The sequence below is a fragment of the Dermacentor variabilis genome, chromosome 6 (assembly GCF_050947875.1).
Source record: "Dermacentor variabilis isolate Ectoservices chromosome 6, ASM5094787v1, whole genome shotgun sequence".
In the NCBI taxonomy this organism is placed as follows: Eukaryota; Metazoa; Arthropoda; class Arachnida; order Ixodida; family Ixodidae; genus Dermacentor; species Dermacentor variabilis.
This window is the reverse complement of record NC_134573.1, coordinates 155,523,695-155,595,783: the sequence shown is the minus strand read 5'-3', so window position 1 is coordinate 155,595,783 and position 72,089 is coordinate 155,523,695. Positions and strand designations below refer to the sequence as shown.

The 72,089-nt window shown below is 43.5% G+C and overlaps 1 protein-coding gene across 2 annotated transcripts; it reads right to left on the bottom strand.

The window, feature by feature from the left end:
* Positions 1–28,251: 28,251 nt before the first annotated feature.
* On the bottom strand, positions 28,252–60,333 carry LOC142585535 (uncharacterized). Of its 2 annotated transcripts, none has more exons than XM_075696349.1 (3): positions 60,073–60,333; positions 31,788–32,573; positions 28,252–29,375 (listed from the first exon to the last, which is right to left on the bottom strand). In XM_075696349.1, the coding sequence occupies exons 1-3, from the start codon at positions 60,110–60,112 to the stop codon at positions 28,855–28,857; spliced, it is 1,347 nt and encodes a 448-aa protein (XP_075552464.1). In that variant the 5' UTR covers positions 60,113–60,333; the 3' UTR covers positions 28,252–28,854. The 2 variants fall into 2 exon arrangements, with proteins under 2 accessions (XP_075552464.1, XP_075552465.1); XM_075696350.1 differs by lacking the exon at positions 60,073–60,333 and adding an exon at positions 46,214–46,498.
* Between the last annotated feature and the right edge of the window lie 11,756 nt (positions 60,334–72,089).

Here is a 72,089-nt window from a genome sequence, read left to right as displayed (position 1 = left end):
TGTTAGTTTACATTTTATCTTTTGTTTACGCCGCGCTCAGAAACACATTCAAAATGTTTATCTAAAAGCATAATTTTTCTAGTATAATGCGCTGCATTGAAGCCGGGCTGCTTTGCCCAGGCGAGCGCATTTACTTGCACGAAGCGCCGTACCACGGCGCCCGCAAGACGACCTCGCAGCTGGCAGAACGAACGTCGCACTAGTTTTTCACAGACGCTGTTATCAAAGGATGCTTGAGAGTAAGAGACATGGTTCCCTCGCCCTCTATCCTCGGCGCAAACAAGCGGCGCGCGCCAGCGGTGGCAGCGCCGCGACAGTGGAGCGCAGCCGCTCGCCGGCAGTTCACAGCGGGTTCACGTTTTTTGACCAAGGCTGTACGTACGGACGTTCGAAAGCACCACCTCTAGGCACAAAACAAAACAACAAACATCATAAAGGCCTAGAAACGTCAGTTCACTCAGACAATACAGTCCCACTGCTCCAGTCTCAGCAAGAAACACAATATTCTCAATATTATGAAGGTATTCGGTCAATGTGGAAGATGAAACAGCGGAGTCCGGGAGAGTGTTCTAATCTTTGCAAGTGCGGGGAAAATAAGTGAACTTAAAGCAGTCATTTTTTTAAAACCGGGAATGGAATAAATTTACTGTGGCGATGTCTGAACGTTTCGTTAGTTTTGATTTCGAAATACTCCGATTGGTATATCCTAATGTAGCTGTGGATAGTAAGGTAAAGAGATTTCAATCTTTCACACCTGGTTCTTTGCTTCAAGAGCTGACAGTGGAGCTTGCTCGCGCAGGTGGGTTGGGTAATAGATCTGATGGAATTTCTTAAATACAAATCTTGAGGCAAGACGTTGAATATTTTCAAACTTGAGGCAGTTAATTGTTGTGTAAGGGTCCCGTACTATTTTCGCACATTCTATTACTGGCCTTACGAGAGATTTGTGGGCGAGACTCTTTACATCGGGAATAGCACTGTGCATGGGGCGCCTATAGGCACCGCAGTGATTTGGAAGCTTTGGAGACTACCGTATTTAATGTGTATTCGATCGTAGGTCTGATGTAAATATTACTCCTAGATATTTACAGTGATTCCCTCGTTCGAGCGTATGCCCATTAATTTGACCATTGTACTTAAGTATACTTCTTTTCCTAGTTATGGTCATCAACACCGACTTTTTAAGGTTGAACTCCATCTGCCATCAAACCATTTCATCATTTTTGAAGGTTACAATTTAGTTCACTCTAATCTTGGATTGAAATTATTTTACTGTATGTCACGCACTCATCAGCGAAAGGTCTTAATGGCACAGAAATTGTTTTTTGGTACGTCATTATTAAAGATCAAAAATAGAAGCGGACCTAGAATACTAAGTTGTGGTACCCGAGAGACGACGGGTAGCGTATTAGACTGGCAACCTCCAAAATCTGCATATTGTTCACGAAAAAACATGCACGAGGAGTATCATTTTGTTAGATTTTGATTTTTTCAGCAGTATAAAACTTATGTAACAGTTTTGGACGCGACAGCTTATCAGGTATTACATGTCTGTTTGGCCGCGTGAATTTATTGTTTCAGCAAGATCGGGAACTATTTGTCTAAGTTCGGTAACTGCAGAAAGTTGATATCGAAATCCATGCTGACGACAGTAAAGAAGGTTACGCTGATCCAGGTAGTGCAGGGGAAATTTTGAAACCATGTGTTCAAGTAACTTGGAGCTTTGACTGATGAGGGAAATTGATCTGTAATTGTTAACAGAATATTTTTTCCCACTTTTGCAAACTGGTATGATTTTTCCTCGCTTTTAAGCACCAGGAAAACATCCGCTACTAATAGATGACTGAAATATTTTTTCCAGGTATTTAGACACCTATTCGGCGTACCTCTACAAAAACTCGTTTGGGATGCCGTCCGGGCCTGGGCTCTTCTTGATGTCGACATGGAGGAAGAGGTTCAGAACAGCTTGTTCATCAGTTTCTAAATTCTTGATAGGCGGTTTTGGATTTTCATCAACAAAAGGCGGTAATACACCATTGTCATGTGTGAACACAGATGAAAAATAAGAGATAAAATTTCCAGTACATTCTTGGCCATTCTCTTCTTCTCCAGCAAGGTGCATAACAGATGCAAATTAATGTAACTCCAAAATTTACCAGGCACTAACGAAGAAACTTAGTTAGTGTTACGTTATAAAACCTCTCTTTGGGTTCTTTTAGCAGGAGCTTCAGATCCCGTGCTCATACGGGCAATGCAAATTTTCTTTTCAGGGTCAGGGTTTAGTGAAGCCGCCTTCCTTTTACGTTATAGTCTCCGTTTAGCGTGAAGTATATCTCTACTTTTCCATACGACTTCTTTTGTCAGTAAGTTTAGTATTTTTCGGCATAAACTGGTTAATGCACCGTGCTTTAAGTTCAGAAAAGAAGTTCCATAATCGGTCTGTACTGGCACAAGAGTCATAAAGCTACGTAATATCAGAGAGCGAATACTCAAGACAGTCTATTACTGCAATGTTGGTAATTAGGAAAATTAGTGAAAGTTGTGAAGGAATGAGTATTCCTTGTTTCTAGTGATGCGTCCAACGAGAACAAAATCATCATGTGGTCCGATAATCCGTCGACTATTTTGCCCTCGCGGACGGATGACTTTAGGCACTCGGGTACAAAGATCAAATCGAGAATGGATGATGTCGTAGGACATATCCTTGTGCAGTCGGTTACAACTTGAAATAAATTATGACAGAAGGCAATATCTAGCAACTATTCGCAACTGGGCACCTCTCGTGTGCCAGGCAATTTTGAAGGCCGGACAATCCCGGGCAGATTAACATCCCCAAGCAAGAGAATCTTACCGTCATGAGGTAGATGTGCATCTATAAAATATCGCAACTTTGCCAGCACATCCACCTGTGATTTCGGGGCTCTGCAGGCAGCCCCAATGAAAAATTGAGTGGTTATCTAACTTTGTCTTAATCCACAGTGCTTCGATGCCATTTACGTCTGGCAAAGCAGAGAATGCTATAGGTTATTTTTTAGTATAACCACAACGCCCCTACCTTCATCTTCTCGATCTTTTCTGACTATTGTATAGTTGGGCGGAGTAATTTCGGCATCTGAAATATTCTTATGAAGCCACGTTTCAGCAACTACCAATATGGCAGGTCCGTGTTCTAAGACTATGCGTTCTAACTCAACCAATTTATTTAATATATTTCTGGCGTTCAGATTAGTAATCTTAAATTGTCCAAACGGGGGTTTTTCGAGTCATTTGTTTCTCTCGGAATAGGCATGGCACTTGTACTTTCCATTAGTTCAAGATATTCTTCATCTTCAGCTTATCAAACACACGCTTCAGCTTCACTCCCATTTGTCTTTTGTTTGTTGTTGAATTCCAGAGTTGCTTTTGTATTTGGAGAACTCCTTTAGAATAATCCTCAGAAATACTGATTTCCTGTCCTTTTAATTTGAAGCAATTTTTTCAGACACTCATTTTCTCGCTCAAGAGTCCAATCTAAATGATAACTGGACAATCTTTATCGAGAGACTTCTTACCTAGGCGGCGTATTCTTTCAATCGGGGTTATTTTCTCTCCCAGCACTGCCCCAAAAATATCATTGCTTATCTTTCTTAATTATATTTCTTCATTTTCAATTTCTTCTTCCTGTATTCTTCGCACGATCAGATTGTTACGGTGGGACCGATTTTTCAAATTATGAAGTTTTTTAAACAGTGTAACAATTTCGGATTCGTAGTCACTCACAGAGGTTTCAATGTTTGAAAGCCTCATTTCAGCTTCATCTAAGACATCGAGATAGTATTGAATGGCTGCCCAACCTGGTCTGCATTTGCAACATACCCGCCTCAATGGATGTCTCTTTTCCTTGCATTAGAGTAATTTTTTCCAAGATATCTTTCTGGATTTGAAGAATTTCGTTTAGCCCTGTTTCCGTAAGAGGTCGTGGATTTTCCTCAATATCTCCCGAAAGATTAAGCAACAGGCATGAGATTGAAAAGCAGTCGCTAATACACTTCAGCAGTACGTGTATTAAGAGTTTTGTGCTTTCTGTGAACAGCTGACACGTGCGCATGGCTTTGACTGAGCGGCTCTGTCTGCACACTTGTCCGCGTTCACCACGTCTTCCATTTCCCTCTAATATTTCATTGTCCAGATTCGTTTCCCAAGCGTCTGGAGTTTAAAAAGGGCACTGAACAAAAAACACGAACTTCACTTTTGTTACAGAAAGTTGCTAATTCAGGACATTTTTTAGCATTACAGCGCAGCTCCGAATGAGCAAGAAGGAAGGTGGAAAGGGTAATGAAAAGGAACGGAGAACAGGGTCAGCGCTAACTTCCAACTTATGGGTTTTTTTTTTGCTTGTTCTGAGCTGCGCTACAAGCCTAAAAGAAGTCATGACATATCAACTCGGCCAAACTGCTACGCTTTTGCTAATTCAGGAGAAAATAGCCTTAAGCTCAGAGATCTCCTGTTTGATTTTGCACAAAGCTGGCGGAAGCTTATATCAGTGCAGCCTCACGAAGCATGAGGCTTTTCGCATTTTGTTGTTTTTTTCACCCTAAAAAAATAAATTTTGCCAGGTCGGCTTTTTGTTCATATTGTGCTGTCATGCAGTCATCGCCTTGACAAACAGTTCATAGTAAAGATAGGCCAGCTAAAGAAAACAAACAAGAAGGGGCCAGACAGAATAATAAAATAAGATGTAAATAAAAGCGGTACGTGCAAGTTCATAGTTCACAGAAAGTTCAAGTTAGCATACTCTCAGTTTCACCGCACACAACTTGCGCTTTAAGTGATTATGGATCGTCAAATCATTTTCCTTTGTCCGTCTACCATTTTTTCCCTTACCGAGGCGGTGAGCAGCAACGCGGATATCTGGTTAACTTCGGTGCTCATTCCGCCCCCCATCTCTCTCTCTCTCTCTCTCTCTCTCTCTCAAGTTAGTTGAGGTCGAGGTAAGTGGAGAATGAGGTGCTCAGGTTTATTATCTATCGCGATGACTTTGCCTGGTGCCACTGAATATGGCTTGTGCAATAAACTTTTGTTGAAAAATTAAGCGCCGACCAAATCAACGAGGATTCGCATTACCCTTCTGGCGGGGGTATAATAGATGAAGGTACCTAATATTTTCAGCTCTTGCATAAACGCTGCCATGTACTTCATTCTTTCATATACGAAGCCCACGACGTTGCGAAGGGCCTTATAAGTGCCAGAGAAGACGTCCTTTATTAAAGAAATTTACATATTTGGTGAACAAGCATGCATTGGCTCTGCGTCACAATTGCGAAGCCTCGTGGGAGGCGTTCTTTAGTATTTCAAGGTCGCAAAGAGCGCCGTTGAAGCCCGCGTTGACTCGAGAACAGCTGAACGGGTTTCCTTCCTTTGCAATATGTGAGCAGATGGCCGAAAAGAGCTGCATTCGCGCATGGAGAGACAAAAAAAAAAGTAAACTTAACGAATGCCAGCGTCAGCTGTCGCTCACTATATATTAAAGACTCCCCCCCCCCCCTCCCCTTGAGTACATCAATATCATACATGTTTGCAGCTAGCATATGTTAATGATGTGACTGCGCATGCAGGACGCGCGTTAGGTATTTGATTATTATAGTTATAAACGTTGTACCGTCTGAAGTGCGCAAATGAAGTCGAACCAAGTAGCCCTTTAACTATGAGGGACGTTCGTGAAGTAAGCTTCGTCTTTTATTTTCACACGAAAGCTTTATAGCCAAAAAAATATGCAAAATGGCATCATAAACTATACAACTTGCACTATTTTTCCACATTGTCGCCACCGATATTGAGACATTCGTCGTAGTGTGCAATCAGTTTTAAGAAACCACTATGGTAAAACTCGGTGCCCTGCGATTCAAGGGCCGAGACCTGACCTCTATAGTATACACGATCTGTCAGCGTTCATGGATGACGGACACACTGGTCCACGTGCCCATTCATACCGGATAACAGCACGCACTTCCATTAGCGACCACCTAGTCAGCACACGTATGTCTACCATCGTGATTTGCATTCGAATAACCTCGGGCACCGCCGGTCTGCTGCTACTCTCTCTTCTTCGGCGCTCTGCGCATCCGTCATTCCTCCTACGCTGACGCTCCTTCCGTCGGTTAACCAGCAACGGGAATGAATTCTTATGGCGATTGTTTGTTTCATTTTTCGTATCATCTTCTCCTTCAAAAAAAAAATGACGAAACATACTTTCGGAACTTTCCTCGTATGTATGTATGTATGTATGTATGTATGTATGTATGTATGTATGTATGTATGTATGTATGTATGTATGTATGTATGTACGTACGTATGTACGTATGTACGTATGTATGTATGTACGTATGTACGTATGTACGTATGTATGTATGTATGTATGTATGTATGTAGATAGATAGATAGATAGATAGATAGATAGATAGATAGATAGATAGATAGATAGATAGATAGATAGATAGATAGATAGATAGATAGATAGATAGATAGATAGATAGATAGATGAAAAATACAATATAATAATGCCTAATTCATCAAATATATGTCATGAAGAACAAATTTGCTTTTGCTCGCAATAGTCCTCCTTCCGGTGTATAATATATTAAAGGGTTAGCAGCGCACACAGACGGGAACAGAGTGAAGAACAACAGGAAACAGTTATTCACTCTGTCCCCGTCTGTGTGCGCTGTTAAAGCTTTAATAGGCTTTACCAACTAGCCCACCCAGCCATCCTTGTGAACGTGTATAATAGATAAGCAGAATTGTGCGCTACGCACTACAAGAATTGTCACCTGAAGGCGATAACAACTACACGCTAGAAAATCCGTGGATGCATCTGGGACCAAACTCCGGGAACGAATGAAAGTATTTCGTCTTTATGTACTTTTTGCCTTGAAATTTCGCTTATATGTCCAGCAACACAATTGGCTTCAATCTGCTCTTATAGTGTGAAGACTAAGTGATATGAGGCACACTATCGGCGTCCAAGCAATTAATTGTGTCCGGTGGCGATGGCCAGGTGTGTGCCCAGGGTCACAAAAGTAACACGCAATCAGGCCGTGGCAAATCATGCCGGTGCGTCTTGAAGCAGGTATAAGTCTTGCATAGGTCACACTGACATCAACGCGGTGAGTGACCGACGGCATCCACCTCTTTTTCGGTCCATGTAAGCGCAAGCCAGCGAACATTCTGCGTTATGCCACCGATTCTTTTTTCTTGCACGCGAAGTTGGTTGTGAAAGTTCGCTCCATGTGGCCTTAAGCTTACGAATCTCTTCTTTCTTTCTTCTTTTTTCTTGTGTGTGTGAATACGGGCCGACTTTCATTGAAAGACGGGCGTAGAAGGCCGCATTACCTTTTACATTACATCACAGTTATAGAGCTTAGCTGATGTTCTCTACATTAAATCTTGTGCAGCCATGCTGAAACGCAAGCTTCCGGACAAGTTGCCTCGCCGCCGCACAAAAATTGCATTGGAAGCTAACAGAGAGAGAGAGAGAGAGAGAGAGAGAGAGAGAGAGAGAGAGAGTAGTAGTAGTAGTATGTTTGATCACCAGCCTCAAATCAGTTGCACTGTAAAAGAAGCAACCTCGCAACTTTTAGTTAATTTTGCTACACAACAGCAAAAAACATAGACATGAAAATTTTAACATGCACATTTTTACATAATTTTCTTTACTAATGGCTTGTCTTCTCTTTTTTTGCAGACTGTTAGAATTTTAAAATACGTATGTACAATTGCCAAGTTGTCTTCAATGACTTTTCAATGTATTTAAATGCCGTTGGAGTCGACTTCTAGACCAGCTGCAAGAGCCATAGAACGGAAATACAAAGGTCAAGCAGAGAAAACTGCGGCTATTCTTCGGCGACGCTAGATCCGCCTCTTTTCTACGGCGAACAAAACTGATTGAATATCAGCTTACAATGTTTTATGTTTCACAGTATGAGGATAACAGTGAATTGTTGAGCATGCTTGGCGCACATCGTGAAATTTCAACACACGCTGTCGCATTCGTTGATACAAGTAACGGCTGCATACACCTATTTGTATCTGTATATGTGAACGCACTTGTAATATAACTTTCATTGCTGTGGTCGTTCCAGGAAAATGTCGGCTGGTAGCTGCATACGAGTTTTTACGGCAGCGAAGCAAGTCACCAAAGCAAGAGATCAGTTTTCCCGAAACGGAAGCAGCAGTGCACCGAACTGATCAATAATACACAACCGCTTGTTACCCACAGCGCCTACAAATCTGAAGTTTGGCGACAGTAAATTCTGTTCAACAAGAAAGCATACATGAGAAAGAGCCCGTTACTGATTCACCGCACACGTTTCTCTGGTAAAACGCAGCGCTGAAAGAAAAAGTATTACACGGTGGCACACTACGCCTCGGATGAATAAAAAGTCTTTCCAGGAGACCAATTGAACTTAAATAAATTCAGTCAACCAGTTTTTCCTGGTAAAAGCAGCTGTTGCGTACCTAAATCCAGTTCGCGTTGCTGTTATATCGAGCGGAATAAATGCAAGCTGCCCTAGAAGCAGGGGCTTTACGTGTCGCAAAACTTGGCCGCTGCAACTCTGACCTGCATAAGCTATCGTCTGGCGAGCGCTTTAGCTCATCTTTCGGGCATCCACGACGCAGACTAAACTGCGCGATACTTTTGTAATGTTTGCTGTACTGGCCGACCCCGTTAGCCTGGCTCTACTCGGGATTTTCAGGATAATGCTAGCTTTCCAGACGCTCAGCGCATTTTCCTAATCTTCAATCTATATTCGGCCCGCACGTCATTAATTCCAGTTGCGCCATACAGAAAACAAGGACACGGGGAAGCGTAACCAGATATACGCATCATTGGGCAAATGTTTTCTCTCCTGAGAGAGCGTGGTCACGTTTAAGGGGCTTATTTAACTTGCCGTTAGCCAAGTTATAGTCCACATTGCATCAAACCACGGCGCATTAGGATATCCTTCAGCCGTTTTCCTCTAAAACGCAGCACGTAAGGCAGCTGAAAAAAGGCAAAGCTGTCGCGACAGTGGGATTTCCGTCGTAATACTAGTTTGAGCCGGCAAAGAATGAAAAGACAGGAAGCAATAATGACAGGGATTTGTCACAAGAAGGAATTCGGCGTCCTTGTGGGCTTATAAAAAAATTACGGTGCCCCAAGAGGAAAGAAATGTTGTAAACCAAACACGAATCCTAAAAACTTACGGGCTGTAAAAGAGCCCCGCAAGCGAAATTCTGAACATTCCTTTGAGATACCGAGACAATAAAGTGTTGTGCTGCTCTAAAATACTACCCCACAAACTGAACGCTATTTTGACGGTACTTGACGTAAAAGTTTATCGGAATTTCTCTTTGCCTATTTGCCCCCTAGTAACATTTACGGCGTGTCAAAAACGACAGCTCTCAAAAAACAAGCCGTCTTCACTAGACTAATATAATCTTAATATAATTTTTGTACTGGCCTTTAATTCTCATACTCCTTCGACTTTCACTTGTAAGCTATTGTGTTCTCGCTTCGCAGTCTAAGAGTGATGATTCTTAGCCTCAACGCCTTTCTATTTTTTTTTTCAAAGCGATTACTCGGTGTTTTCTGTCATTCCGTTTAAATCGCTTGAACGAAGAGCTGAGAAACTCCACTCGGCGCACAGAAGATGAATTGTGCCGCAAACGAATTTAAGCACGTGGTTCCTTCTTCAACGTATTTTTTTTTCTTTTTTCTTTGTGTGTGTGTGTGTGTGGAAGAATACGAGAAAGTATAAGCATCCCATGCAGTAGAGCGTTCAATGGGCTCGTCGTTGATATGCCGTAATCTGCGAGTCATTTTTATTTATTTGGCCCATTTCTAGGCATAAGTGCCTATTTACACTACATTTATGTATATTGGTAGGACATTAAAGAGGAGTGCCGAGCCAATAAATAGGTCCGGGAACTCGATCGTCAAGACAGGAAAAAAAAAGCAAAGCGCAAGAAAACAGTGAACAGCACTGAAGACAGTCTAAGTGCCCGAACACGAGCGCAGACTTACGCGCAAGAGCATAAGATAAACTCGGAAAAGAGATCCGAGAAACGGGGCAATTGCATGCAGAGTTTCACGAAAGAGCTGAAGTGCCGGAAGAATTCCGAGAAGCGCCGAAGATCGCACAATTTCATGCATGAGTGAAGTGACGCAACTGTTAGTTAACTACGCAAAACATCGCTTATAGCAAGTTAAGTGTGAATCTGTAATTTCGCGCTCGGACGCAGATATTCGATATAAACCTACGGAGTTGCTCTCTTTTATGACGATTATGGAAGCGACAAGCGCTCTTCATAACAGCGTTGTTGGACATCACCCACACACACACACACACACACACACACACACACACACACACACATATATATATATATATATATAACAGCCTATTTAATGTCCACTGCTGGACGAAGACTTCCCCTTGCGATCTCCCAATTACCCGTGTCCTGCGCCAACCGATTCTAGCCAGCGCTGGCGAATTTCTTGATTTCATCACTCCACCTAGCCCTCTGCCGTTGTGAACTGCGCTTCCCTTTTCTTGGTACCCATTCTGTAACCCTAATGTTCCACTGGTTATCTAACCTATGCAGTACATGACCTACCCACCTTCATTTTTTTCTTTTAATGTCAATTAGAATATCGGCTATCCCCGTTTGCTCTCTGATCCACACCACTCTCTTCCTGTCTGTTAACGTTACGCCTAACGTTCTTCGTTACATCGCTCTTTGCCGATGCTTAACTTGTTCTCGAGCTTCTTGGTCAGTCTCCAAGTTCCTTCGCCATATATTAGCACCCGTAGAATGCGCTGATTGTACACCTTTCTTTTTAATGAGAATGACAAGCTTACACTCAGGATCTGACTATATATATATATATATATATATATATATATATATATATATATATATATATATATATATATATATATATATATATATATATATATACTCTCCCCTCCACATTTGTTCCGTGGTCACGCATGCCTGGGTCGTGGCCGCATTGGCTTTTCGGACTAGTAACGCATTGCGTTCTAAATAAAACAGCGCCGCGTTAACGTTGTCTATCGAGCCGTAGACGATGGCGTAAAAATTATGCAGATGTTGCCTACTGTGGGAATCGAAGATATGCGGGTAGCTCACTATGGTGTAAACTCTGCGGCAGTGCCCCTCGACCGCCTCTTTGACTATCTCAATGAGTTCGAGCAGGTGCTCATTGTGAAGCTCGGACAAGCTCAAGCTCACAATGAGTGCGGGCTTGCCTAGTTTCTTGATCATTGCGAGCAATTTGCTCTTCCTCTGCTCATACAATAGCACGCCATCTTCTTGCTACTCAAGTATACCCCTGAGGAGCGCAAATTCCATTTGACACGCTTTTATACAAAGCTGTGGCCCTCTGATAGCTTCTTTCTTAGCTTCAAAAGCCCGATGTCGTCGTTCCGAGCCACTCTAATGAAGCTGCCACGCTGGAGTTAGGCGCAGCATTGTCGCACTCAGATGTTATGTGCAGGATGAAAGAAGCCTCACGTTGCTTGAATAAAAGGCCTGTTAAATACGAGGAGAGCCGTGAAAGTCTAGTGCGAACGTCGGGGGGAACGAGGACGCGACACGTTGCTGTCTGGCGATAAGGGATCAACTCTTGTGGGATACTTCCTTTTGAATCGCTCTTCGTACGGCGGCAACGCACCAACCGATAATCCGCAGCCGAGATGCGTGAATCTTCTTACGCGAGCCAGCTGGCTCGTGCGCAGGTAGTACGCGAGAATGAAGGGCAAAAGTAGGATGACGAAGCTCGAGTGACCACGATGCAGCGGCCACAGCGGCATCGCGAACATGAGCCTACACCCACCGGCTCAAGTTGGTAGTCCCTGCCAGCCCGGCATTGTATAGTAGGCTAGACAGATGGATAGATACGCCGTAAAAGGCTTAAGTTGGAAAAGAATGGTCGCATTAAAAAAAGAAACGTTAGAAAATATCTATTCTGAATATAGTTTGGTGGAAAGTGCACTTTAATGTAAGGATGAATTGAAAACAGTTAGGTGGATACTGACTGCTGATTCAACGAGTTGTTTTCTGCTAAGTCAGTGTTACTAGTTTTCTACACCTAAAAATGATTACGGATAGAAGAAACGAAACACCCTAGCTGGCATCCACCATGAGAGAGAGAAAGAAAAAAAGACGGCAGGGATGTTAACAAGTCAAGAGACCACTTGACTACCCTACGCTGGGGGAAGGGATAAGAGTAATAGAAAGACGGGAAAGAGAGAGAGGAACAGAGACGAACACGGACAGCACTACGTAGTCAAAGGCGACCACACAATCCCGACGTCCTCAGAAAGCACAAAAATGCCTTCACTGCCTTCTGAGCCAATCATGGGTGGGTACAGTGTCATAGTATTCTGTTCACTCAGAAGACGACTTCTTAGTTTCCTGAATACGTTGGACATAGATTGTCTTTGTGCTTAAAACTGAGAACAATGACACAATAAGTGATCATTGTTCTCCTCGCAGCCAGAAACGTCACATGCAGGACTGTCAGCTTTTACGTTACTGCTGATTAAACTTATGTGAAGGCTACGCCCAACCACATCCGACACAGAAGAGACGCTTCGCATCGGTGCAGTGCGGCCGAAGGTCCGAGTTGCAGCGACGGGTTTAGTCTGTACAGTCTGGTGCAGCTTTACACCACCAGAAGAAGCACAACGCCTACTTGTTCTACAAGGACTAAGGTACATATATTTCATTTTATTTGTATACCTTAAGGACTCAAAAGGGCATTACATAAGGGGAGATGGCATACAGTAACCATGAACAAGAGCGGTCTTTCTTAACAGAGCAACATGTTGGGAGGAAGGAAAAGCAGTCAGTCATCAAAGAATAGAGCAAAGACCACAGCATAAATATAAAAAGCACTACGCATTGCTTATACAGCATCAAACGTTAACATGGCGAAAAGTGATGATCGGTTTCAAGGAAATAAAGTGGAGCAGATTGAAACGTTGATTGCTGTGTGTGGGCGACATTGCTAGCGGGCACAGAATTCCCCTCGTTAATCGAGAAAACAAGGGGTGGATACTGTTTTTTTTTTTTGTACGAGAAAATATAGGTTTTATCTTCTGTTCATGGTCGATGCGTGTGGAAATGTAGGAAGCCGGGTAAATGAAGCTTCAGTAGAATGGCGAATCACCGTGGTATAACCTGTGGCATAATGATAAGAGGAAAATGTTCTGCGCATGACAAGTGATGAAAGATTTGGACTTTGTTTAAGGGAACATACACTTTCATAACAAGAATAATATGACAAAATAAACCGTGAATCTTTGTTTTGAACAGATTCAAGCATATGAGTAAGGTTTGCCGTGTGCGGGTGCCATCCTATCGAAGCGTATTCTAAGGATGGTCTGATTACAGTGTTATACACCTGAAGTTTTGTATCTTTGTTGGCAAATTTCAAGCGGCGTTCCAGAAGACCAAGCTTTTTTTAATGCTTTGACCGTGATGCATTCCACGTGTCCAGTCCAATATAAATCAAAATTGAAGAAAATGCCTAGATATTTTACTGCTAGGACTATTTCAATTACTGTGTTGTTTACAGCGTATACGTTAGGAGACAGATCTGAATGGATGAAACGCGTGCGTACTTGCTTTTATTAACATCAATTTCCATTTGTCATTAAAGACTATTGAACGAAAACTAGGACAGCGATTAAGAAGGATAGAACATAATTAGCGAAAAAAAGGGGAGAGATTAAAAGAAAAATGTTGGGTACAAAGAAGACATCTTATTTGGACACCTTGGGAAAACAATGCAAGAAAAAGACATGCATCTGCATCACACACATCAGCACGGAAGTCGACGTCTGACAGATGGCCCACAAACTAGCACCAAGTTAGACCACACCAGTGATCAGAAGGATTACGAATGAGACAACAATAAATAGTCTAAATGTGTAGCCTTCAACAATAACAAAAGGGCTCGGCGAACTTGATCACGCACGGCTTGTAGGAAATAACACAGAATGTAGTCCGTTGTAGCACCGAGTAAGCCAGGTCGTTGACAGTATATTTGTTCAAGCAGCAGAAGACTTCACTATCTTATTAGAGAATTCCAAAGCATTCCTGGCATTCCCAAAGCATGTACGAGAATGCTAGGCATAACGTTAAGAGGCAGAAACAGAGCGGTTTTGACCAGAGAGCAAACGGGTATAGCCGATAATCTAATCGACATTAAGAGAAAAAAATAGAGCTGGGCAGGTCATGTAATGTGCAGGTTAGATAACCGTTGGACCATTAGGGTTACATAATGGGTACCAAGAGAAGGGAAGCGCAGTCGAGGACAGCAGAAGACAAGGTGGTGCGATGACATTACGTAATTCGCGGGCGCTAGTTGGAATCGGTAAGCACAGGACTGGGTTAATTGGAGATCGTATGGAGATGCCTTCATCCTGCAGTGGGCATAAAATAGGCTGATAATGATGATGATGATGACGACGACGACGATACAAACAAATTCCTAGGAAAGTTGACGTGTCGACAGCCCTGGCGGTAGCTTACTTGCTGAAGCCCTGTACGCATAATACGGAAAACGGGGGGATTGGCTTTCTCCTGCGGCAAGTTTTCTTTTAGACCACTTTCATTTCAGTTTTTGTGATTACTTCTAGTCCTTAAAGGCATACAAAAATTTCCTTTATGCTTTCTCTGGCGTCATTATCTCTTTGCTTCGTATTGTAGAAGGTGGTTGCACGCAATATATGGTGCCGACCGAATTCGAGCAGCCAGTGTCATTCAGTACCTAATTCAGTTTCATTCATATTTGCATTGTGTGTGTGTGTGTGTGTGTGTGTGTGTGTGTGTGTGTGTGTGTGTGTGTGTGTGTGTGTGTGTGTGTGTGTGTGTGTGTGTGTGTGTGTGTGTGTGTGTGTGCGTGTGTGTGTGCGTGCGCGTGCTTCTTTTCGTTTTGTATTCCCTTTCTTTCATCCATCGTATCCCTTTCCCCTTCCCCCGGTACAGGATAGCCAACCGGATATATTTTCTGTTTAGCCTCCGCTGTCTTACGTTTGTCCTCTCTCTCTCTCTCTCTCTTAGTGTTATCGGAGACGAGGGACCTCGCGTTCAGAGCATAATACCGGGGTGCGCTCAGTAGAGGACATCACACTGTCTAGTTCATGACATCAGATTTGTGCAGTTTCTCGTCGGCATCATGTACAACAATCTGCGACTGTGATTGATCTTTGTTTCGTAATATGGCATGGTACGCAATGGTTCCTCGCGGTTACAAAAGACGCCCACGAAGAGCTTATGCAAGAAAGCATAATAATGTTTTCTAATGCCGAGGCACCGTGGTTCCGCCTGTCGGAACAACCTAGCCGAGGACACTTTTGCTGAGCTCTGCTTGGCGCGCAGGCGCGTATTCTCGATCGTCTCGCCCACGTGCTCTGTCGTATGGCGCTGATGGGCTCTCAGGTAGACGCTCGTGCGACATTGTTAGAGAATCGCAATGGCGTACATATTAGCTTTGGTAGCACGGTTAAGTATCCAGGCGGTCTAATTTAATTCGGAGCGTCCCTGATAAAATGTATCCCGTAGATCTCGTGTTGCGTTGGGGCTCTAAAGAAGTGCTTACATGACGTTTTCGATACGTCATTAATTTTGCGTTGATTTTACAAACCCCGGAAACTCTGGAATCAATGGCAAGTAACAGAAGGATCCATTTAGGTTGATCAGCCGGTTGGTCGGTCTCTTGAGAAAGCCCAAGTAGGGCACAAGAATTTATTAGCTGTTTCCCATTTGTGTTTAAAGCTCTTCACGGAAGTTCACATGCCTTGAAGTGCTTGAGAATTGGTTAGGTTCCCACATTGTACCAGCGGCTCCTAATATTAGAAACTTGTTCAGGTGTGGTCGTTGCAAATGCAGCCTGCAGTGTTTTCGCTTCTATAGGTATTTCATCTTCTGCGGTGCATGCACTGGCGCATGTGTTTCCGAGGATTGTGAGAGGCGTGTGCTTTGTTAATGTGGCCAAAACACTGCACTGAACGTTCACCGAAATAGTCATCCTCAGCCAATTTTGGCCTATGTAACGAAAAGTTGAACGCCCACGTTGCAAAATGCATACCCCAGCCATGGAATGCAAACAAACGTGGGAATCGTTATCACTGCGTGCCGTTTTGTACCTTTATCCTTTTTTCGGATTTAAAGGCGTACAGCGTGACTGCCATTATGTTTGTTCATGAAACTGTAACTTTGCCTTGTATGCCTGTCGCTTTTTCGAAGTGCGCTGACTGCTAATGCTGAGAAATTTTCGGTTTTCGCTGTACAGCACGTATACATTATTCAGCATTTCGCAACTTAGCTCGTATTCTATGGCACGCGCATTAGCGCTTGGGTGCTCCCAGTGAATATTGCGAAACGATTTCAGCGTAACCGATCTGTGATTCGAAGAAAAGAATCAATGTCTCACTGCGACAAATTTACCCTTGGGTCAATTCCAAGGCCGCCACATCGTTACATTGCAACGAGTTGCCGTGAGCAATTTATCCTATATTGATTCACTTGTTTGCAGGTGCTGGGAAAAACTTGTCTAAGAGGGGAATCGTTGAAACATTAATAACACCACTGTAGGTGACCTTGTTGGCCTTTACGCACAACGAGTTTGAAACTTCGTGCTTTACAGATAGTTGTCGAAGCTATTCTTGTTCGTTCTAGCATCAAGAGCTGCCGTTGCTAGGGCTCGCTCCCCTTTTCTCGCGTAATGACTGTTTACCCTTCCTGGTGCGCAGGTCTGGCTATTTATGCTTGCGCTTTAACACTTAGAACATGCATGAGCTAACCTATATCCGCATCAGTATTTTCTGCGGAATGTTCTCATGAACTGTCTCGCCCATAAATGAACAAGGCAAGCAAAACCAGTCATCGCGCTCTTGCGTCGCGCGATTTTGGTGCTATTCTAAAAGGGGGCGCTCTACGGTTTCTACAGATTAGGAGGTCGGCTAGGCGGTAGAAATATCGCTGTCGAGCAATCGCGCCAAACAGATGTGTAATCGCCGTCCTCGCTTATTGTTTTCTTTCCTCGTCTTTGACAAGCGCATACCTTGTTTTGCTATCGGACGGTGGCTGTTTTTCACCAGATTGCCACTGACATCGATTTGTCGCTCGGCGCCGGAAATTCATTATTGTTCTCGCACATTCTGTCGCTCGTCTGGTTTACCTCCCTGCCTTTCCTCTCTTTGCTCTCTCTCCCTCTCTCCAGAATGTAGGTAAACGAGTTCGGTATATTATTATGAAATGTACTGTGATTCATGTATGAATAGCTGAGGCACTCGACCCTGGGATCATATTTTGACGACCAACGACTGTGCTCATCGCTGCTATCGTTGAGCTTTAAGTGTTGCTTCAATGCTCAGTAAAAACAAGATTCTTGACACCGTTCCACAGTCATTGGTTTTCTTCGCCATTATTACACCGCGAAGCGCGTGTTAAAAATAGCATCAATAGAGTTTTATTTATAGCGTCGTTGCAGAACACACGAGGTGGTCGGCAGTTGTCGCCATGGTATGTGACACATAGTTGTGGCTACCACTGTAGCGAGATGTGCACCATAGTATGCACTGAAACGAAATGCTGTCCCTGCACTATTAGGCTGTGCCAGCTGCGATCTAGTTCTTGGGTTTTACGTGCCAGAGCCCCGATGATTAGATTATGAGGCACGCCGTAGTGGGGGACTGCGCGGATTGATTTTGACCGCTAGGGGCTCTTTAACGTGCCCCCAATGCGAGGGACAAGGGCGTTTCACCCAAATCGCAATGCGTTCGCCACGGCCGGCATTTGATCTCGCGACCTCGTGCTTAGCGTAACACCATAGTCGTTCAGCCACCGAGGCGGGTAGGTAAAGGAGGTATTTCGGCGATGTTAAGAATATATTGCTCCAAAGTTAAACTTATATGTCTAACCTCTAGGAGGTATGTTCACGTTATTGCGTTAAATTTTGTTTTTATTTGCGTGTTACTACTCGGTGCCTTTTTTGCTTCTTTATTTAATAGGTCCTGGTGAGCTCTCTTCGCGGTGCGAATATTTTCTTTTTGTATGGAAATAGTGTCATGGCGGCACCATTCAGGAAAGCTGGGATACATATGTAAGCGCACCTTGCGCCGAGCGATCACATTACAACAGTGGTTGACCGGTGAAAAACGGGCCACTAGAAAAGCATACACAATGTGCGCATGTCAGTATGGGCTCACTTTCGTTCAGGTTTTCTTGTCTCTCTCCAAAAGCTATTTATTCAACGTACATACAAAGTACGTAGGTATTTATCTATAAAGTTTCTCAATTTGTCTAGTACAATTTACTCTCTGTCACGTTGTCCGTACAAAAGCCGTGGTGTGCTCTTAACTCTCGATCAGCCATTGTCTCAACATTTCCTTCAGCGTATGCGTGGAAGAGATCATCTACAGGAAAGCAAAATGCGTATAAGACGACTGCCCGAAACTGCCTCTACTTCTTTTCAGACGAGCGCATGCTGACTTATGCGCGTGTGCGCCACAGCGTCAAGTCTTCCAGCCTTTCTCGATCGCCACTTACCTTGTATCCCGTCGCCAGTAGTAGGGTAGCAAACTGGATACAGTGCAGGTAAGCTTTTGGGCTTTTTTTAGTCCTCCTCTGTCGCGATAGAAGGAGGCAAAGTCACGAGTACACTATTTAGCTACCAACGCGCGTGCGTGAAAGTTGTTTACAAATATTCTAAACGCTTTTTATAACGTAGTAAGACACTAGTAAGACCTGCCCGTTCTACCGCACCTCATTGCACACTTGTGTTGGCTTACACACGGGCTTGTGTGTGCATGTGTTGCGCTCGCTTTGTTGCCCCCGACGCAGCGAAAGATTCTGCCTTTCAGCAAGCGCGCACAAAACGATTGGACTTGCAATGAGCAGCTTCGACAACCGCAAATAGAAGTTGTTCCAAGGCTACAGGCGTAATTAAGAACGACACCATAAATACACGCGAACGTAAACGTACTGCCTTGTCGGTAAGACACAAAGAAAACGGGCAATTGACTGAATTGGACACACTCAGAGTGATTGATAAACTTAAACGATGGCTCGAGGCGCAGTTGGGGCTGTGAGTAAGCGGCAGCGAGGTCGGGCAAGTTTGGCTCACTATAGAAACTTCACGTGCGAATCTGTGCAATGAGCATCATTCTCGGCATTGCCATTTCTCGCAATGCCATTTACAGGCATTGCGAACAGGGCATTATCTGGTGCGCGGAATTCTTTAGTTTCGCGCAACCTTGCTTCAAATTATACTGATAGCATATGTGCGTTCGAACTTTAATCTGTAATTTTCTTTCTTTATTTTACTTCGTTCACAGTTTGTATGTGCCTGAACATTAATTTGATTCGTTTTTTTTCTTTCACTCGAGCTCTGTGGCACTGATTCACAATTTGATTCTTATTGAACTTTTCATCTTAATCAGTGTTTTTTAATATATTTTTATCACTCCTACCGCCTTAGTACATACATTAGTTAAATGGCGTCGCGGGATTGAAGCACGTGTTTGTAACCTCACCAACTGATCCTCCAGCCAAATCCACCTATTTGAGCATCTCTTTAATGTTAGCCCGTGGGCGCACCCAGACCTCAAAAGACGTTGCCGCTTTTTGCCGATACTTGGACCGCAATGTTCTTAGTCCTTCACATTCCTATTTGAGGTGACAAACACTTGTACTTACCTCTCTTCCGCGTATAGAGCATTTCACTTGCGGATGTGATTTCGGGCTGTCAAGGTCATTACGTTACCGTTGCTGCTGCCATAAAGCAAGCGCTTAAAACACATGACTTTACTTGAAACGGGGCAAAATATATATTCAATCATGCCACGAATTACGAGAAGGCAAAGATGCCTTGCTCATCTTACTACACAAAATAAAAAAAACTATTCTCTTAAAGCGATAGCTGTTACGGCTTCACTCCTTGGTCGTTTTAATGACCACTGCTACCACTTTGCTTTCCCAGAGTATAGTAAAGCGCTTTGCCAGAACGTAATAATTAAGAAAGACGCAGCGCCCCTCGAAGATTCGAATTAAATCTGGACCTACAGTTTGGTACCGGAAGGTTCTACCTCCGAGCCACTCCATCGACGCTGCAGAAAGGTCACTGCGCCTAGACACTACTGTGTATGACCTCTTGAGTGCTAAGTTGATAAGCTCAGGCCACTCTGTATAGGTTATCCGTAAGCCAGCACCGAAGTGATGAAAGAATATAAACAATGCCGCTGGCAATAAAGGAAGGGCCTGTTAGGGAAGAGGAGGAAGAAAGAGTCGTGTCTCTACACTTGTCCACCACCGTTTTGCACCACCAAGACAACTCACACCATTGAAGCATCACTTACTAAACGTTTACTTTTCTCGAAAGAAGATTGCTTGCTGCATGGTGGTGGTCGTAGTGGTCATGAAGATGTTGCTACAGGCAGGGTTACTCTGGCCGACTTGGCCGGCATTTGCTACACCTGGACGTCTCTATAAAAATGTTTACTGAGTTCATGATCCTGCCATCTTTAGTCGTGTCTCAATATTTTTTTAGTATTATGCAGTATGCGAATTTCATGTATCCTCGATCGCGAACGTGATACAAGTTCGTGTATAATTTGCCCCCTTTTAAATAAAGCTGTTTCTTGAAGTGGACGCTTATATTTTGTCCGCTTGCTTAGTCATCTCCTTTATTGCACTAGAACCTTCTTCACCTACCTGTACAACGATAAGCAATGTCAATTCAGACGTCACTGAAAAGGAAGTCCATGTTCGAGGAGTCCACGGCGCAGGTCCCGTTTCCTCGCGAGGACGTTAGAGCTCTCGTCTAGCACTTTCGATGGAGCACACAACTTGCTAATATGAACCAACGTTTGTCGTCTCTGCGCTTCATTTCTCAATCGGCCCGCAGTGCGTTTTAAGCGTTCGGCGGACACTTGGTAAGCAAGCAGTAGGGCGACCTACTCCAGTTGGGGCGTCGCGTTGCCTACACTGTAAATCGTTAAGGCGAATACATTTTTTCCCGTTGTTGGCTCTTTCACCCAATTTCGCGTTGGTCAGTGATTGATGGTTGAGCTTTGGTGGCCGATACAAAGGCGCCGAAACAAATGACGCATGCTGTCGCGCGAGTGAGTTGCGCGGCGCGTTCGTCAGTGAAACTATTGCACAGCTTTAGTTTAGTGTGTTTAGCGTAATGGCGGACGTGGCGTAATAGCAGGAATGCATTGCGCGCGCGCCGATTGGTAAACACGGCATTTAGCGTACGCACGCTATTTCTCATATTTAAGGTCACCGTCTTTGCGTGGTTTACGTAGTTTCCGTATAACATGGCGGTGGTCGCGGCCGCCAGCTTTGAACTAAATTTGGCGTTGCTTTTGTAGAATTCACTTCATTCGTGGCAAATGACTGGGTGAACGGCTTTTGCTTAGTCTCAGGCTACTTCGACGACAGACTATTACGCATTACCTTGCGGAGTTTTCAGGACCGCTTCTCGTTTGGAAAGCGTCGACCCCTAACGACAGAAATTTCCGGTGTGGCAGCGCCACTTAGCGGCGAAGTCAAGAGCAGGGCGTGACGACGTATGGCCTCCAAGATCGCTTCTATGCACGGAAGGTTTTTGCTGTTTTCGCCCTGGATAGGCGTACATGCAAAGTACAAGTACAACGCGCTCCTATAGTTTCACTACGTTCCCGATCTCACTTTTCTGGCGCCCACGCAAAACCTACTGAATAGATAAGATCACTTATGTGCATTACGCATACTGCCAGCCTGAAGGTCAGGCTGGCAGTATGCGTAATGCACATAAGTGATCTGAATAGGTCAGGCTGGCAGTATGTAATAAATAAATAAATAAATAAATAAATAAATAAATAAATAAATAAATTTAAACGGCAATTGACTAGCGTCCAGAGCACGCAAACTACGTCATCATGCTATACTAATGCTGACTTTCTGCAAAGTTTGTTTGCGGAATGGTAACGCTACTTCCCTTAATCAAGCTATTACGCTAACGTTAAACTAAAACTGTCCATTGTATCTTTTTGAGACCCACGTGCTTACGCACGAAAGGTTTAGGGCGTCTGAAGGTTTCTATGCCGTGGTGAAGCGCCCAGGAACAACCCTCCTCTCCTACCGACACCCTCTCCTCTTGTGGTGGCTGCGGGAGAGAGCAACGTCAGTGGGAGAAGAGGATAGCAGCTACGACGACATACTACCACAGCAATGTGCTGGTTAACGACTACGAAGAAACACAATTAAACAACAAATAAGCTCCTTCAAGAGCATAATTTCTTTAATAAAGTGTATAGCGTTCTTAATACGTTCGGCTATCCGCTTACATCGGAAATCATCGGCGATGGTCCCTGCACACTTTCATTAATTGAACAGTTCAGTTTGCTTTTGTGCCCAGGGGTGTGAGTTCTCTTCGGACATCGACTACATGCTACGTCATTGCTAGCGCCATACCCGCGTAATTAGCGGAGAAGAAATTAACTGATATACTAACGTGCGGTTTCAGATATAGACAAATATTTTCTGTAAACGCCTTTCGCGGAATAGTTTGCTCTAGAGGAACGACAGGGCGCTTTCGGCGGCGCGCCACGCATTGCCTCAGGCGAAAGCACGAATGCGAAACCGTGACCGCTTCTGCCCTGCTACTGTGCGATGATCTGCCAGAAATGCAACTGGGTGATGACTAACGCAGTGTGCAAAATGCTGCAAAATGTGGAACGGCAGAGGGAAGACTTGTGCAGTAGTTGGCTGCAAAAATAGCGGCTTGCGTTTAAGCAATGGAATGTATCTATGTGGTCTAGTTCGCGGACCGCTGCTGCACTAGGACGGCCGGTTTTGCCGTCCGTTCACGATCCCCCACCCCAAAGCGAAGACTTCGACCCAGGAACGTCGACAGGAGTGAGTACCGCTCCTTACACGGTGACAAATAAGGGAGAAGCGCCGCTTCATGGCATGGTACGTTTCTCGCAACTTATCTACACACATACTCCCCAGCTCACACACAAACTTACGCCCACTGTATCACCCGCGTATCAATGATAAATGAGTGGGCCCACTCTTCAATCAATACGCAGAAGCACGGGATTTTTCTCTCACATTTACAGCTAAATACCTATTGAATTTTATGTTGCACATTTTATTTTTGTTGTTTCATATCCTTCGTGTCTCTTGTACTTTATTTCAACCACCCTTTTGAAGAAGTGAACCCTTCGTGTAGCCGGATTGAGAACTTCAGCTTGCACGAATCTCCCGCCTGTCTCTGTAATTATAAGGGGTTGTAAATTGGGGGATACACATTGTACACCATTGTCTGGGTGAGATAGCTCTTTCCCTCATTCGTGCTCTTAGCTTTTGTAGAGTGAGAGATAACGCGAACAAAATGACTGAAATAAATTAGGAAGGCAAGAGAAATATGCCCGCTAGCAACGCTATTGATGGCAGAAAATTGCGCATAGTGCTTTTAAGAGCTGTTTATGACGTTATATTCGTTATTCCTTTGGTTAGTGTCTAAAAACTCCGTTTTTATTGCTGGTGCATTTTTGGTGGGATTTAGTCAAGGAGAAATCGCGGACCTCGCTCCAATAATGCGCTCGTTGTGGCGCAGTATGAATTTGCGGGTTCAACAAAGGCGACACTAAAGCTTGGGAAACAAGTATTCATCTGCAAGCGATGTTCGTTTTTAGCGGACCACTTCCATTTTTTGTTTCAAGTAACCTTGAAGTGGTTCAAAAATATAGGCTTGCTAAGCTTGCGCAACAATGGTTGCCTTCATATTATCCGCTCTGCAAAGCTGTTCTCGTTAAAATAATTGCAGCTTAAATCCTATAGAACTACTTTACGAAATCAAAGGTACAGTTCCCCACTGCCTAATGTGTTAGGCTTAATGTAGTTGTTGCCAAATACATAAACCACTGATAGACTAGGTGTTGTTTTACGTGTAGTAATCTGTAGTTAGCTCCTACTGACGAGCGCAAAAGGAAAAAAAAGAACCTACGGTAGACATCCTGCATGCACCTGACTCCTTTCTTTTTTTACAACGCTGCTTTCGCAACAGTAATATTACTGTTTCGGCAAACGCACATTGAAGTGTCGCCAATGAGATTGAAACGCTACAGTCAAGGTTGTGCCGTAAATATTTAACGCCACCTCCGGCAGACGGTTTTCCGAGAAAGCCCCTAACTAAACGAAATGCGCGCGAATACGAGTGCATTTCTTTCCATTGTCATCTTCTTGTAAGAGCATTGATATTCAATCAGAAAGCCCAAGATCAAATTCCACTTTACGCTCGCGTCAAATTCTGCCCCCGTATAGTAAGGCTTTGCAAGTTCTCATAATGAAGACATTGTAACTCTCGGTCGAAGTGTCTCAGGAATCCGACTGTCTAAAACATTCGTTAACAGCAACAGTAGTTACGAAATTGGGGAAGTCCTGCTAAACATAGCGATGCCTCCATAGCGACTACCACGTAGTCATGAGGTGGAGCAACCTTTTCGGGTTTAACAGTTTTTTTCTGCAGTCGCGCGTCGTCGCGGCCTCCGTATGAGAAAGCGACCTTTCAGCATTCTTTCACACGAAACCCTTACGCCATCGGTAGTGCTCAGTGTGACTAAGCTTGCCGAATAGTTTACGCAATCACCTGGAGGTACGTTTTGCAGGCTCAATCGTAACGTGTAGAAATGTATATACCTATTTATCTTCATCTGCGCTAGACATGATATTAAACTGCGCCAGCATGCTACTATGAGCGCGTTTAGTAAGGTTATCGTAACCAGCAGTGGCCCCCAGTGGGCAACAGAAGTGGTTCCCATCAGCTCGCTACGATGAAATGTGCCTTAGTTGTCGAGTCAGTGGTGTCACGCTAACGATGGCTCCTTAGAACGAACCTCCTTTATCTTGCGAACTCGAAATGCACACCTTGTCTACAACACCGGTCATGCAAGAAACAAGCGTAATAGAATTTAGTCCAAACTGAATAGAAGGACAATTTTTTTAAACAAGATTGCTTCCTTTGCTATTGGGGTGAAGACGCAGAGTACGTAAATCCCTTTCACATCTCCAGGTTGTCACAGCAGTAGTGAGTAAGAGCCTTAGCCTGCTTTCGGGTGTCCTTTCAACCCAGTCTCATTTGAGGTAGGAGGGAGCTGCGCCGCTTTTGGAGGAACTTTCAAGCCTTTCTATATTTTTTTTACTTCGAATGAATACCTGAAAATGAAGGTAACTATGCAGTCAAGGACTTTGCCTTGTATTATATTTCTAATTGTATTTATGCTATGCTGAATATGGACATAAACAGCTGGTCGTAAGACTCCTTCCAAGCTCCTGAATCAAGGAAGGCCGACAGAGAACTAAGAATGTACCTATAATTGTGCTAAACAAAGCTAAGATTGTACTGGATCCTGGACTGGGAGGTGTCCACCCAACAAGGGCCCTGCCCCTCCCCGTGCCCGATCGAGTTTTATACGTAAACGTGTTTAGTCTGAAACGATGATTACAAAGCCAAGACAACAAGGCGACTAGAAAACATTATTAGACCACCTGTGTCTCGCCTGAACAAGGCTACCTTTTTCATAATGAAGATTAGTTGGACTTGGAAATATTTTAAAACAGTGACGTGGTGTAGGATCGTTTGCTGTCTCAATGACGTTTTGACAACAGTTCTGAAAACACTCCCTGGCGTAACGTTTTTTGTTTTAATTATAGGAGAGGTTGGGCGTCTTTACGGCGGCACCAGCTTCTCCTTGTCGCTTAGCAAAGGAAACAGATATGCGCAAAAAAACGGAGGATAATGTAACAAAATATGGCACTCAGTAGAACGCCAGATGAATAAAAACAATACAACCCAGCCCTACATGAAACGCAGTTTCGTGCATGAGTTCAGTACATATACGCGCATATAAGCTCAAATATTTGGAATCGCCAGAACACAGAACACAAGTAGTTACACATTGCGTATAAATTACGATCACCACATAAATCAATTTTGAACCCAGAAGCACATTTATATCACTCATTTAGCTAATTAAGATAAACTGAAATTGAATATTTCCCCAACATGTTGGTGTCCTCTAAAATCTTTTTCAAAGCAGGAAGTGCTGTTTTCTGAAGGCCTACAGTTGGCCATGGACCAAGTATCCTTTTTGGAGTGAATGGCCTTCTGTCTAAAAGCAAGAAATTTGCTCGCCTTCGTTGTGGAACCGTATTTAGTGCACTCGAGGAAGAACACTGCGGGCTAGAGGCACGTTTTATCCTGTATAAAAGTGCGTCGTAAATGCAGTACCAAGCCGCAGGCGGGGCACAAATGCCTCTAATTTTCCGTATCCTCTCAGATTTGACGGAATCGATAGGTTTATACATGAGTCTATAAGGTATAACTCAGAGTTCTTAGATTGCTGATCAAATCAGGTAGTTTTTCCGAGACAACAGGACGTCTGTCTCAGGAACACATGGACTTCACTACGCAAAAGGAGAAGATTGATTGTCGCTGCGTTAATGTGCGTTTGATTTGCAACTGCGTCTGCTGCAGCCCGGAGCATCGCACTTGGCACACTTTTCGGGCTGATTGTAAAAGCAGCGCACAGCGTGCGACTGTGGAGATATTCCCAGTAGATTTTAAATGTATTTAATCAAGCATTGTGTCAACAGCGAAGTCGCCACGATGGCCGTCGGTGTACTGTTGCGTCTGGTAGAAACTCAGAAACACTTCCAATATCCTTAAATAGCTCCACTGTTATGCACCTTCACGAAACAACTAGTAGACCAAAGAAGAGTATAGCCCTGAGGTAAATTTAAACTTTCAAAGCTGATCAAGCACCTGTTACGCGCGATTACATGGGGCCGCGACGAGCAATCACTCTTTTGCCGGTTTATAATCGCGGTGAAAGCGCGGACGTACGTTTTGGATCCTATATAATTATTCCACACGTAAGAACGCAGGTGGACCTGGAAGTGCAACAATCATTTTCTTGTCGTTTCTGAATTGCAGGTGTTTAATTTATGTTGATAGTACATTCTAATTGGAAAATAAAATCTGTTTATGGTTGTACACTACACTTAAAAATAAATGGGGAGGACAGCTTGAACTAAAGCGGAAGCTTGGCATGCAAAAAAAAAAGGGGGGGGGGGAACCCAAGACATAACACTGGGCATGAGGCAAACTTGAAATTTCAGCATAATTTACACATTACGTCATCTATCGCAGCCACCTTTAGTCGGAGGTAGCGAAACCTTCATTACAGCAACTGCAATGAAACGCCTTTTCTTTCTTGGAAGACACCTCCGACTAGCACCACCCGATACAAAACTTCTTGCTTACAAAACTTTCGTCAGGTCAGTCCTTGAGTACGCAAATGTTATCTGGTTTCCACATACTAAACAACTAATTAAAAAACTAGAAGGTGTACAAAGGAAAGCTCTACGGTACATATACAATAAACATAAATTAACAGACTCGCCCACCGAACTACTTAACAAAGCCGGAATCCTAACAGTACAAAACCGAGCTGTACTAGCCCGTTCTAAACTTATGTACCAGCTGTTACACAACAAGCTTAAGATTGATACCTCTAGATACACCTCCAGAAATGAAACACGGCCAACGCGGCATAAGAACACACAAACACTCAATGAGCATTCTTTTCATACCGATTGCTTTAAGAATTCATTCTTTCCTTTAGCGATAAGAGAATGGAATCAACTGAGTGAATCCATTAGTAACAGCTCCTCATTAGATACATTTGCTAATTCAGTGGAAGAACACCTTCTTGCCTTACAGCTCTGACTTACATAGTCAGGTTTGTTACCGATCTTCATAGCCTAACACTTTAATCTATGAGTGTTCCTTTTGTATGATGCATCATACGCATGACTGCATACTGTTTGTCATGTTCATTAGGTATTGTATATCACAGGTGATTTCAGGTGTTTCTTTTTCTTTTTTCGTGTTTGGTTTCTTGTTTCCTCAGATTCTTCCTTGTTATAGTATATTGTACCCAAATATTGCATTTGTGATGAACTGCTTCATTCTTTTGTTTAGTGAAACTAAAACCTTTGCAATAACACACTTATGATTATATAATCTATATATACACTTGTTCGCAAATACTACCATATGTACTTGCCCTTCCTGTTATAATCCCATGAGGGATTGACAGTATGTGAAATAAATAAATAAATAAATTTCAAGCTATTCACTTTGAATTTTGAAACAAGCGGAAACTTAAGACGAGGGCATTTGCAAGGTAATTATGCAAGATAAGACCAAAATACGAAAAAAAAAATATAAGCAAGCTCAGTGAATTCACGCCTAAATGAATGGTACTGCAGTTTGAGATAGAAATAAAGACGTATTATTTGTGGTGATCTTGTTCTTTGCCAGTGTCCCGTTCTTTTCCGTGAAACTAATGTGCAGAGTTTCTGACATAGGAAACTGCCAGTCGAGCTCGATTAAATGCTCCTATTTAGTGCCCACTTAACCAATACTTTTTGGCAACCAGTCCTAACGGTTGAGCCTCTCAAAGACGTCATTTCTTCAAGATGTATCGGTAATTGATAAATCATAACTTTGGCAATTCAAGTAAACTTATGATATATTACCAATGCGCAATCATAATAACAAAAGCACTGGCAGTTGTGACTGCGTCCGTGGGGAAGCAATGCCATCAACACTTCGTAAATCGTTGCCGCACTTCATGCCGGGTACTCTGTTTCGACAACTGCATACGCAACGACTATAAAATGTCACACTTTATTCGCACACAACCGTAGAAACTTCTCCTTGCTCTTCTTCTTAGCACGCGTTTAAAATAAATAGGGTATAAATTGGCACTTGACTAAACTGCAGTACTGCTTCCAGTACTCTCCGTACTTCTTGGAGCACTTTTCCTCGTCCCTGTAGCTTCGGTGCAGGAGCAAACCGCAGAGATAGAGCACGTACACATACGGCACGATGCTTGACGCTCCGGACGGCAGGGTCCAGCAGAGAGCGGCGAGAATCTCGAACACGTAGTTCATGTGGCGGCTCAGCGACCAGAATCCCGAAGCCAGAAGCAGGTTGGTCCTCTGTTTTCCCGTCGCGTCCCGGTAAGACGCCTTGATCAGTTTCGGCGAAGATCCCCAGATGGTGCACTTTCCCTGCGTCGCCCTCACCACCTGCCTCTGATAGTCCGTCCAGTAGTTGAGGCCTATCATGGCGACGCCCATCAGGAATGTGAGCGTCGCCCCGACAGGGCCGGACTCGGGGCTGTTCTCGACCATGTACAGACTCGTTAGAGGGTACATCAGGCTCAGAAAGCAGATGCAGCCCCAGCAGATGTAGTAACCTGTAATGACAAAAAAAATTTAGCGCAGTCAAACGTAGTCGATATCATACGTCATGCGATGCATTCATGACTTGTAAAGAACGGTTGTATGAAGAATGTAACTGCTGTGTAGCTAGCGGGTATCTAGAGATTATAGGTTGTAGATGTTGATATTTATAATAATTGGTATATGATGTTTGCCATGGCAAGATATAAGATTGTGAGCAAGCTAAAACCCAGTGGCGTCACTCTGCTTCCAGGCACATGGTGTGGCTTCTCGGCGTACCCCCCCCCCCCCCACAATTCCCCCCCGCTTTCCAACCCTCTACCCTCTTGCTACTCTCTCATATTTCTTAACGCAAATTTTATGAAGTGATCGTGAGAATAATTGATTTAAAATGGCGACGCTCAAGTTACGGCCTGTAATTCGACTATTCCTCTAGAATTTCAGCTGCCCCTGGCACTACACGTTTATCGCATTCGGTTTCCAGCCACGGAGAAAACAAAGGCTCGAGTGGCGACCACAGCACAGCCGCCGCTCAACAGGCTGCCCCCCGCTCCCCCCCCCCCCCTCCAGGCGGGCTGCATCCGGGGCAGTCCGCCCGCCCCCCTCCTAGTGACGCCTCAGACTATACCAGCGGTACAGTCACGTGAAATATGACAGTACCCGTGGTCGAAGCGGCTCCAAGATTGTACGGCTGTGCAGACACAGGGTAAGTTCCAGACCTAAACACAGCTTCGATTAGTGGTATTTATTAAACCACTATTTCACGTGTCGGAGCCACCGCGCCGCCCTGGAGCCCCTTCGACCACAAACAGGGGCGTTGCAAGTCATATTGCACGCGACTGTACATACCCGGTCGCCCCAGTCGCGCATAATTTTAGACTCCACTATCACCGGGATGGGCCCACGAAAACAGCGAGATATTCTCGCACGCGAAAAAATAATAATAAGTGGCTGGACACAGAGAGGGCTGCTTCACATTTAAAAGTGTACGCGCACTGTTTTGTGTTAGCGAAGAAGAGTTGCTTGACTGCAAAAGCTTTCGTTTTTAACGTTTGTCAGATTTGTAACAAAAATTGCGAGTTCAGGTTACTCAGACACCTGAATCGACAGTTAAACGTTTCGAAGTTAGAGATCGGTGGAGAAGGCCTTCGGTTCTATGCGATCGAAAAACGAGTTCTGGAAGTAAGCATCATGTTGTGTCTGTGACGTCGTCAAATTAGGACTGCGCTCCTGGACTTTATGGAGATCGCGAATGCTTTGCGAAAAGTGAGTTTTCTCGGGCATCTGTAATCATAGCATTTAGAAGTCCGATGGCGCTTCATCACCACCTATTCCAGCTTAAATGTCAGACTGTGCAAGCAACGCCTGCCTATTAGTCTTTACATAAAAACTCACTAAAATCAAGTCAGCCGAGTGCAGCTAAACCAACATAGATTTTAGAGGTCAATATAAGTACTATTCGCCCATGTACGCAATTTATCTAGCTTTGTGCAATATTCAGCTTTTTAGAATATAATTCTTGCCGATGTTCTAAGTAACTGCCTTCGCAAATGGTGGTAAACAAAAAAAGATAGTAAACTAAAATAAATAAGAAAACTTTGAAACTTGCGTTAAAGAGAGTGTGGTGCCTACTGGTCTGGAGCTGACGTAAATATTATGACCGGGTACATAATCGTTAACGCTCATGGCAGCTTCTTTGTGATAATGACAATGCCTCTAAAGGAAAATACAGCGTTCACATTATGAAGATTGCGGCTCCATTTTTTAACTAAACGAGGTTCACTTTGCTTTTAAGCGACGGTTGTGAATAATAATAATAATAATAATAATAATAATAATAATAATAATAATAATGCTGGGGTTTAACGTAGCAAAACCACAATACGATTATGAAGCAGGCCGTACTAAGGGGGCTCTAGAATAATCTTGCCCACCTGGGGTTCGTTAGCGTGCACCACATGCACGTTAACGGGCGTTCTTGCACCAGCGTTCTTGCATTTTAATTGCAAGAACCATTGATGAATCTTGCTAGAAGAATCTTGACCACCTGGGGTTCGTTAGCGTGCACCCAATGAACTTTAACGGGCGTTCTTGCATTCTGCAAACGCGGCTGCCACGGCTGGGATTTGATGCCGCGTCTTCGGGCATAGCAGCGCAACGCGAAAGCTACTTCGCCACCACTGCAGGTGTGTCAGAGTTGTGAAGAGGATCAGCTTACTGCAAATTACTGTGGAAGCATGACACGTCTACAGAGAAATTTTTGCCATTCAAGCCAACAACTCATGTAAAAATTATAAACAAGACAGGTAATTTAAAGAAAGGTATCATTTTTACTCGATGATACTGCACGCTCAGTAAGTTATCGGCCGGATTATCGCGCGGAAGAAGGAACACCCGCCAAGCAATGTTAAATGTTTTCGGCGTACCTGCTCTGTCTACGATGATGTCGATGGTCTGCATGTATCCGTCTTCCCACCAATAGAACTTGGCGATGTAGATCGTCTGCAACAAAGCTGTGGTCGCCATCGACCAATTCCATCCCGTCGTCTCCACTTGAGCTTTCCAGCTGACCAGCACCAGAAGCTGCCACATCATCATGCCAAAGCGACAGTTGGTCCACTGCTTCACGTCGAAGCGGTCCCCTATGCGCGGGTAGAGCTCCAGACCCCAGTAGATGTCAAACACCACACTCCCAGTCGAACCGTACTCCCCCGGAGACGGCCACAGTTTGCCTTTGATGTATATGAGCAACGTAACGACGTAGCCGATTATCGTGAGGGCAACAGCCACTCCAGGCAGGTTCCTGTAAATGGACCAGGCACGCGCATCTTGAACGAGAAGAATGAATGCGGCCAAGGCCATGCTTATCACGTAGTACGTGAAACCAGAGTTGCGGTAGACAGGTCGGTGGCCCGTTAACGTTGGTGGCCCGTAGTATATTTTTCCGGGAAGAACCAGAAGGGAGAGACCACTGTAAGCTGCGAACAAGGCGAGGAAGACCCAAGTCTGTGGTGCCCCGATACCATGTAGTGTCCAGGCGTCATACCAGAAGGGTAGCAATCCCCGCTCAAATGCGTCGCCCGTGGATGAACCGTAGGTGACCACGAAAGAGATCGTGCACACGATAACGTGTGGCACAAAGAAGAATAGGAAGATCGGGAGGAACCAGTGCCAGAAGAAAGTGAGAGAGGACTTGTCCGTGACCTGCACGCCTGCGGGAAAAATGAAATCGAGATTACTTAAAAAAAGGGATAAATATAGAGCAGAAATTGACTGCGGACGAATCTCCCATAACGTCGTCGGATTTTTTATTTTCGTTTCACCTGCTATGTCTTGAGCGATCGATCGATCGACCGATTGATTGATTTATGGATTGATTGATTGATTGATTGATTGATTCATTCATTCATTCATTCATTCATTCATTAGGAAAGCAGGCCAGAAGTATGTTGCTTCTTTATCCACGATCTTAAATTCTGAGTGAAAGGATATGGTGTGGCGTTAAGTGAATCCAAGTTAGACAGTTCGCTTTTTTTTTTTGCGCAGCATCGTATTAAAGTTATTTGCAATGTAAGCGTCAGCGTTAGTGTCAGCATTTATGATGTTATCAAAACATGAAAAAATGATCCCAGGGATTAAAGATTTTCTTGGAATAACCATCGACTATTCGACACTTGACAAGTTAAGTAGGGAGGCAAATAAAACAATTGTGAAATATGAAGCAGGGACACTTATCTCCCAGTAGCTTCACGTTCTCTATACCTGAACGCAAAAAAAAAAGGATTAGATTGAAAAGAAAATCCCAAACTTGACGTCTTCTTTCTTTGTCCCTTCTAAGAAGAACTTTTCAAGGAAATCGCGCTTCGGTAGAGCGTGTCAAAAGAAAAAAAATGGTGCAGGGAAGAGCAAACAGTGTTGCTAATTCAAAGTTGTTTTAAAACCTAGCTCTTTTGTTGAGTTTTATTATTGTTGCTTTCTTTAGCATTTTACGGAACAGCCTTTTATATATACAGCATTGTCACTAAGAACATATATGGGTCGTTATATTTAGGAAAGCAAACAAATGTCTTAGGTCAATAAATAAATTATTGGTAGACTGTGAGATACGTTTGAAATAATTAGTTTATAGCAAGCATTGAGTGCCCTACACTGCTGTTCCTCTCATTAAGTGTTGCGTTTATTAAGCTAATCTAATAACTTAGCGAATGCCACGCAAAAAAAAAAAAAAATGTGTCAGAGCTTCATAGCCATAACGGGAACGTGTAGCAACGCGAACAAAAAGAAAATAAAAACGGATTCGCTAAAATAACTTCTTTGTTACCAACCCACGCAAGATACGTTTCGTTATAAGGGTGTAAGCGAAAAGTGAACAGGACTAAAAAGACGGAGAAAAAAATAAAAGAACTGCGCATACTATGTTGGTACATGTCCCGATTGTGAACAAAACTTTCACCATGGATGCTATTGTTGTTCGGAGGGCTGACCGAAGAAACAGTAAAAAAAAAATAACGCATGCAAGCTTGCGTCATTTATTAATGCCTTTCGGGAAAAGCGTGGAATTGTGAGCGCAGACCTCGTCAATAAATTAGTGGTTGCGGGAGTCGTTCTGACGTGTATCGCAAGCAACAGTCCCAAACGATCCGCCTGCTATGAGCTCCCCACTCTCCGTTCTATTCTTACGCTGCGACTGTCATTTGAGCATTGTCGTACGCATTCGTTTCTTTTGTATCTTTGAAAGTGCTTGCGCGTGTCCCAAAAGGCTATATTTTGAATGTGTTATTCCTTCAACAAGTTTCTCGATGTCATCTCCTTAGTTCCTGTGTTATCCCTTGTTTCTGTGAAACTTTGTCTTTGCCAGAATCTATTTACAGCCTTTTCTAATTCAGACGACGTGCTGACATGTCGCTACTTTGCTCCTGTAGGCTCTTTCTTTTTCTTTAGTTTCACATTTATAAACTGCGGCTTTGTGTAGTCCTAAGAGGGCACACTGGTCTGATATTAAACTTCGCGCTTGCACGTCGAATGTTCGAATGGACTAGGACAGTGTTGATTATGCATGTTTTTGAAGAGTTTTGCTTTCAGTAATTCGTAAAATAAACTGAAATTTTTCTCATGGTATTCACATAGGTGCCAAACGTTGTAGGCTGCTTCTCACTTGGATATCGCGCCAGGCCAGTGACACATCTGGGATTTCGATAACGCGTCACCCTTCAGGAAAAAAAGTCACATCTCTAGTTATTTGATAAACGTTTATGTGCTTCTCCGTTTCAAAATGCAAAAAATGTTTTCCCAGTCACAGCAAAATAATAAAAGATTATGAAATCTGATGAAGTGACAAAATGCAAGATTGCATGGGCCTCTATAGAAACAATCAATGAAGCTAGGTTAAACCGTTTGGTTTGGTTTGGTTTGGTTTGGTTCGGTGCCTGTAGTTATAGCACAACCCACGACGGGGGATCGGCCATGAATCGGGCGGCAGTGGGTCGAAAAAGAATAAATACCTAAATAGGATTTCTTTTACTGAAAATGAGATATTAAATTAATTCTAATCGTTAATAATAATTTTCATGCTATAGTTTCTTAAAGTTAGAAGTTAGTATTTTTGGTTTCTTGTTATGCAAAATAAAACAGTAAAATAAGCATGGAAGTCTCCTTGTTTCCATTAGAAAATTATATATGGTATCACATACGTTCCTATAACAGTGTCCTAGTGCTGACGGCCCCAGAGACAGAATGATAAGTAGCGTAATGGCTAATCCAAGTTGGCGGAAGGGACCTTCTAGAAGTCGTTTTCTATGCACGTTGAACCTACGACACTATATAAAGAAATGATCCACAGTTTCGGGTTCATTGCAGTAAAAACGTTTAGGTGAAGGTGCCAAACCAGACCTATGGGAATAGAAATTAAGCCGTGGTATTCGGCAACGCATACGCGTAAACGAAACTTCAAATTTTCTTGTTGCACACCATCCGCTGTGCCAAGGAAATCTAAAGTGCTCAAAATCGGCGTTATCTAATACACATAATTTGGCATGTTCTTCTTGAACGGAAATTTTTTTTTAATCTTGCGGAAGTGACGTATGCCGAAGGTTTTAGGATCCTCAGTACCGGGCCTTTAAGAGATGCCGCTGCTAGTGCGTCTGCTGCCTCGCTTAAAGTGAGCCCCACGTGCCCTGGCTCCCATACCAGGTAGATGAGGCGTAAATGTTGGGGAATGAATAAATGAAATTCTCGGAGAAGGATACTTGAATTGGGCACAGATAAAGCGGAGCAAACAGATAGGGAGTCGGTTAAGATTACGGCTAAAGAAATAGATGTTGGAAGCTTCCGTAGAGCTAGGATGATCGCGAATAACTCTGCTTGAAATATTGGCGTAAAGTCGGGTAGTCGAAGAGAGAAAGACCAATTTAATGATGTCGAAAAAATGTCCACTCCGGCCTTCTCTTCACTGACAGAAGCATCTGTGGCTATTAGTACAGTATTAGTATTAGTACATTTATTTGGAGTTTTTCAATATGGTCATCAAATAAACCGTTTAGGTATCGAATAGTTAGGAGCTTAGCGTTATTGGGAAATATATCGCCAAATTCAACACTTACTGTCGAAGTAGGTAAATATTGAAAAACCACATCACTGATTGATATTTTTAATGGCTCTAATAGCTTCTGCACAAAAACTGCCTGGGGACAATGCAGTCTGGACCATTGATTCTCAAAGAATGCAGTTGGTTCTTGAATAAAAATATAGTAGGAGCGTCTCTGGGGAGAAGCATAGATGTTTAGAAATGTTTGGACTGTCAGTATACGAAATCGAGTTTGAACAGAAGGCAGGTGAGTTTCATTATATGAAATATTATTGGCTGCAAATTTTGGAAGGCCGAGACACAGACGTAGCGATTCGCGTTCTAAAAGAACCCGAGGACATAATTTATACGTAGGACCTCCTGAAAATAACACACATCCAAACTCTAGAATGGGGCGGACATACATACAATAAATCATCAGCAAGGTCTCCCTGCGAATTCCAAAACGATTGCTGCAGACTTTTCGTAATAAACCAACAGCGCGTGCTCCTTTAGATGCGATGTATTCTATGTGTGTCTGCCAATTAAGCTTTTCGGTGTAAATCATTCCCAGATATATTAAAGAATGTACCTGCGAATTATCTCCTGGCCATATGACAGTGTTATGCGGATAGGAAAAGTTAAGGGAAATACAATGATCGCACTTTTGTTGACATTTAGCGACATTTGTATTCCTTTTAGCCAAATTTCAATCTGATTCAAATACGACTGCAAAGTTTTATATAGGCTATGTATATCATTCGACACCATGAGAAATGCGATATCATCAGCGTATACGTATACCTGTACGTCATGATGTGTCGCGATGTCATTTAGTAAAATGTTGAATAATACTGGGGAAAGTACTGCACCTTGAGGAACGCCCCTTGTCTGTAACTTTTAGAAGAAACACCGTTTTGATAGCATTAAAATGTTCGTCCGCTTAGAAAATTTTGGATCCATGCAATTATATACTGTGGAAGATTCACACTATTGAGTCTGTTGATCAAAGTACTGTGGTCGACACTGTCATACGCCTTCGCAGTGTCTAATGTCACTAGGGCCACGTACTGGTTGTTGCGGTGAGCGAGTTGAATTCTACTCTCCAGGTCAACATGAGCACACCAAATTGAGCAGCCGAGCCTGAATCCTATTTGAGAATCACTTAATATTTGCTTTTCGCCTATCCACCTATCGATGTGACCATACAGAACTCTCTCGATTAACTTTACAAGATTTGAGGTCAGAGAAATAGGTATAATGTTGTCTATTGTGTATCCATCGCCTGGCTGTTCGAGTAGTGGAATTATTTTGGCAACCTTCCACTCTGGATGAATCCATGCATTTTTAATCGAGTAATTTCTAAAATTAAGCAAATCCTGGGGAGACAATTCGAATAATAATTTTATCATTGCTGTAGTTATGCCATCAGGACCTGGGGCTGAAGCTGGCAGCATCTTTACCTCTCTCATTAATTCTTCTAATGTGACCGTTGTGTACTCATTAGCTGGTTCAGGTGCTGGTATATGATAGGAGCGAAGTGATGTGAATTGACGCTCTAAGCCTTTTGCAATATCCTCCAGAGTGACTGCACTAATTCAGTGGAAGTTAAGGTAACTGACTCTACATTTATTGGGGCTGAAACAATCTTTTTAGACTGAAGAAACCGAAATAGGGCTTCTTTATTACTAGACTGCGATAGGTAACTGTAATGTTTGGTGTTATAATTTTCTTTCGCTTTGTCAACTGTTTGCCTGAATGTAGCTGCAACAAACTTATAGGCATTCCGATAACGTGGACATTGATTATACAGTAACTTTCTCCAGGCTGCCTTTCTTTTTCTGTATTCGCATGCACAGTCCGGATTCCACCATGGTGAATAAGTACCACCTTTAGTTGACTGCATACTGAACTTGCACTTTTTATAACTGTCACTTAGCACCTGACACAAATTAACTGCCTTAACTTCATCATTTAGGCCAACCTGTTTTTCTAAAGCTGGTCGTAGTGAAACTTGAAATTTACTATAGTTAACATAGGTGCGGACATGCTTTTCATCCAAATTAATTGGGCGTGTTATTTCAAAAGTTATTGGAAGATGGTCGCTATTTGTGGCCGAGGTAATAGCAGACTAGGAGGAAATTACACAGCCCGAACTGGAAAAAGTTAGGTCTAACACCGAACGCGATTTGCCGGATACGTAAGTTGGGATTCTCGAATTTATACAATTAAGGTTATTTGACGAAACCCAGTCTAACGATCGTTTACCACAAGAGTCGGACCGATAACCCCATAATACGTGGTACTATAATAGTACGATAATACCAGCTATGATTATATACTTTCTGTATGCTGCAACCACGGCATCAAGAGAGCCTGTATTGCGGACTCCTGTAAGGAAATAAACATTGATTATCGAAAATGGGGCGCATCCAGGAAGCGCTACATCCAATGCTAGAATCTCACTTTCAGTGGAGAATGACTGGTGACTGATTTTAGCTCTATGACAAATTTTTCTTGAGATGAAAAATGCTTATCCCCCTCTACGAGAAGGACGATCTAGATGAAAACCGCGATAATTCTTTAAATGATAACTATTTTCTGTGGATAATCAAGTTTCTTGCAGAATAATCAAATCAGAAGAAAAATCTTCACAGAGATATAAGAGCTCAGCGGCTGCTGCAAAAAATGGAACGACAGTTCCACTGCAGCACTCTCAAGCTTCCTATGTTGACGATATTCCGGCAGTATTAACTGCCGTCTGTAGAATGTTATCCTTTAGAAAATCATCCTTTGATAAGCTCTTGTTTTCACTCTTTTTAGCTTTTAGTTTGTGGAGGGTAGTAGCTCTCGGGGAGCCTAGAGAAGCACGACGTTTACAAGTTCTAGCATCCAAATCCATGTTCTCTATGGTATCTGAACCAGATTCGTGACTGTGAAAGCCCTCATGGTCTACATGAGTTGCGGGAGCTTCGGAGGCATCAGTACTGCGAAGCGAGGCCTCTGCCGATACGTGTTTCTCTATGTTCTCATCAGAGACTGTGATTTCCGAAGCAACATTTGGACGCGCAGTAACACGCAAAAGTTGCGACAACTGAGAGGTGAGAACCTGTCCAACGGTCTCTGAAAGGTTCGTAAATAAACTGTCAAGGGTTTTTGCCATAGCTTTCTCTACGGCAGCAGCTACAACATCACCAAGAGATGCATCCATTGCTTTGGAGTGACGAGCAGCAGCTTCAGCATAGCCACATGATTTCTCTAATGAGAGTGCACTCGCTTCACGACGCGAACACAATTTCCGTTCTATAATTTGCAGAATTTCGAGCTCTTGGTCTCTCGCAGGGCATTGCGCACAGTCCGCAGGGTGGGAACCTTCACACGAACAGCATCGTTCGCTCTGAGAGGAACACGTTTTTCCATCGTGGCCTTTTCCGCAAATGCGGCACCGAAGCTCTGATCGACATCCCCTACTACTGTGGCCATATCGCCAACACTGAACGCATTGCACTGGGAGGAGAGAAACTGCTTCCACCCTGTATATTAATGGCCACGCCTTGAGCTCTGACGGCCTATTTGTGCCTGCAGAGGTGACAATAACCGACTCTGTGGGGGTTCTTTGATTCTCACAAACGCGTGAACATCGGTAGATGGAGACGGCACCTGCCGGGGAGAACATCTGCAGGACTTCGGAAGCACACAGACTCGCGTCGACTCCACGAACTAGCCCCTAGATGAGCAGGAATAAAAGGCCTCACCGGGTGATTCGTGAACATTTCGCACTTCAGAAGGTCGGAGACACAGGTCTGGTCAGGCGAACAGCGTAGAATGCCCCCTCTCCCAAATTGTCGGACATCGGTCATGCTTTGGAAATGCGGGGTTGCTTTCCGCAGCTCTTCTTGAATCACCTTGGGATTCTTCACGCGGATGAATCCCCCATTGGTCGGCACTACGGCCACTGGAACGCTGTGAATGCCACTGCTCAAGAAAGCCTCTATAGGCATGCCGTTGGTGGGAAGCGAAGCCGTCCAGAGCAAAGACGTCTGGCATGGAGAAGAAAGAAACATTAGGAACTCACAATAAGATTGACGACACAATAAGAGGAAAGTACAAAACAAAACTAAAGAAAATTAAACCGCCCGATACTTGATGAATTCCCCGCAGAGAACAGGACAGGGCCACCGCTCCAGAAACCACCATCTGGCTTTCTCTTCCGTGATGCTGTACTATGACTTCATTCTCTTTCTGGATCGCTTAATCCATGTGGTGTGAGCCATACGTGTCTTGTCTTGTCTTGTGTCCCAGAAAGTGGTGCGTACCCACTATGGGGGATTGGCCAAGAAGCAGGCGGTTTTCCGTAAGGTTAGAAGTATAGAGAAACTAGATTTGAATAGTGGAGCGTGGGACGATAGAACTGTAATTTAGACTTACAATGAAAATATTGTTAAGAATTTTGATAAAATAATCTAACGTAAGGAAATGAAATAATAGAAACTATTGATTATTGTAGAAAATCAGCAAGGTACTCTTTTTGTCTCTCTAATAAAATTGTAAACTGCAAGAAAAGCATCCCTGTGGCTGGTCCCCAGTGAAGTCGCCCCCAAACAAAGAATGCTTGGCGAGGTTAGCGATAGGCCAAGTTTGGTAAATGAGTATTCTAATAATTTTTCTTTGTCTCTGCCGCAAATCTTCCAATCTTGCTGGTGTGGCGAACAATTTCGATACCAGAAGAAAGAAGAATCCCTGAGGCATGGGATCTCACGCTTTCATGTCCTAAACCGAGCTACACTTCGAATGTTAAAAAAATGCTGAAGATTCTGAGCATGGAAATAATATTTTTTTCTTCAAGAAAATAGGAGGGAGATTGTTACTCTTGGTTATGCAGTTACCCCCGTTGGAAATCATTGGAATGTTATATGCAGGAGCGTAGTAAAGGCATTAGGCTTCCTTTTTTCCCAATGCAGCCTATTTATAGAACAAGAGGTAACTTAACTAGTACTGCTATAATTATCACATCGCCTAATTGTGGGGTCCCGAAACTGCACTGCGGTTTATGAGGGAAGCCGTAGTGGAGGAGTCCAGCATAACGTTTACAACCTAAGGTTCTATAATCTTGCAGCTAAAACCAAGTGCATGATCGTCTTTGAAAGGCGGCCTCACCTTACGGGAATCGAGCCCTCGACCTCGTGCTGGAGCAGTAGAACACCATAGCGACTACCACGGCGGGTACATTACTTCTGCACGGGAACCATTGCTAACAAAATGTCCAGAAGGCACTCTCATTTCAAGTTAAAAGGAAAGAGATAGTCTTCCTACTAACCGTAACCACTGGTGATGCGCGGTGGCTCATGCATGGTTCCGAAGCCTAAACACAGTTCGAATACACGTCTCGTGACCGATAGAAGCGATAACTATACAACAATTTAACAATGACGCGGACGGGGAACATCGTGGTGCGTCACGTTATGCAATCCGCAGCGCACCAGTGAGCGACGAAATTATTACATTGGGTGCATTACAAAAAAAAAAAAAAACTCATTATGCTCACGATCAGGAAAGCATGGGGAAGTGTGTATTTCTCTTCTTTCTTTTCTTTTCTGCGTTCGATTCCCAAGGCACGCGTCATTAGTAATTCGCTCTAAACGTAAGTACCGTGACTTCAGGAGACAGAAAGTAAACAAAAGCTTCTTATAGCACTAAAACATTCAGAACGCGTAATCCGGTCTTTAGTCGGTGAATGCACGTGATCTCAATTCCAACCAGTTCATTTCATGCCAACATATCGCCTTGCTGTTAGGGTGTATGACAGTATTGCTTGATTCATCCCGTGGAACGTGGAAGACAAAAGGTAAGTATTGACGACCGTCGGTTCTAGAACGGGTGCCAGGCACACGACGAATGAAGCAGGCTTAATTTAAATTTTTTTACGCTGCGCTTCTATCGGAAAATGGTAGCCGCAGCTGCGATTCGAGCACGTGACCTCGTGTTGGGCCATAAAATGCCGTGGGACATTTTGTCGTTCAGTAATAAAATGCGAAAGGTGTGGAGGGTAATTGGAAAGTAAATATCCACTTTGCTACCCTAAACTGGGGAATAGGTGAGGGGAGAGGGAAAGATAAAAATGGAAAGCACTTACAGAAAAAGATAGAGATTTCAAAAAAAAAAAAGAAAGGACACGTACTCGCATACACACATAAAAGAACATGGGAGTGTCCGACACGTTCATGCAGGGTGAGACGTTGTTTGGTCCAAGATACCGATGTCTTTATTTTGCCATATCTTTACTGCGAATGTGTGTAGCTTTAAAAGAGATACATGAGGCTTCTAACACACATATTTATTTCATTTTAATTATTGCGTTGCCTGGCAAATGGAAATGCCCCGTCGTGGGATCTCAATTTCCTACGAAGCTCGCATCACATGAAAACAACTTGCGTATGAGCAAAGTTCCGGTTTTTTTCTTTGGGACTTTCTTCTTCTATGTAATGCATTCTACAATCATTAGGGACGTCTCGGTATAGCTATCGTTCGCTCCTCTTTTATTTGCTTGTGGTGGAACGCGCTCTTCCGAGAGTACACCCATCCGCCAGAAACAAATTTTGTGCCTTTTTCGGTGTCAGTGATGGAGGGAACACAACTACCGATACAAAGAACCACGTGAGTTTTATGGCAAATGCTACAATTCAAGCGTGCCAAAGTACAGAGATCACTCCTGGACATTTGTATGCTTCCAGGTATGCGCTATCGCTGGCGGAAAAATAAAAGCAACTTCAAACTTAAAGCTGAAGCAATAAAGCAAATAAAGGACCGCATGTACAGAGAAAAAAGAAAGCTACGCTAATTTCTACAGCGAAACAGACTAACCCTGAGTTATTTTGCTATATCAAGCAGTTTTACACCACTTTATGTGCATCTTTCTCAGAGCGCTGAGTCTGTGTGATTTAAACTTTGTTGTTATTTGTGTTAGTGCCTCGTACAAATATGGAACTAGAGTTATTATCTGCACATGAAGCACATGAAGTCTTGTAAGCAAATAAGAAAGCACATCCTAGTGGCTGTCGCACAGCATAAAAGAAGGTTATCTGTCTTGCCTCAATTCATTTACATACCTACAAATAGATATACTTGCAATTCCAGTGGTATAGCATAGCATTTTCCTTCATCTTGCAAAATTTCGAAGCTCTGTGTCTAGTAGTCTTTGACAAGAAAGATAAATTTGGGAAAAATCGACATCTATACTAACAAAAATACGGAAACATGACTTACTAAAAATTTTGAGCTACGCACGCTCTCAGCGTCGTAGACTCCCGAGGCTCCGATTTAGCATCCGCAAACGCCAATGCATGTAACCCGGAAACGGTTGAAGAAGCGGCAATCGCTCTCGCTACCACCACATGCACAAACGCTGCGATTATATTCACCGACTCAGGCCGCCTGTAGAAACTTCTCGAGGGGCCGCATCTATGCCGATGCACTGAGGATGCTAAAAAGGCGGAAAACTCCGCTCCCGTACACCTGCGTAACGTGGGTACCCGGAAACGAGGGACTACAGGGGAACGAATCGGCCCACGCCGCTGCACGCGAGCACGTCAGCCGTGCTCCCCTCTCCCCACGCGCTCTCCGACCCGAAGCAGATGAGGCGGAGGCCGTACCCACCAACTATTCGGCCATATTACAACACTACAGGCTCGAGCGTCAGGTGTGCCCTCCACCGCACCTTAAACTCGGCAGAGATGAAAGCATGATCCTTTGACGCCTGCAAAGTAACACATATACTCATGGAACGACAATGCATCGCCTCTACCCGACGCTACACGGCTACCTCTGCCCACTCTGCAACGCACCCGACACTATGGCGCACTTGTTCCTGGAATGCCCGTGGCAGGAAGGCAGCGAAATGCAGCCAGAAACGCACGCAAAACGAGCAATAGAAGCAAACCGCCTATTCGAAACGTGGGAGGCCCAGCTCGCCCTCTGGGACCTGGAAGACCAACGACAACTCGTCGCCAGGGGCAAGAGGGCAGTGGAAGACAGAAGGTTGCTGGACTAAGAGGCCTTCCCACCTTAGGGTGATACCGGGCGCCTCACTCGGGTCACTGTTTCGAATAATAAACGTTTCTTTCTCTCTTTCTCTTTATAAACAGCCAAACTCTAACTAACACCATAGAAAAACATTTAAAGAAGCTAACCATATTATTGACACCACTGATTTCAATTCTTACATACCACTTTCCAAAATCTCACTACACCTTAATTTACAAGGAACGTTCCGAAAGTAAATTTCGGCATTTATTTTCGCATGGAAATTTAACTGTAAAAAAAAAAGATACACCATGACATCACAAACTATACACCTTGCACTATTTTTTCAACATATTCGCCACGGACATTCAGACATTCGTCGTAGCGTGCAATCCGTTTTAGGAAACCACTCTGGTAAAACTCGGTGTCCTGCGATGCAAGGAAAAGTCGCACAGCCTGCTCCACCTCGGCATTGTTTTGGAAGTGACGTCCCGAGAGCGCGGCTTTCAATGCAAGGGCACAGGTGCCCGTTCATGCCGGATCCCAGCACGCGCTTCTATTGGAGACCACGTTGTCTCAGCACGCGTCTGCCTACCACCGTGATTTGCACTCGAATACCCTCGGGCACGCCGGTCTGCTGCTACTCTCTCTTCTTCGGCGCTCTGCGTCATTGCTCCTACGCTGACGCTCCTTCCGTCGTTGAACGAGCAACGGTCGTTGATTCTTACGGCGATTGTACTATCTTTGCAAAAAAAGAAAAAAAAAGACGGAACTTATCTTCGGAATCAACGTGTCTCGTATAGCTAGGCCATTTCTTGTGTTGTTGGGTGCAGTTAAAGTTGGGATGAATGAAGAATCAGCTCGTGGGAGAGTGAAACACTTCTAATTCAAAGTTTCGTCATTTTGATTGCAATTAGGAACGCCAAGGGACGTGTGACAGTAATAAACGCACGTGATAGCTGCAAAAAGCGAATCCTGAGGCGTCGATAAACAAGCAAGACTGTTGTCATAATAGCAGCTTTACCTCTCTTTTGTTCACTGACATATTATTCATCGCATAATATGTTGGGGAAACACATACAACGCTCAAATTATGTCCCTACACAGAGTTCAGAAGCAAGCCATGAGCATTATTGCTCGCAGTCAACACTTTGCTAATGGAAAACTCCTGCTACACAGAACAACATCCTTGCCATTTCTGGACTCACCAAATACGACTTACGTTTTATTTTTTTTCGTTAGACTTGTGAATAATGACCTACCACCGATAACATGTAAACCATTTAACCTAATGATTTATAGCACTACCAGATTTGCGTCGAGTAACATTTTTCCTTTGCCGAGAGTCGAGACTAAATATGGTAAACACGCTGTAAAATTACCTTCAATATTAATATGAGACACACTGCCACTCATAATGTAACACGCAAGATCTATATTCAAATTTAAAAGAAAAGTAAAAATGCACTTAATATGGACAGAATAACGAGAAGGTTTATTGTATCCGTTTTTTTTTCAATCAGTTCACTTGTAACAATAAGAATAAACTCTCGTCTTCTTTCATATCCATACATTTCTTCTCTTACGCTGCAATTTTTCTTGCTACCATGAGATAAGCTAAACCTTCTTATTCTTTGCGTTATTTTGTTCCGGTAACGCTTTTCTTTTCTTCTTTCTGCAGCCCCTTATCGATCTGCTACTGCTGCTTTGAGTTGCTAACTGTCGTAGCTGTCTTTGTACAGGAGCTCCCTATAGAGTATTTAAGTATGGGGCCTCTTTGTGCATATTAAATACCCGTAATGTGACCAAATTTCCACAAATGAACTGTGATTCTACAATTTCCCGACAGTCCAAACAGCTTCGACGGGGCCATTGCGGACCTGTCACGAACGTATACCGCCATTTCTGTTTAAAGGACCTTTCATAGGCTTGTATAGAGCCTCCAAAAGGGGGGGGGGAGGTGCATCTCCATCTTGCGCGGGTGAATTTCTGCTGCAGCGGCAGAAACAAAAATGAGAAAGAAACGCGATTTCGTAACGCGTTGCGTAAATTGAAAGAGGTTGCGCGCCCACGTGCAGCTAAATGTACAAGTACACCACATTCACGAACGTGCGCCTTGCCTAAAACCCCGAACTTGCGGTGAAGATGTCGATTTCTCTTAACTCTCAGCACTCTGCACGCCCGCGCGCTCGAGACAAGTTTTGCCCGGGGGCGCTGTAGAACAACTAAACGAGAGCAAAAAAAAAAAAAACCGTTCATCTTCAAACTTACGTAATAAGCGCGGCGACGTGCTGCGCTCGGGGCGCTCCATGTTTGCGAGTGACGTCCTCCGACGACTCCTGGCGCAAAGTCAACCCCGTCAGGCTCCCCGCAGCCACGCGTGTTACTTAACACTTAGTATACGTGAGAAGTTTGCGAGTTGGAACTCAACTTCGACCCAAAGCGCAAATACAGCGCACTGCGCCCTGGCGTCGCCGCCGAGCGCAAGGAGACGGCGTTCGCGACGAGCTCGGAACGAGTACGGGCGAAAGGTTCGAGTGGTTCGTCGGCCTTGGCCCTGTCAGCCCTGCCTCGGCTGGAGGGAGGTGAAGCGGGGTGTAAGGAAGATGGAGGGGGAAGGGGCGCGGGGTAGGGGGAGGGCGGGAGGCGGTAGAGCGTACTCCGCTGGCTTTCAATGAGATACGCTTGTCGTCTGATAACTGCTGTCGAGCGGCGGCACAGCGTGTCTCCGCAGCAAGTGGCGGTTAAAAACCAGAGGCTGTAGTGGCGGTGTGCTTTCCGCGACACAAGTGGTGGGATAGTGCGTACGCTGCAGCTGTTGGTGGTGGGGAAGGTCGACAAAAGACACGTGGTGCTGCAGATTCTGTGGCGCAAGTTGGGTGCGCTTGTGGAACCATGCAGGCGCAGCTGCGACGACCTATGCCTGCTATGCCACTACGAAAGCGGTTTTTTCGCATGGACGACGCTTGCGAGCTGAGGAACGTGCTGATTTCAAGGTATACATGGAAGCTGGCAGCGAGGGTTCCACAGAAGCCCACATGTCTTAGAAAGTGGTGGCGTGTCGCAACCGCCGCGATTGGTGTGTCGTGGAAAGAACTTCTGCTAAGAAAAAAATAATAAAGAAGAAAGCATGACATCATAACCGGAGGCGGAAGGGGCATCGAGATCTTATGGTACTTGGCGCGAATGTTTGAAATTACTTAGGGTCCGGCATTTCGCACGTTGTACGCGAGCTGTTACTTTTCTTCTCTGAGAGTCAGCGTGTCGTTAATCTATATAGAGGAGTGGCCTGCGTTTTAAAGTGAACCTAATTAGGATGTCAATAACGGCGGTTGCTACTGCACACTCCTCAAGAACTTGAGAGAATAAGATGTAAATAAGTGAGATTCTGAGAGCAGTTTCAAAAGCCACTTCAATTTTATTTTCCTAGAACTGTGCATTTGGTAAAGATGATCAAAAAAAATTTTTTTTGAGGGACGGAAGGTACTATGGCCATAATATATAGTTATCCATATAGCGGTTCATGCAAAACCTTTTCACAGAGTCCTTGAAGCACTCACAATTCTGTGCGACACCATGGGTTCATACTCATCATTTACCGGACAAGACAGCATTGAACCCATATAATCATTTATAAAACATTTCAACCTACAAATTTTTCCTCGTGCAGTGCTCTTGGAGCCTGTGTGACGGGGAGTGAACAACATAGCCCGACATTTCTTCGTGTAGCGCTCCGCATTCATTGTGATGGTAGAACACACTTCGGATGCAGCAGCGTCAATATTGGCAATATCAAACAGTCAACACTCATACATTTTACCGATAAATGTGCGCTAGCTCAGGCTAAATCTGTAGTTCAGCGCACGCCGCGCCTTGGCAACGCATATATAAAAAAAAAATGACCACCCCATCCCTTACCGGAAAATGGGGGTAAGCAAAGCTTGACCGGCGTGCACCTGACCTTCGACGCGGTTAAGTAACCTACAGGAAACGGTATCACATTGCTTCGGCTTCCCGCTACCTCAGCTAGGGATCTTCTTTTCGTTTCTGTCAGATTGCCTGGGCTCGGGCGGCTTTAACGGCTGGATCGACGCGCCGACAGCGAGCCCTTTCACGGGCCAGTTCTCGCCGCTGCTCGTCGACGGCGGCCTGTTCCTCAGGCGAACGCACAACGAGTGGCCGTCCCATCCGTTTGCTGTGAGTGAACTGAACGGAAACGAACTCTGTGGTAGCGCGCGCGAAACGGCTCTAACGGCTGGATCGGGGCGTCGACGACGAGCACGGGCGCCTGTGCAGCTGGAATCCTTGAAAATGACTGCCGCTCCGGTGCCGGTGCAGCTGTCAACTCATCAAACCACCCTTTCCCACAGCTGCACTGCTCGGTGAGCAACTGTTTTTTTTTTTCGTGACCACCACAACGCCACCGAAACTTGTGAGCCAATACAAGCTTCGCTTCAATATATGCTTCAAAAAGCACAGATTGCTTTGAAATTTAGGACAATAAAGACAGATAAAGCACAATAAACACAGCCGCAAGAACGTCTGAATCCACAAGTACAAAGATCAGACAAATTCATGTACTTCCCATCATTACCATGGTGGCTGAACTATTGCGGTGCCAGAGGTCCCTCTAGTAATTATTGCAAGAAACTCTGTTAGCAGGTATCCCTTTTGAAACGGTGCGGTGGCAAATAGATCGCCCAGCCTGCTTCATCTAATCAGGGTTTACTGCGGCCATCCCGTTCCAGCATTTTGCCTATCTCTTATTTGTGTTTTCTTTCGAGAGCGTCGCACCGCCCTCTAACCGGTGAAGTTTGCTCGTACACATGTACAGGCTTCCATTTCATGTATACATAGGCGATCCAAAATAAAGTAGCAATTTTTAGGTGCGAAAAGCCATTACTATAGTTGCCATGGGCATTTTACTCACTCAACGTCGCTAGATCATCGCACTGATGTTGCGCTGTTCATTTCTGAGATGTGTGGCCAGAATAGAATAACGAAACGTCATTTTGCGCATTCAAGCTCAGAAGTAACTAGAACGCGAATGCATTTCTCCGCAAAGTTTGGGAATTAATATCTCGAAACTGGTGTCACCCTGGTAATTCGTTGCAAGTGGATCCGCCCTGCGAACTCCGCTGCTAGAATTTGTAAATTGAAATATGGGCCATAAGTTAATTAGTTAAAAAATAATTAGAGAATTCTCGTTAATTAGTCGTTTATGCATTTCAATTTTTTTTATTGCAAGTAGCGTCCGCCGCTTCGAGTAGACCACCTCACGAACAAGAATCGTGCTATTGCCACCGGCAACGTGTAAGAATTTTTGAAAGTATTCGCTGAAACACCCTCTCTCTCTCTCTCTCTCTCTCTCTATATATATATATATATATATATATATATATATATATATATATATAGGGATAGCAGTCACAATAATGTGATTCCACGTAGCGAGCACCGGACACCGGCCGGCACATTGCATCTTCCCACGGCTTTAAAGTACAACCGGCTTTAAACACCACGGCTTTAAAGTACAACCGAAGATCGCTCGTAGCAGGCTTATGCGTCGTTCGCCATTGTTTCTTGCTACTTACAATTGTAATAAGCTGCCTGCGGAATTCGTTTCTGTCAATAACCACGACGCTTTTGTTAGCAAATTGATGTGCTTATTGCGCGCCGACTGTTAGAATTGTATTGTGCTGACTGCTTGGAATTGTATTATTCTCTATTGTTTCCACTACCATTTCAGTTCTACTTTTTCTAGTATGTTCTTAGTGTTTGCAGTGTATCTTTCAGTAGGTTTTATCAAGTTCTGTTCTCAGTAAATGGCGCTCGTTTTCATTATTTATTCACCGTAACGTGTAATGTTATGTAAACCCCTATGTAATGCCTGTGAAACGGCCTTTAGGGTACAAGAATAAAAAAAGAAGTATCAAACTGTGAACTTTCTGCTAATACTTTTTCACATGGCGTCTATTATGTCTACTTCTACACAGCTTCATGTTCTTCCAAATGTTACATACAGGAATGTGATCATTCCTGTATGTAATATTCATGTTGTTCGTACGTGTACTTTTATTTCACCTACATATAGTTTAACAACTACTGCTGCAATTGATGTTTTTCAAGGTTTGTGTTGTGAAACTAGTACTCGAATGTGTGATTAGTGTTTTTCGAAGATTGTATTTTAAAGCTCGTGCTGCTCTTTCTCGTATTTCACATGTACATTCTTCACAGTGCACGTGACAGCAAATTCTTGTATTCTCGTACTCGCACTGCATTTTCACGCATGTTCTGTTACGCAGTTCTGCGCATGTAGAGAATGTTCTGATACACAACTGCGAGTCTACTTCTGCGTAAGGCCTCAACTACAGTCCGGCAGTATTTAACTAACTAACTAACTAACTAACTAACTAACTAACTAACTAACTAACTAACTAACTAACTAACTAACTAACTAACTAACTAACTAACTAACTAACTGACTAACTAACTAACTAACTAACTAACTAACTAACTAACTAACTAACTAAATAAATAAATAAATAAATAAATAAATAAATAAATAAAATAAGTGAATGGCGAAAGTGCGAGAGCCCGCTTGTGAGATCACCGAGATTGGTTGACCATTGCACGTGAACGGCGAACGGCTCCGTATCTGAAAGTGACGGCATCCCGTTAGGCCATCGTACCCGGGAATCGTTGCGTTGTCCGCAAGAGCTGCCGTCTGTTTTCCCTATCAGCGCCATGAAAAAGTGCGCCCGCACAGTCAACCGGCCACGCAAGCAGTCGATATAGACAGCCGTCCTTGCATAGAAGAGAATCCCCACGATGCCTACGGTGATGCCTACGGAGCAAGAGTGAATCGCGTTGCTATAGCGGAACCGCTCCCGATGCGGAGTATGGCTTAGCCTTCGGGACTGGGGAATTGTCCCGGGAGTACCGGCTGTCTCTTTTCGGTGCAAGGGCGCACTATATTGGGGACGGAAGACAACCGATCAGGCCTCGAAGCGTTTCTCGGTTTTCGTCTGCTTTTTCGCTGCTGTCTTACATAGGAGGTTACATAAAAAGAACATACCCTGTGAGAGCTTTTGTTGCCACTTTTCTTCCGCTGTTCCTTTTGTCCTTTTTTCGTGATTTTCTTTATGCCACATCAAGTGGTTCGCGCTTGCAACTTCTTATTACGTCGAATTAGCCATTGCGTATATTGCTGTCACCGAGACTAGCTGCCCTAAGCCCCCAATATTACACTGCGGACAGAACTTTTTCACATATTCCCGAGCAGAGCACTTTTTGAATTTTGGTTTATGCAGCCAGTGTACTTTAGAGGCATATGTCATGAAAGTAAAACGATGACTCCGGACTTGAGAGGAAGCTTTTCCTCGGCCTCAACTCCAACGCGGCCTATTCAAATACATGTAAAACGCAAAAACGTTTTTCTGAGATAACGCCGGGGCCGATATTAATGATATTTGTTGCATTTGAGAGAGACAGGTTAAATTATAGTGACTGTTGGAAGCGGAATTTTGATTTAGAGCCTGAATTTTCATAAAAAGATTTGCAAAAATTCAGCGGCTTGAAAAACAATAGAAGCACGAAGCTTACGAATTAATAGCTCTGCATCAATAACAGATATCGCAGTTCTGTAAACAGCGTCCGTTAGATCGTTGAAAGCGGACAAATTGAATATGTCAGTATGTATCTCACGGGAATTTGCGTTGTTAAAAAAGGTTCTGCAAAAGCTTTATTTCTATATTAAAAGGTTATTTAATACTCTTCTGTAACATATCAATTTTGTCCGCTTTAGATGTAGTATTAGATGCAATTCACAGAAATGTGGTATCATTTTTCGTTGCTGATTTAGAGAGTTGTAAACTTGATAGTTTCGTTTTCTGAAAATTGTCGATTTTGGCCAACCTTTAATAAAGAATTTGACGACTTACATAAAAGAATCGAAACAAACAGTCACCAGATTTTACGCGTTTCTTTTAAATGCAACAAACCTCGTCAAATTTGGTGCAGTGGTTGCCGAGAAAAACGAACACTCCTTTTACATGTATTTCGATAGGATCACCCGAGCTAAAGCTTCCTCTTAATGGTATACGTTAAGCTAAGCTAGTTTGTAATAATTCATCTCCACTCAGGTCTTCCGAGGATTACACGGGAATAGACATATTGCGAAAACATCTTGAGGCTTTATCATGAAAGGGCTTTGTTATTTCGATTTGATAGAATTCTTATCCGTCGCTGCGAGTGGCTGATCCATGTGACGGCGGAGATGGGGCTCCGTGAAATGCGATGATAGAGGGAAAAAGCAATAAAAAAAGAAAAAGAATAATTGTTACAAATTACGCACGAAATATTACTATGGCGTTTCAGATCTATCACACATCACTACGGCTATTTTTGTGAACGCTATAATTACTCACAGATATTATTCGTCATATTTTAGCTTTCTAAATAGTCCTTCCGCATCACGCTGTTCTTCATGTTCTCTTGCACGCAAGAATAGCTCAGCGTCAATAGTTATTACGCGGACGTATCGTCACTAGTTGGGCGTATTCCCTCCATTTAATGACTGCATGTAGTGCTGCATGAATGCAGCGCTTTACGGAGTGGTTCTTTTTAACATTTATGAAATTTTTAAAGATAGCCTGTGGCAGATAGCATAATTCTTGGCATTGAGCTGGATTAGTCGAAGAGGCCGAGATTACTAGCACGAGAAATCAACACACTTGTTCACCTGATCACCAAAAATTCACTAATTAAATTAATTTCTTCACAGCACATATTGCAATTTACGAATTGTAGCCGGAGTGCTTGCATGAGGTATCCACTCAAAATGAATTTCTAGGATGACAGCAGTCTTGAGATAATATTTCCCACAGTTTAGGATGAAATACATGGCCGTTCCAATTACTTTTGCGGTTTAATGCGTAAAAAAGCGTTTTGTTAAAGAAAGAAAGTAGAACAACAGTTCATTTTTACAGCGACTATAATGGGGCGGATCTCCAAATTGGCGTCATTCTGGAAATTGATTCCAAGTTGATAGGCCTTGCCACCTCACCGGCTACAATTGCAAATTACAACTTGTGCCATAACATATTTAATAAAGAAGTTAATTTGTGATTTTTGATAATTAGTCGAATATGTGTTTCGATTTATCGTCCTAGTAATGTTCACCTCAACGAATAATCCAGCTCAAGGACAAAAATTATAAGAATTAGAAAGACAAGACAGGTGATTTTTCAAAATTCCATAAAACTTAAAAATTATCACCCGGTACACTGCGACGCTCTTAGCCCTTATGACGTGCACGATGCTTCAGTTAATGGGTGACGCATTTGAATGATTGCACTCCATTCACTCTCTTGTTTCGTTCTTCATATCACTTAGCCCCGCATATTTTGGCTTCATATTTCTGGCAGCAAAAGATAATGCCGATAATTCACCAGGCGGAGCCTTTTTACAGCGTGCGCAAAATCTTTTCCAGTAAGGACAATATACTGTTGCCCGTTCAACAAAAGTGTATATATACAAAAGTATCACCCACCTACGGACATTTATTATTGTAAGAATTGCTTGCTATCCTTATTTCTACTAAAGCCAGAACAGCCATAAGCGAGCCCCGGCCGAAGCATAGTACGAAAGCTTCATACGTGCTATTATCCTTTATTGTGCCATATTTTTATGGGATCTTAAAAGCTTGCCCTTCGCTGATCTATCCATCCATCCATCCATCCATCCATCCATCCATCCATCCATCCATCCATCCATCCATCCATCCATCCATCCATCCATCCATCCATCCATCCATATATATCTGTCTGTCTGTCTGTTAATCAAATCCATCTATATGTTAATCCGTCTGCCTGTATGTCTGTTAAGCAAATGTATGTATATATTAATCTGCCTGTCTATTTGGTAATCTAATGTATCTATATATTAATCTATCTATCTATCTGTTAAACAAACCTATCTAATAATCTAATCTATTCGTGTTGCTTGCTATCGTCATCAATCACCAGTCAGAATGAGACTTCATTGTGTGTGTGTGTGTTGGAGGGGACAGAGAGAAAGATTTCTACATTTATAGCTGCATAAGATAAAAACTTACAAAACAAAAGAGTGGCGTTCAGAGCGTATGGATCCGAATACCCAACCGCGTTCACACTAAGTTGTTCGAGCGGCAGCAAACAAGGTGATGATTACAATGATCCTAATCTATGGCGTGTACCCACTAAGAGAGATAGGCTAGGAATCGGTCGGTAGGAAGCAGGGTAAAAGAAATAATTATTCTAAATAGGCGCACGTAAAAAAAACCCAGTATTTCCCACGCCCTGTGAGAATCGATGTTATGCGAAGCAATGTGCGGAGAGTCTACCAATTAACGAAATTACCATGAGAGCACCAAGACATAAGAGGCTGTTTCATGACCTACATGAGATGCATGTCGCGATATTCATGTCATGACCTATCATTTATGTTTGCATGCATTCTTGCCCTACTATGCCAATTTTGGTACGTACCAAGACGTAGGCGGCTGTTTCATGACTTACACGACACGCATATCATGACATTCATGTCATTACCTATAATATATGTACGTCATACGCTCTTGGCATAATATACCAACTTTGGCACTTACCAAGTTAACGAAACGACAATGAAGGCACCACGACGTAGGCGCCTGTTTCACGACTTACATGACACGCATGTAGTGCCATTCATGTCATGACCAATCATTTATGTACGACATACACTTTCTGTCAGACTATGCCAATTTTGGTACGTAACAAGACGTAGGCGGATGTTTCATGACTTACATGACAGGCATATCTTGATATTCATGTCACGACCGATCATTTACGTTCTATTTGTGTTCATCATACAATCTTGTCATAGTATGCCAATTTTGGTACATACCAAGTTACCGACACGACCATGAGAGCACCAAGACGTAGGCGGTTAGATAGATACTGTCAAAGTGGCAAATATTCACCAATAAATGCTTCTCATTTAATTGTCAAGGAAACAGTGCCGAGAGAAGAAAAGTAAGCCAGCATGATTTCAGATGATGCTTGACAAGCACAGGTATAGGGCGTTAGCGTTTCGTCATGCCTAACCTATACCGTAACGACACTTAGCCGAAGCAGCCCAAGCGTAGGCGACACTTATTGCTGTAAAAGCCCGGAAAATGATACGTAAAACATACAACAATTTGACATTCGGATTACAAGCATGTTTTGCGACGAGAGGTATGGGAGCTAAAAGAGGTGCTGCAGCGGTATTTCGCATTGATGCGTAGAAAAGCTCTAACGAGGAAGAACATCACAGTGCGTATATTTAAGCTATCTCTTCGAAGAACACCCATTGTGATAATCCTGCGTCAGAGATATATAAGGGACGCAGCCAACTGTCGGTATTCGCCTTTAGCACCGCTTGCCATTCTACTATACTCTGACTACTACAGTGTGCGCTTTTGCCCGTTCCGCACTCGTGTTAGAAAGTGCTCTACGATGTCTCGTAAAGATGCAGCATAGCATGGCTTGCGATTCCTTTATCCGGATTTCGGACTGCGCGTCGTCCCGATATCCGTAAACGTAAACGTAACTGTCTAGTGGATACCTTCGTTATTTCGATGCAAGGCAGGTCAGCGCTTAAACCGAACGCCTAACCTGCAGTCGTTATCTGCCTTCCGGGTGAAACGGTATGGCTTTAAACTGTTTTTCGACTGGCTCTGAAGGAAGGTACAATGAAAAGCCGTGGACATTGGTTCGGAATGCTTTGCCTGCGAGGAGACTGCCTCCAGTTTTGTTCAAACTGAGCTCACGTTGCCATTGCTTTCCAAATTTCTACAGTTTCAGTATTTTCGACCAGAGCTTTCGGTATGCAGCATGGCAACAGACTTTGTACATGCTTAAAATTATTGTTTAGTCTACAGTTTCCCCAAACTAAATTGTTTACAAGGATAGGGCTTTTGTTAGAGCTAAACGGGATAACGTCGTTTGAAGTGCTTTGTCCCCTTTCTTTCAAAGCAGTGTTTCTCGCTTGTATAGAAAAATTCGAAAATAAATATACGCGATTGCGCTGAAGGCCCAGTTATAGGCGCAAACGCAGCGCAAAATTCTCCAGTTCCATGGACGTCCTTGATTTTACGGCATGTTTGAGCCGGCTGAATCGTTCGGCGCCACAGCTGACTAAGTAGATAAAAGGAAAAAAAAACGCCATCGTTTTTCGTTCGCCGTTTCCATTTCGTCCCGATTTGTGCGCCTTCCAAGTGCACGTAAGCTTAGAAAAACGAAAACCGAGATGCATGGAGCACCCTAATCTATTCCCTGTTTAACCAATGTTGTTGAAAACTTTCTCGAACGAAGCAAACCGCAGGCAGCCATTTAGTTAACGCAAGCAGCCGAACTTTTTCTTTATTACTTTTTCTCTCTTCTCCCGTCGTTCATCATTGTCGCTGTTTTTTCGCACTAAGATACAAAAAGACACGTGCTTAGCCACAAAAACTGATTCTTCACATTTTATTCAACGCAGCTTCTGTACTTGCGCGCCAAGCCAAGCCCCAACTTTATGCAACATCATCGCTACAGCATTTAATATTATCTGATATTCGTAATCTGTTCTGCGAATATCGTGTTTATTCTCGTAAATAAGTTCTAAGCATTTACGGAACCGTTGTCCATTCACTGAAATTCAACTACCTGAATTCTAACATATGGCGCAGAAAAATAATTTAGGTTGCCAAGGGCAGTTCTCCATTCTCATTCCACACGTCTTATAAGGCCAGCCCTTTCAATTGGCCATATTCTATACATGGTGATGATTTCTACGTTTTACGGAAATTTGGAAAAAATCGCGTGTGACAGCTAGCATAATTCTTCTCATTGATTTGGAATATTCGAAGAGGCGGACATTTGACTAATTGACATATTGACTTTTTAATTAACTTCTTTTACGGCACATACTCTAATTTAAGAATTGTAGCCGGTGAGTTGGAAAAACGAAATGACTTGAAATTAATATCCGGGATGACACCGATTTCGGGATAGTATTTCGCAAAGGGTCGGACGGAATACAAGGGCGTTCCAGTTAATTTTGTGATTCAATGCATACAAGAACGTTTTGTTAAAAAAAAAGAAAAACGTGAGCCAGTACACTCTGTGGAGCTGCGTGACCAGTGAAGCTGTTGAAAACGACCACGACAACTGCTGAGGGTGGTATGCAATGCTTTATGGCTTTAGAGTATATAGTGTTGATAGTGCAGTGTTATAGCAATGGTAGGAATGGGAGTAGTCGTAATTTTGACAGCACACCACGGCTCAAAGCGTTGCTGCAACGACACTGAAATCAGTTCCTAGGCGGGTTATTTCATATACGACAGGCTGGGACGTTGCACTCCATGTCTATAGCTTACGTCACCGTGGCAGCTTGCGAAACAGTAATCTTTAACGCTAAACGAATGCAGGGAGCACTACGTGCTTCGCATCGCTATCACGAGCGCCTTACATAATCAACTATGCGGTACTGATGCTTCTTTTTTAGCTTATTCTTTATTGAAACGTATGCTGTTCTGCATGTTGTATGCGTGATTTCCTACGTTTCTGGATTGACAACGCCCCGTGGGTTAATCCGCCGATACCTTCTAAAGCAGCAAACAGACCAGCGTGTAGTACACGGATCGTTCCCTCTCCGTATACGTGGTCGTGGCTTGCCTCGTAGTGCCAGAGCACTGTTAGTGAAATTAGGAGTTGGCTCTGTGTCGGCGCGCGAACGTTTGTATCGTCAAGGACGTGTGGACAGGCCGTCGCGTACGTCCTGTGGCTTCTGTTAGACATTTGAACATCTTATATTGTGGTGTCCCGCATTCGTCACACAACGTGCACTGTTAATTAAGGAATATGGACGGATTGGTCTCAAGTGTATGACCCTTGACGATTTTCTGTTTCTCAGAGGGAGCGTTGCTAAACGCGACCAGGCTCATAGAGCCTTGCTAAGTTTCATGCAAAAAGCTGGTGTAGGCCTCCTGTTTATAGACATTTTTTCCATGTTCCTAGTTTCTTTCGCCCGTGGCTCTGTCGATTGTTTATTTCATATTTTCTATCCTATTTCTTTGTTTCCTATCTTGTTCTCTTCTCCTCTTTTCATTCCCTCCTCCCGACAGAGTTGGCAGGCAGGCGTTGTGTCCCTCGTGGTAGCATTTGTCAGCTTGCTCCCTCCCGGTTTCCTTTGTGTTTTGTATGTTTCTATACTTAATAATAATAATAATAATAATAATAATAATAATGATAATAATAATAATAATAATAATAATAATAATAATAATAATAATAATAATAATAATAATAATAATAATAATAATAATAATAATGTCGTTTCCTTTCTATAGAGAAGGTAGGCGTTGTGCCCCTTTCGGTGGCAGCTGCTCCTCACTTCTCCTTTCCTTTCAAGTGTATATGTATGTTTTCAAAACAAAACAAAGAATATATGCGCTGTTTGCTGCACTTTCCGTAGTGCTTGTAGCCTCTGCCTTATGTGGGTATGAGCCATTGATGATGATACTGTTTGTTCACGGAGAACAAAAATACGCGGAACCCTAACCATATACAGCTTCGCTGTAAAAGCAAGCGGACCAGGAGCGCATTTTTACGGCGAGCTTAATGGCGCATATCTCCAAATTTGTGTCGTTCTGTGAATTCATTTCAGGTGGTTACGCCTGAAAAACTCACCGGCTGCTATTCTTAAATCACAGTGTGTGCCGTACAGTGATTATTTAAGAAGTGAATTTGTGTATTTTTTGTTTATTAGTTAAATATGCGTTTCGATTTTTCATGCAAGTAATGTCCGCCCCTCTGATCAGTACAGCTATAGAACAAGAGATATGATATTCGCTACAGTTCATTTTTCAAAATTTGATAAACCTGAAAAATGATTACCCCCGCATACAGATTCGGCTCGTTCATGTTGGATTATTTTGAAGACACGGTCTTCTTCGGCTCTTTCCCACGGGTGTTGGTGTACGTAGCATTTGGGTGTCTATCTGGCCTTTTGGTTTAGGACGGCCCCTTTGCGCTTCCAGGGCGTCGTATGTCTCAACGAAACAAGAAGGAATAATTAAGGCAGAGGAGGTAAAATTAACAGTATAATAGCGCAATTAGCGCCAATATAGTAAAAAAACTAACCACGTGGCACTGTTGTCGGCACAATCTTCAGAATCGACCCTACTGTCCTCTTGATTAAACATAAAGGGGGAGGGGGGAAGGCGTGTTCATCAAGATCGACGCGAAGGAAAACAACGCCAACTAGGGCGCGAAAGATATATGAGAAAATAGAAAGAAGAATGAAGGAAAAGCCATGAATAAAAGAGAGTCCGGAAAAAAATCTAGGCTCTCACAATGTAACTAAAAAAATGCAAATAATACAGAAAAAATGTCATTCCCTTATGCAACATGGCATAAGGGAATCTTTAATGCTCCAATTTCAGCACATATATTGCATCTACAATGCATGCCCGTCGACTTCGTCTTCTTTCGCGTCGCCTTTTGTTGACCCGCCTTTCCTTTTGAGTGGAGTGCCGTAGCAGACACAGGATTAACTGTGGCAATCGGGTTCTATAACGCGCTCCCAGTGACATATTTTTACCCACTGCAGCGTTTCTACATCAAGCCCCTATCTCAATGCGGCGCCTCCGCGGCCTGGCATAAACCAACGAGCTCGTGCTCAGGAGCGCAACTCCATAGCCACTGAGGAATCGCAGTGGCTACAATCATCATCATCATCATCATCATGGGCCTATGTTTATGTCCACTGCAGGACGAAGGCGATTTACAATCACCCCTGTCTTGCGCAAACTGATTTCAAGTTACGCTCCTATAAATTTCCTGATTTCATCACCTCACCGAATTTTCTGCCGTCCTCGGCTGCACTTCCCTTCCCTTGACACCCCTTCTGTAATTGTGATGGCCCAGCTGGCTATGTGCCCTATAGCTTATTATTATATCATCATCTTGTCGCAAATACTTGTCGGTCAGTACAATTTCGCTCCTCGAAAACAAATATCCTGCTCGCCTATATCACGCGCCCGACAGAACGGGCAGCAAGAAGTGGAAAGGCTGGCCACTCACCGTTCACGGGCGAGAATACACGACTTTCCCAACGTTTCATTTCTTATTCTCGGCTGAATTTGCTTTCGCTCTTCACACCAGTGCAAAAAATATACTACGTCACAATCCGAAGCGAGGTTACCGCAGCCTACGCAGCACTTTTGTGTTGCGGCGTGCTGCAACCAAGTTTGGATACACCGACGGGTGCCTGGGGGCCGGTTTAATAGAAACTGCTCAAAGCGTTCCCTCGTCGACAGCGCCTATGGCTATGCGAAACTGAATAACAGCGTTCTCGTCTTCGGAGAGGAAAACCGGTTTCACGGCCAACTGAAGGAAGCCGTTGGACTTGGCCCTCTTAATCGAGCGTGCGCTTCTTGCAAGTGTCTCTTCCCTCGCTTTTTGCGTGCCCCGCTGACTCTCGCTATGGTTTTGTGACGTTTCTACTTTGGCGTCAGCCTAAAGTATGACACAGACAGGCGTGCCATTTTCCACAGTCCTGCCACGCGTCTGTCTCCACTGCGCCTACGCATTCTTGTAACATTAATGGAGATAATAATATTAATATTATACGAAGAAAAAATTACTCGAACTTGATTATTTATCTGCTCATAATAATTACCATGCTTTTCAGGTTATGCTGAATAATGTGTTCACGTGCAACTTCATTCCCTTCAATTCATTGACGCATGTTAACCCTGCTCACTTTGCTCGATCAATAGAGAAAAAAAATTCCTAAATCATCTTTCAATGAGTTTTCATTTCTCTTCTTGTTTGTAACTTGCTTCCCGCTACTGCCACCTGAACTTAGCGCCCTCTGCTGTCTATTGTGTTCCTGTAATCATGTTTTGATAAACTCTTATAAACTGCATACTTCAAACTTACGACAACAAAGTTGGCACATACTTTTTCACAAAAATAAATGAGATTGTGGGGCTTAATACTCCGAGAGAGAGAGAGAGAGAGAGAGAGAGAGAGAGAGAGAGAGAGAGAGAGAGGGTGGTCATAAGGAAATGGTGGGGAGACTCACCATGCTCCGCCCGACTGGCTAAGCTGCACAGGGTCAAGGGGAAAGAGGGCTGAAAGATTAGAAGGAGGAGAGAATTTCGCAGCATTTACGGACAGATGCGCAAGAAAAGCGTTCATCGTTGAATTTATCACAAGCTGTGCAGTGGCTTATGAGGGACTCCGCGTAGTCTAGAGCTCTGGATTCCATGAAGACAAAGGCGCGTGTCACCTCCCCGGTCATGAGACACCAAGACATGCACTAAGTGCAGGATAAAATAGCTGAGGCCTGGGGCGTCATTCGCTCTAATTTGAAACATTCTGTGCTTCGATTTATTTATTTATTTATTTATTTATTTATTTATTTATTTATTTATTTATTTATTTATTTATTTATTTATTTATTTATTTATTTATTTATTTATTGTCATACTCTCAAGGCCCGGAGGCATTACAGAGAGGAGTGGTGATTATTACAAACATATTCGTTAACAATATTCTTGAAGTTTGTGGCGTCAAAAATGTCAGTGATGGAGGCAGGGAGGCGGTTCCAGTCATTCGTCGTTCTTCGTATAAAGGAATCAAAATAAACGTTGGTGCGACAAGTTGGAACTTCAACCTTGAAACGATGATCCGTGCGTGACGATATGTATGATGGCGGGGAGATTAATTCATCCTTAAGTGTCTCGTTAGAGTAATAAATTCCGGCTACTACTAAACCCTATAATATGATGATTATGATGACGACGAAGGCGTGGTGTTTTTCATTCTCTAGCGGGCAGCCGTAAAGGTTGGCTACTAGCCATGATAACTGAGACAAAAATAATATAGGAAAGTAATGGGAAATAAAAATAAAATAAAAACGAAAAATTAGTCAACGATGGAAAATTAAAATAAAAAAATATCCCGAGGGCAATCACATGCCTTCTTGTGTCAGAACGCTCCCTGGATGGCGCGTTACAACTTCTAGCGTATACAACCGAAATTTCCGACGGGGCCGTGGTGAGTGTGCCCATTAAAATTGTGGAACATTTTTGTGGGGACCCGCGGCAGTTGAGGGCCCGGGTCGGCAGCCACCTTAGCGCATATATGTTAATGTAGCCCAGCATGCATTGATGTCATCACTAATTGTATTAGATCGAAGACCATTCGAAGAGAACTTTCTGGGTGTTTTGCATGCCATATGTTTAGCTTAACCTAAACCAATTGAATGCAACAGTGATTTACGTACATAAAGCAAGTTTTCTTTTTTCCTCCTTGCTAACGCGTTCCGAAATAAGTCAGTGTGTGTGGGAGCTCAAGCTGACGGGCGCTTTTTACCAGACAGGCCAGTGTTTGTCCCTTTCTCTGGGCTGTGAAACTAGTGAGTTCAATTTATTTGACCGTTTTGAAATGTAGAGAGATGCGACTAGACCCCTTCAACTTTGCGATGTAAACATGTGCCGCAAGCTTTTTCACAAACAATTTAGTTATTCTAATTTGTTTATCCACTGGATAAATTTATTTCTGTTTCTTGCCAGTGATTCCGCCTGTGCCAATAACTATTCCGTAGAGACGTGATAGACACACACGCACGCGCGCGCGTTGTTTTCAAATTTGCCACTTAAGTCATTCCAACAAGGCAAATAAGTGCATAAGCGTTAATATATAGATAAAACATCGCATTCATCAAAGAATATTCTTAGAGCACAGCGCTGTAAGCATGCATTACTACATTCCGCAAAGAAGGTTTCAACGCGTAAAGGACGATTATGAAAGCGTTTCCACGCTAGGCGATTCCACGCCGCAAATTTTTCCTGCGTACCAGTGTGCGTGTGGCCTCGCTTCCGTTGCTCTCCATGGCGTGAAGACTTTCCGTGCTAGAAGCCGCCTCTTTTGCAATGGCGGAGTCGAGCTGTCTTCTCAGAGCGCTTCTCCTCAGAACATAAGCACAAACATCTTGCTCGTATCCAGTTATTGGGTTTTTCAGTCTTTCAGCTTGTGGATGTTATATTTGAGCCCCCTTGGAGACGAGTATATTGCTTTCTTTCGCAGTCGGTAACGAAATAAGTGTCCCCGGCATTCATCGTGAACTGCCTCCTTAACCTAACTATTACTGCCTCTGATTACTACTTCTTTTATTTTCGTCTAATCAGCTCCATCGTGCGTCCTGAACTTCTTCGTGGCTGCAGTTTCTCGATATATGAAGGGTGAGCCAGAGCGGATAAAGACAAATGTGCGGAGTTAGCATTTCTAATCAAAGTTCACAGGCGGGAACTGGCAAACATGACTAATGAAGTCTGACTAGGAAACACAGCCGCTGTTAATGAGATTGAACTACAAAGCGCGAAAATTCTATTGCTGAAAATTGGATTGGCTTGAACGCGCGCTTAAAGGAAGAAAAAAAAAAAGCATTTTGCGACTCGCTAGTTGACCTCGTCCTACAGGCTTTACTCTTTTTTTTTCAGACTCAGTTTTGTTTTGTGAAAGAAAGCATGAGACCAGATACTACAATATTGTCATCGCTCTGGAGCAACGGATGCGTTGCTCGTGAGGAAGGCGCGGTTTGTATACACAGACGAGCTTAAGTATCGCTAAAACGACAACACGTACAGGGCCGCCTTCCCGCAGTAGTTCAGTGCCTATGGCGTTCCACTGCTGAACTCGAGGACGTGGGTTCGATGCCGTCCACGGCAACCGTATTACCATGAGAGAGGGAATGCAAAAAAAAAAAGGCCGTGTACCGGGCGTTGGGGGATCGTTTAAAGAACCGCAAGTGGTCAAAATAGAACCAGAGCAGGTGTGTCTAATAAATAGATCGTGGCATCGGCACGCAAAATCCCGAAACCTAATTTAACATGCAAGAGAGAAAAAAACAGTGATTAGAAGTTATTGCAATTGAAAACTAAGTAAAAAGAACATTTTATTGTTTTTTTTTTGTTCTTCAAACCACAGGTACGATTAAAGCAGGACATTTAATTTGAGTTCCTCTAGATTGCCCCTCCCCCCCCCCCCCCATATTAGTTTATACCCACCAGTGCGATCTAGAAGCAAATGCATAACTGTCTGATATTATACATACGCCTGCTGCGTTAGCACAGTTGCGATGGTGCTGGGCTGCTGAGTACGTGTCGTGGGTCTAAAGCGAGACATGTCACAAAGCTGACGTGTCTCTGTCTGCTCTCTTGGAGCTTGTCGAGGTCTGTAGGTTCGTCTAATCGATCGTCCGGCGTTTACAAAGAGTAAAAAAAAAAGTTAGCAGTGTAGCCAATTTTTAAAAAATGCGACCGATGGGGATTACGCCAAGAGTTGACGCTTTACATTACTGATGCATTGTATAATATCGCTATCGCAGTGCCTTGTTTTTCCTATTAAGGCCTAGCCTCATTGCGACACATGGAGGCTGCAGTTTTTATCTCATGTTCAGGCAAACACCAGAGTGAGTTGTAGAACGGGACGGGAACGTGAGGCTTGTTTCATGCGTGTAGCTCTACACCCTCAGCATCCGCTAAATTATGTGCTCGGCATACGCCATCGATCAATCAAAGCTTGAAATTGCGCAAATATTAATATGACATGCAGAATGGCCGCACTACACTCCACTGCGTTCCAACTTTGAAGGGGAAGCAGCTAGCGTGCTTGAGTAAAACGCTCTTTCTTGACATCATCGGAACCTTCTGCTGTTTTCCCGTTTAGGATACCCCCTGCTGACCAGTTTGTGAGCTTGAAAAGAAGGTAGCGCAAAATATGAGGAAAGAAATAGTCATCAAGACCGTCACGCTGGCTCTAACATTTTCTCAATAATGGAGTTCCTGTCATGTGCAGAATTATAACGAGGTGGCAAACGTTGTGAGAAACTGAGATGTAATGTCATGAACAGCTCACCGTTAAGATCTGCGCATGACTAGAGAAAACGATGCGGTTTTGAGTAACGCTCGCAGACAACATTAGTTCGTGCGCATGCGGTGAAACGCATTGCGACAAAAAAAAAGTTATGCTGATCCAACGCACATGTCGCAATATATGTGGAGCGAAGCTCTGGTACAATAACGTGTTTTGTATAAAAAAATCATCTATCGCGTAATCGCACGTATGTGTAGCATTTAGCACGTAGCATTTATGGACAAATGGTCATTGCTCATTACGGTGCTCAAAGCAAATTTGCCGTTTCTTCCTCCGATAAGAAAAGTACATATAGTTAACGGAATTTGCACAACGTATACAGTATCATCCATGATTTGTGTGTAGTTGTTCATACACGTTAGAAAGGGCAAAGCATGACAGCCTACCCGACTCGGATAATGCGACTGTATTTCGTTCTACACACAACATTAATTTTAATTTTAATAGCTATGGTGGCTCACCTACAGTGACTTCCTTGTAAACCACATCATAGCCGGATAGGCTACTGGAACAATATTCTTGCGCAAATCTCCTTTTCGACATCGTACAATAAAGCTTTGATTGATTGATTGATTGATTGATTGATTGATTGATTGATTGATTGATTGATTGATTGATTGATTGATTGATTGATTGATTGATTGATTGATTGTAACGACGTATGTGCCGAAGTTCAGATTGCGGTTTAAGAACACACTGACACAGTATCATGTGCAACAAACTCAGCTTTGTATTCGGTTGTGTTTTATGTTCTCATACCCAATGAAATCCCCTTCACAGATCAGTCTATCTTATTTGCCTTACAATAAATGAAATACAGGCAGTAAAGCTGCAAACTCGGAGTATGATTCAACGTGCGAATTTTCCTTTATCTCTTTAGATATGCGACTGAGCATTTTAGAGCACACTGGCAGCTCTACACACGCCATTTAATACACAAACCAAGCTTCACTAAAAGCACAAAGGGACTCGAGAAGCAATAACAAAGCGATATTAAAGCTGCCAAGCCCATTTGTTCTCGCATTAAAGTTTGAACGATGGCTTGCATTACCCCAGTTGCATCACCAGATCACTCTGAAATGGGCAGTGGAGTATGGCACTGCAGTTAGTGGTTAGATGCAGTAACACACAGCACGACGGTTTCAGCCATACCTCGATACATTATCGCCTTAGCACGTGTAAGTTGGCGGATTTAAACTTCTAATCCGACGTTAAGCTCGACAGCCACTGGGGAAGTTTCGTGATATTTTGATAATACCCCACAAATTCCTTTCTCCAAGCGAAAGGCATATTGGGTAATCCTATTCAGGCAACTGAGGATGCTTGCCGTGCTAGTATCAACACCAAGCCGACCAGTACTTTCTTTCTTTTTTTGCACACGGGCTTATATTTACCCAGCTTAAGCGGCGATGACTACAGGCGCAGATTAGTCCGGGCCTGAAAATGAGAGGCCCAGTAATTTCAGCAAAGTTTGCCGGTGCCCGCATTGGGAAGTCGTGGCTATACACAGTAGTACAGGAGAGCGTGAGCTATCGAGTGTCGAGAGCGGCACATTTCGCTTGCTTTCGACATCATGTCGTGTAGCGAAACTCGGTCAGTGTGGAAAGTTGGAGAGTTGCACGACCTGGCAAGAAAGTTTTTTTTTTATTATTTGGGTTTTACGTGCCAAAACCACTTTCTGATTATGAGGCACGCCGTAGTGGAGAACTCCGGAAATTTCGACGACCTGGGGTTCTTTAACGTGCACCTAAATCTAAGTACACGGCTGTTTCCTCATTTCGCCCGTATCGAAATGCGGAAGCCGTGGCCTGGATTCGATCCCGCGACCTCGTGCTCAGCAGCCCAACACCATAGCCACTGAGCAACCACGGCGGGTTGCAAGAACGTTCGATGTCAATGTCGCACCAATGAATATGCGCTAGGAGCAATTTTCCTTTTTTTTTGCATTATGAGCATACGTATAGCATTTTTTTCCTATTCTAAATCATATCGCGTGCTCATGATATCATGCCTGCGCTGGATCGTTAAGTATCCTTTCTTGTTAGGTTTTGCAGCCTTTTGTGCGGCAACTTCATGTTTGTTACTGCCATGCTGAATTCAGTTCTGGATAAACTGTCATTATTTCGTTTCTTTTCCTTTCCTTTTCTTAAGTAACCCCAATCTAACGCTCAAATAATCGTCTGTGTTTATGAGTGCACCACTGACTCCCTGAGAAGAGAAGCTTAAGAGCTGATAAGCTGATGGCTCTCAAAATGATGAAGCCTTCTATTTCGGGTGCGACGGGTTGGAGAATTCGCTATGATTTCACATTTTAAGGATACTTGCTGGTAAACCTGTACGAGGCCAGGTGCGAGATTCTGTGGAGCTCAGTTGGTTGGTAGTACCTGAAACCCCTCCGTGAGAATAAGACAAAAAAGTGTCACTCGAAAATGGAAGCTTCATTTGACTTATACGGAGGCCAGAATGTGACGCATCAGCCCGTAAACATAGCTTCTCTTTGTCTGGGCCCGACGTTGACAAATCCGCTTGCCGAAAAGTTGACTACGTATCAAAGCTTCCATTGTGAGCTTCCTGCCAGTTAATATCTGATAAAATGCGCCACTTTGGAAATTACTTGTGCACGTGGCTTCATTTTTGCTTCCACGTGCGTTAGCCCTCCTGCGGTAATTATAGAGGTACGTTGTGTTGCAGGGCGCTGGGCTCCGTGCTCCTCGATGCCGCAGTGCTCTGGCTTCCCGTCGCTGGGTGACGTAATAGAACGTCGCCTAGACAGGTGTGGCTTTGCGTTCCTTGCAGCCTCCCAGTTTCGGTTTTGCAAGCTCTGATAGCCGAATTTCCTCGTGCCACAGTTCCTCACGTAATCGCATTCTTCCAGATCCAAAATTTGCAATGGCTTGTACGGACAGCTCGCATCCATTTCCCATTTACGATGAGCCCACGGAAACTAAAAAAAAATTAAAATTTATTAAAGGATTTTTATTAATTAACGACTAATCATGCATCACTCGCCACCTCATGGTCACCAGCACTGACGACATGCCTCCGAAGGAACTGTCTTTATTTCAAAACAGCTATTTTTAAATATTACTTAGAATTTTCGTAGAAACACTATGTATACACACTGGAAAATATTTAAAAGTTTTGCTTCCTTGCAAAAAACAAGCTTTAGTACCAAACAGCCGTTCAATACAAACTGGAATGGTCCGTACGCCCCTCCCCTCTCCCATTCCGCCGAGCTACTCCTTATTCTTCCTAGATACATTTTCGCGAATGTTGCAGTGGGGGGTCGGTACCCTCTCTGCAATTTTTTTCTTGTACGTTTTTCAAAATATATATTTACAGGTTGTTAACTTCAGCCGTACTTTCAGCTTGTGCATACTTAAATAGAAGCAAGTTTGTCTGAAAATTTCCGTTGGACGTGGCAAAGGCTGCGGCGTTCGCAAGAAGCTCCGTATTGAAAAAAAAAAAAACGGTAAAGCACAGCCCTTTCCAAATGCAATGAGCTGCGGCGAAAAATAAAAATAAAAAAAAACTAGGCAAGCACATAGCACCGCTAATTGTTTAGTATGCAAAGGCATACTTTGATGATTGTGACGTCTCGAGAGCCGCGCGCTCGCGCGTTACGGACGAGCTTGCACAATCTAATTTATTAAAGTCACGTTTCCGTACGTGTACGCACATCATACATTGACTTCTCTGTTCGATGCCTCCAAAGTGAATGAAGTCTGAATAGAATGCTACAAAGAACTGCGGGGCCGATGGTAGGATCGGACCTGCCTCTTACCAGCAAAGAAGCCCAATTCCGTAATTGTTAGGGCATGGTCACCTACAAGCTTCTCTCATGCCAAAGCTCGTACATTTAACGTGTCGCGCATGCGTCACGTGCCAGTTCCTTCGCATTCATCCCTCGTGACAGCTAACGTTTTCAGACACTCTATGTAATAGTGCGCCACCTTCATGGATCGGCCCGCATATGTGGATTGCACGGCCTTCTTGATGGGCGCGCGTTTTTAGACTGCAGTGAATTAGAGATGGGCCCACATTTGCTTCCTGCACGGCCTCCGTGGTTGGCCCCTCGTTTGTCCGAGGGCGGATACGTAAAAAGTGTTTGACGTCCGCCTACAGTGCTATCGCATGAAACAAGGGAAGCTGGTTTCACTGATTCCTCCGCCTGCGCAGCAATTTGCTAAGACTGCAGCTGGTTCGCAGAGCGCGTGCTCTACCATCTACCAAGAACAACTTATTGTTGCAAAAGTGAAGACGAGCGGTGATAAAGTCATGTCTGCTAAGAAGAAGTCGTACGACTGGCACTACTTTCGAGATATCCGTGTCCAAAATCTACAGAAAAATGCCTTAGTGCTACAGTCAAGTTTGTCCAGAATTGAGAGATATGCTTTCGGGAAACCTAATTCCAACTTCAAGTTTCTTTCACAGCGCATCTTGAGGTCTCCTATCGAAAGCGACGTTAGTTTTAAGATTGCTGCTAAGCATACCAGACTTTACTGCTCTTCCGCCTTAATTTCTCAGTTACAACATGTGCTCTAAAGTAATTAAAAAGTTAATCAGCATATTTAACTTATTAGCGAAATTACCGTTAAAGTTGTTCTCGCAGCTAATTTCCGCCTATAGCCACGTAGCCTCTACGCAAGAACGCCAGAGGTCTAGATATGACAGTAAAAGAAAGAAGCGTTTCGTACAAAAGGGGACACGTGAAATATGAAAGCGGTACCCTAGGAAGGCGCGCTAATAAGGGGCTTCCCTGAAAGTACAACGGCAGCTTCATATTCGGTTTTCTAAGTCTCCAAACCTGTACTGAACCAAAGCTCTTGAGAGACTGGTCTCACAGCTCGTCGGCTTAGAAATCCACACAAGCTCGTCTGCAGTACCTGAAGTCAACAGATTTCATTGCCTGACTGTAGATACACGATACCTTGCTTAGTGCGTGTGAATGACCTAGACTGACGGCGTTTCTCTCTGTATTTCTCTCACTACCCCAACCCCTTCCACGCGTGTATAGGTTAGCAAACATGACAATGTTGAGACAACCTTCCTGCCGTTCTCCTTTTATCTCTCAAAACTTGGCTATTGTATTCCGATCAAGAATGTACAGGGGGACGGGCCAACGTCCCACAGAAAAAAAGTGAGACAGAGATTGGAGATGAAGCAAGATTTTCGTATATTGGCCAATGTCTAGACGGCTATTTGACGAACGCTGTCTTTGCGCACTGACAAAGTGCCGTTAAAGTTAGTTCCAGAAACGCTGAACGAAAAATATTGCCTTCTCTTTATTATGACGGGATGTGTATGGAGAACAGTGCTCTAGACTGAGTGACACGCTTTGTCGAAAGTAGTCCGGCGCTTTTTCTTCCTGCTTTTATGTAATTGATATCGAAATCTCGGATTGCCATGTGTCTGGCCGCTTGGTAGCAAACGTAAGTACTGGCTTTGTCGTGCCAGATGCCAGCGCTCTATTTCGCCCAAATTCTTTAATAAGGACGGGAGAGCTCCCTAAATCGGGAGCTTGCAGCCCCAGTAACGCATGAAAAAAAATTTAAAGCGAGATGAAGAAAGATAGGAAATATTGTCTCTGTTGCCGTCCTACTCGTTCTCTTTTCGCGTGCATCCACAATTGATGCTGACTTACTTTTTTCCCTGTCTATTCCCCACAGAGCAACTCGATATCGATATGCTTGACGTATACTCTAACCAATATGCTGATGAAACACCGAATGCTTTTCATCCCGCGTCGTAACTAGTTTCATTGACCTCTCGTTCATTTACTAAATAAACCTTGGGAAAATACAAGGGTAAAGAACAAAGTACTTTTCTTTCTTTTCCTCTTTATTCCCCCCCTCTCTATCTCCCTTTTTTGTAGCTGGTCTGTGACATTGGCTAGTCGCTGTTGCTAATAATATTGCATTGGTCGAAATCTCTTCTTACAAATGATTCTAGCGTACGAACAGTTTGCAAATATTTTCCCACATGCATCAGGAAACAGGACAGCTGCTAATGTGTTTACCAGCGAATGTATGACATAGATACAAGGAAATGTACATGCTTTCAGCCCTCAATCACCCATCAAAGTAATATATCAAACAGTTGCAATGCAATGATAAAGCGATGTTTCACTAATGCACTCGGTTCATTCATTTTTTTTTTTACAGCGGAGCCGTAGAGAAAGAAATTCAACAAGAGGGGCAACTCTGCGAAAACTGGCAACAGGAAATACGTCAGGGTAATATGAATGCAGTCCGTTAGGTACCGCGAGCATCGGAAAAAAGGCGAAGAATGTGAACTCGGTAGTAGACATTGCTTTATATCTATCTATATATATATATATATATATATGGGTGTGTGTGTGTGTGTGTGTGTGTGTGTGTGTGTGTGTGTGTGTGTGTGTGTGTGTGTGTGTGTGTGTGTGTGTGTGTGTGTGTGTGTGTGTGTGTGTGTGTGTGTGTGTGTGTGTGTGTGTGTGTGTGTGTGTGTGTGTGTGTGTGTGCAGGATGCAGGACAAAATATTTTTTGTGATTGGTACTTCTGCCCGGAGCATTGAGCGCATGCATCGTCTTGGTAAAAAGCACTCAAAAGCACGATCAGTTATTTTGCGGCTGTATGACTTCAAGGAAAAACAGGAAATTACGCGCAACTCTCCCAAGTTGAAAGGCATGAACGTTTCGATACGCGATGACTTCTCAAAGAGCGTGGTGCACAGGAGAAAGTGCGTATGGGAAATAGCTAAATATGAGAAATCGAGTGGGAAGCGAGCGCGCCTAGTTTATGACATGGTTTAGGAGGACGGCAAGGCGTATTATACCTGTGTCACACGGGCACATTTGGAAGGCCGCTGAGAGGTTCAGGTGTTTCTCGCAAAATTGTGTGGCGCTGCGGATTTTTATTTTCGTTTTCGTGTCACGAAAGATTAAACAACATTAAAATTAGTTAAAAGCACTATAATTTCTATTATATTTGTTCATACATTTAAAAAATTGTTCATACATTGCCATACATATATGTTTAGTTTTTAAGTTCTTGAGTAGCGAATCTTCGGCAACGTTTGCGTCGCTGCACGTCGCTGTTGTCGAGAGTACGTGCAGTTCGCACACACCAAGTGGCAAAAATACTTTATTGAATAATTATTAACACTCGTATTTTAG

What these genes read in the sequence shown, in the direction of transcription:
- LOC142585535 (XM_075696349.1), bottom strand. Translation starts at nt 60,112, where the DNA reads ATGAAACGTTGGGAAAGTCGTGTATTCTCGCCCGTGAACG. An exon ending in TGTATTCTCGCCCGTGAACG is followed by an intron (nt 32,574 to 60,072) that starts GTGAGTGGCCAG and finishes TTTTTCCCGCAG; the next exon opens with GCGTGCAGGTCACGGACAAG. An exon ending in CATCATCGTAGACAGAGCAG is followed by an intron (nt 29,376 to 31,787) that starts GTACGCCGAAAA and finishes TTGTCATTACAG; the next exon opens with GTTACTACATCTGCTGGGGC.